The 72,089-nt window shown below is 40.7% G+C and overlaps 1 protein-coding gene across 1 annotated transcript; it reads left to right on the forward strand.

Moving 5' to 3' along the window:
- The first annotated feature begins 1,360 nt into the window (after positions 1–1,360).
- LOC102550682 (carcinoembryonic antigen-related cell adhesion molecule 5-like) lies at positions 1,361–41,490 on the forward strand. Its single transcript, XM_087606780.1, has 7 exons — positions 1,361–1,424; positions 2,692–3,051; positions 33,662–34,021; positions 35,188–35,538; positions 38,113–38,472; positions 39,784–40,134; positions 41,128–41,490. The coding sequence occupies exons 1-7, from the start codon at positions 1,361–1,363 to the stop codon at positions 41,409–41,411; spliced, it is 2,130 nt and encodes a 709-aa protein (XP_087462906.1). The 3' UTR covers positions 41,412–41,490.
- Positions 41,491–72,089: the final 30,599 nt, after the last annotated feature.

A 72,089-nucleotide genomic window follows, 5' to 3' on the forward strand; every position in this document is an offset into this window, starting at 1 on the left:
AGGAAGCCCTTGGTCCCAGGGAGACTTGATGCCCCAGTGTAGGGGATGCTGGAGCAGTGGGACAGGGGAGTGTGAGTGGGTGAAGGAGCACTCTCATACAGGCTAAGTGGAAGGGGAAGGGCATATGTGGGATAGGGGATTGGTGGAGTGGTATCAGGGAAGTGGGCTATCATTGGATGGAGGAGTGATAGAAGGGGTAACTGGGAAGCGTAATATAATTTGACAGGTAAATGAATGGAATGATTAATAAAAATAAAAATTAAAAACAGAGGGGCTTATATTTATTAAGTATAGTTGAATGTGATTCCTGGCTAGATCACTTGTTACATATGAAATTCCAAGTTTGAAAATACTTATATTTTAATTATTTATTTTAATGAAATAAACTAAATGTATTAAAATTTTGAAAAAGTGCTCAAGTTATGTCTTTCCCTTGTAGACTGGTCTTCATCCCTAAGTCTAGCAACCCAGAGATCTCATTCTAGATCATGATCTGACCTACCAGCTGCTACCTGTGCCTGAGAACACCTCTTTGTTTGAGTAGCCTAGAACTCATGTTCATCCTGGCTTCTCTCATAGGGGTGATACCACTAGGAATCACCTAGACAAAGGTCATAGGTGACCAAAGAAGATCAGAGAGGACACAGCTTACACAGCATATGAAGCTAGCAGGTTTCATTGAAACCCTCTGCAGGAAAAAGGAGCACAGAGTTCTTTCTAGAACACACATGTCACTTCTTCTTAAACACTGAAGACATGAAACTCCACACACAACTGGTATAGCACATTTCTCCCGGATCAGAAATTTGACTGGTAATAACAGTGATAAATGATTGCTATTCATCCCTAATCACCACTCAGTGGGTCCTTTTCTGGCCCTTAGAGATATCTTTGTTACCCTCCTGCTAGGAGTGAATATCACCTTCCCAGAGGACTGAGCGCACATGGCAGACTGGGTGCTCAACTGAGTCTATCTGTCCAAAGGACACGTAGGTAGGATGGAGACTCCCTCTTTGACGCTGACAGATTCAAGGCCAGGATTCTGCAGATTTCAGTCCTGAGATGAGCTGTTATTCTCTGAGGGCATGGGGATGCTTATCAGCATTGTTGCTCAGTGTGTTTCTTGGAGGAAAAACATAAAAGGGAGATAAGTTGAGAGGAATTCAGGACAGCACTGGGAATGGAAGGAACAGAGTAGTGCCTTGGACAGACTCCGCCACCCATAGCCCATTGAATTCTGGAAAGTAGTCCTTCCTTGGGAGATGCTCAGCTAAGAAGAAGGAAAGACAGAAGAACCTTGGTGCTGTACTGGAGCTGAAGCTCTTCTCCACAGAGGGGTAACAGCACAGCTAGAAGAAAAATGGAAGTATTCTCTGTGCTTTCCTGCAAGTGGTGTACCCACTGGCAGGGGCTCCTGCTCACAGGTAAGGGTAACCACTCTCTGAGTGTGGAGGTAAGGAAACTTAGAAGCCATCTGTGATCTCCTAAAGAGGGCAGGAGCTCAAGATGAGACTTAGGATTTTTATTCGCAGCCATAGGGCAGAAGGTACTGTGATCTCAGCAGTCAGAAGCTCTCAGGAGACAGGAGATGATGAGGAAAGTGAAAAGCCCCAACAACTCATTATCCATAAGTCACAAGTCAGTCATAATGGCTGCCATATTCTGAAGATTGACGCCCCCATTCATGACAGTGGGACTCTGCAAATAGAAATAAAAAAGATGGGACAGTGAGAAGGCTCAGTGTCTCTATATGTGACAACCTGAATTCATACCATAACTTCTACATAGTAAATGGAGAGAACAGACTCCTGAAAACTCAACCCTGTCCTCCACACAGGTGCTGATAAATGTATCTGTACATGCTCCCACCATTAGATATCTTCTTCCACATAGCACTGTTACATAAAATGGCACATGTGCACAGTAAGACAGGTACCATCACAAAACACACATACAACTCATAAGAAAATGTAAAATATAAATAAAACTTGAGTATATTGTTGTTGATGTCAAACCTGGAAACTATGTAGATAAACCCATGGGCAGTTCCTTCTTTCCTTCCCTCTCTTCCTCCTCCCTCCCTCCTCCCTCCTCCCTTCCTTTCTCCCTCTCTCCTTGCTTCCTTCCTCCCTTCCTTCTTCCTTCCTTTCTTAGATTTCTTTCCCTCCATGCCTCCCTCCATTCCTCCCACCCCTTCTTCCTTCCTTTCACCCACTCCTTCCCTCTTTCCCTACCTTCCTTTCTTCAGTCCTTGACTGGTGTCTTGTCCTTTTGTAGGAATTGAACCTTCCAAAGATATCAAACTAATAGATCGATGAAGTTGCTCCCAAAACTCTGAATATACTGGACCAGAAATTCCACTGTATTGGATGCGAGGTTACAGTTTTTCTAGAACCACAAAGGGAACATAGATAAAAGGTCAGAAAGTGAAGACCCTCTAGATGAGTAGGTCAGAGAAGCGTTGACCCTTATACTAAATACTCTTTTAATGAGGAGGGATACTAAGCAGTGAATCAGGCAACACCTGAGCAAAGAATAATGGAGAGAGGAAAGGACTTAGATACTCTGAGGGAGTGGAGTTTATGTTGTTGACCTTAATCAAGGAGGATGAGCACACCTCTACCCACACACATAAGCTAAGTGATAAATACAGCTGTTTAATATTGATTGTTTTCTTCTCTTCCTGTCTAGCCTCCCTTTTAACCTACTGGCACTTGCCTACCACTGCTCAAATAACCATTGAATTAGTGCCACCCCAAGTGGTTGAAGGAGAAAATGTTCTCATACGTATTGACAATCTGAGAGAGAATAATATAACCTTGGCCTGGTATAGAGGAATGAGTATTAAAAGCCCTCAAATTGGACAATATACACTGGCCACTAATGTTACTGAGCTGGGGCCTGGTCATAGTGGTAGAGAGACTTTGTACAGCAACGGATCCCTGCAGATCTACAATGTCACCCAGGAGGATATAGGATTCTACAGCCTACGGATCATAAACAGTCATGCAGAAATTGTATCAATAGCATCTATATACCTCAACGTGTACTGTAAGTAATTCTTTGTAAACTCTCGTTGCTGGGTGGAGTTCATTTCATGAGAATTACAAAGAAATATCAGGCCTGCCTGTGGCTACTTCCTTCTTCATTGTATCCTTATGTTGGGGTTTGAGCATTTATTGCAGAACACACATGCTGTAGAATAAGGCAATAGATCATAAACCTTCATTTGACTTCATCTTGCAGACAGGTAGACACATCATGGTTAAATCAGCCAAGGATATCATCATCTCTTCAGGAATGTATGGTTGAGAAAGACCCTTAATCAAAGAATCTTAGATCTTTTTGTGAAGTTTCTAGGGTTCTAACCAGGAATATGTCCTTGAGAAAGACCTCAGGTGACAAGAATTTAGTTTGATTGCAAAAGCAAAGGGGGCCTCTGAAAAAGCCAATCATCAGGTGGGAAAAACCTTCATTGCTAGAGGACCATATTCAATTCTCTCTTTTATGTAGTTTCTTAGGAAAGATATGGTAGCCAAGGGAAATCACGTAGACAAATGTCCAAAACATCCACAAAAGCCCATGGAGCACAGGGGCAGACCCATCACACCACACCAAGCAGAGGAAATGGGAATATCATCTTGAATCTCTTCATGGGAAAGTGAAGCCCACTACCTGTTTTCAGGAATCAGTTTAACCTACACCCATAAACCTAAGGTGTGAAAATCCATAAATCTGGTCCCAGCACCTGTTTCGGATCAGAATTTTTCATTGAGAATAGTTCTATCCCTTTCCTCATGTACCATTCAGCTTGGCCCTTTGGGGTCTTCCCAGGAATATGTCCCCTTCCAACTGAAGGAGATTACAACTTTATAGAACAATGAGATCACAGGGTAGACTGTGTGTGCAGCCAATTTTGTGCTTCACACAGGAAGCCCAGAGACTTTCTTTGGTGCTGACGGACTAAATCCAGATCATGGCAGAAGTCAGCCCTGAGATAATCTGATTTCTTATCAGGGCACAGGATTGTTTGTAAGTCTTTTTGATTACAGTGTGGTTTGGAGAACTCAAATGTAAAGAGGGAAAGAGGAGAGGGACACATAGCAGTACTGAGAAAGGAGAAGGCAGAGCAGTTTTTTGAACACAGATTCACCCACAGCTCATGGGACCCATGAGAGGCTGCTGTCTGGGAGGAGGCTCTGTTCAGAAGGGGCACAGGGCAACATAGCTTAGGAGCTTTTGTGTAGCAGAAGTTTCACAGTAAAAGAACTGGTCAGGCCAGAGAGACCAGGGAGAAACCTTTGTATGACTTTGTAAGGGTTATACTCTCTCTCTCTCTCTCTCTCTCTCTCTCTCTCTCTCTCTCTCCTTCCTTCCTTCCTTCCTTCATTTCTATTTAAGGAAAATCTCAAACATTCAATTTAACCCAGGAATTAGATGCTGGGATGAAATGCTGATAGCTCAGAGAGGCAGAGAAAGCATCCAGCTTACCTTCCTCTTCAGTCAGTATCCCAGAAGAAAGTTCTCCTTCTCTATGTCATATCAAAAACCCCTCAAACTGAATGCCCCTCCCTTTTACTTCCTATGCATCTCTCTATCCATCCAAACTCTCTCTTACTCTGTTTTCACCCCTACATACAGTCCCTGTAAACTGGTTGCTTTCCCTGCCTCCTGGCCTACGGTTGACTTTCTTTAATCCTGTTTACAGTAAACAGAAAGCTCTTGGATTAAAGGTATGTGCTGTGGCTCACCCAGACCACAACTAGAAATAGGCTTTTCCAGTAAATAACACAACCTCAAGGCTCACAGTGTGATCAAATATCCTGCAACATTACCATTATTTTGTCTAACTAAAATGAAAATATTTTAACTCTAATACAGTAAAATTATTTACTGTTGTGGCCTTGCAATTGCCACACAATCCATACATACCCCAGTCTTTCTTAAGTAAGAATAGCTTACGGAATGCACAGCATAATACTAGGTGTTCAAGACCACAAGAAGGAAAAACCTAATTGTGGCACCAGTCCCTCCCTCAGGGCAGGCTTTTATATGAAAAACCAGGTTCAAAAGTTCAAAGGTAAGCATTGAAGTGGTACAACATCTTTTGGCTAACTAGACAAAGTATTATTAGGTAAAGTGAAGCTGATTGGTTCTGAATGAGTTAAGGGGTGGAGGACAAGTGGTGAGAAAGGGATTTTCAGAATATTGAGACAGCAGAATTACAGTGATTCAACCATAAGTTTTTGGCTTATTAGTAACATTCTTCAGTGTCAGCTATGGATAACTTCTTTGGTAAGTAGAGTTTGAGAATTTGAACTTAATTTCTTTTTATGAGCAAAATGGAGACTGAATACAAAATGGTTAACGTATGTTAAAAGGAGAGGGTCTCAACATTTACAGTAATGAAGCATTTTCCCCATGCTTTCCAATGTCCACTTGGATGTATTTGATAGTCTTATGAGGAAGTAGTTTTGAGTTCAAAGTTCTGTAAAATTTTTCTGTCAGTCTCCTACGATCTCAGCAATTGGCATGTCCTAAGCAGTTTGTAGTCCAAAGCTGATCTTTGGATGGTTGTCAACTTAGTGGCAATCCTAGCTACGTAGAACACTGCAGTCAACCTAAAGGTGTCCCCTGTTTGTGAAAAACCTGCTGGCAGAAGAGGCTTGTGGCAGTTTTGTCTAGTGGCTAGTGTTACCACAATCTATGTGGATTCATCAGTGAAGACCCCCACCACCTTCCCTCAGATCTTGAAAGGTACCATTATGAATGATAGAAAACTTAATTTTTAAAAAAGTTTTAAGTATTTTTATTTTCTTTAGAGTCAATTCCTTTGATCAATCTTTCTTTCTTTTTTTTTTTATTAACTTGAGTATTTCTTATATACATTTCAAGTGTTATTCCCTTTCCCGGTATCCGGGCAAACATCCCCCTTCCCCCTCCCCTTCCTTATGGGTGTTCCCCTCCCAACCCTCCCCCCATTGCCGCCCTCCCCCCACCAGTCTAGTTCACTGGGGGTTCAGTCTTAGCAGGACCCAGGGCTTCCCCTTCCACTGGTGCTCTTACTAGGATATGCATTGCTACCTATGAGGTCAGAGTCCAGGGTCAGTCCATGTATAGTCTTTGGGTAGGGGCTTAGTCCCTGGAAGCTCTGGTTGCTTGGCATTGTTGTACATATGGAGTCTCGAGCCCCTTCAAGCTCTTCCAGTTCTTTCTCTGATTCCTTCAATAGGGGACCTATTCTCAGTTCAGTGGTTTGCTGCTGGCATTCGCCTCTGTATTTGCTGTATTCTGGCTGTGTCTCTCAGGAGCGATCTACATCCGGCTCCTGTCGGTCTGCACTTCTTTGCTTCATCCATCTTGTCTAATTGGGTGGCTATATATGTATGGGCCACATGTGGGGCAGACTCTGAATGGGTGTTCCTTCAGTCTCTGTTTTAATCTTTGCCTCTCTCTTCCCTGCCAAGGGTATTCTTGTTCCCCTTTTAAAGAAGGAGTGAAGCATTCACATTTTGATCATCCGTCTTGAGTTTCATTTGCTCTAGTCATCTAGGGTAATTCAAGCATTTGGGCTAATAGCCACTTATCAATGAGTGCATACCATGTATGTCTTTCTGTGATTGGGTTAGCTCACTCAGGATGATGTTTTCCAGTTCCAACCCTTTGCCTATGAATTTCATAAACTCGTTGTTTTTGATAGCTGAGTAATATTCCATTGTGTAGATGTACCACATTTTCTGTATCCATTCCTCTGTTGAAGGGCATCTGGGTTCTTTCCAGCTTCTGGCTATTATAAATAAGGCTGCAATGAACATAGTGGAGCACGTGTCTTTTTTATATGTTGGGGCATCTTTTGGGTATATGCCCAAGAGAGGTATAGCTGGATCCTCAGGCAGTTCAATGTCCAATTTTCTGAGGATTCTCCAGACTGATTTCGAGAATGGTTGTACCAGTTTGTAATCCCACCAACAATGGAGGAGTGTTCCTCTTCCTCCACATCCTCGCCAGCATCTGTTGTCCCCTGAGTTTTTGATCTTAGCCATTCTCACTGGTGTGAGGTGAAATCTCAGGGTTGTTTTGATTTGCATTTCCCTTATGACTAAAGATGTTGAACATTTCTTTAGGTGTTTCTCAGCCATTCGGCATTCCTCAGCTGTGAATTCTTTGTTTAGCTCTGAACCCCATTTTTTAATAGGGTTATTTGTTTCCCTGCGGTCTAACTTCTTGAGTTCTTTGTATATTTTGGATATAAGGCCTCTATCTGTTGTAGGATTGGTAAAGATCTTTTCCCAATCTGTTGGTTGCCTTTTTGTCCTAACCACCATGTCCTTTGCCTTACAGAAGCTTTGTAGTTTTATGAGATCCCATTTGTCGATTCTTGATCTTAGAGCATAAGCCATTGGTGTTTTGTTCAGGAAATTTTTTCCAGTGCCCATGTGTTCCAGATGCTTCCCTAGTTTTTCTTCTATTAGTTTGAGTGTGTCTGGTTTGATGTGGAGGTCCTTGATCCACTTGGACTTAAGCTTTGTACAGGGTGATAAGCATGGATCGATCTGCATTCTTCTACATGTTGACCTCCAGTTGAACCAGCACCATTTGCTGAAAATGCTATCTTTTTTCCATTGGATGGTTTGGCTCCTTTGTCAAAAATCAAGTGACCATAGGTGTGTGGGTTCATTTCTGGGTCTTCAATTCTATTCCATTGGTCTATCTGTCTGTCTCTGTACCAATACCATGCAGTTTTTATCACTATTGCTCTGTAATACTGCTTGAGTTCAGCGATAGTGATTCCCCCTGAAGTCCTTTTATTGTTGAGGATAGCTTTAGCTATCCTGGGTTTTTTGTTATTCCAGATGAATTTGCAAATTGTTCTGTCTAACTCTTTGAAGAATTGGTATATTGATGGGGATTGCATTGAATCTGTAGATTGCTTTTGGTAAAATGGCCATTTTTACTATATTAATCCTGCCAATCCATGAGCATGGGAGATCTTTCCATCTTCTGAGGTCTTCTTCCATTTCCTTCTTCAGTGTCTTGTAGTTCTTATTGTACAGATCTTTTACTTGCTTGGTTAAAGTCACACCGAGGTACTTTATATTCTTTGGGTCTATTATGAAGGGTGTCGTTTCCCTAATTTCTTTCTCGGCTTGTTTCTCTTTTGTATAGAGGAAGGCAACTGATTTATTTGAGTTAATTTTATACTCAGCCACTTTGCTGAAGTTGTTTATCAGCTTTAGTAGTTCTCTGGTGGAACTTTTGGGATCACTTAAATACACTATCATGTCATCTGCAAATAGTGATATTTTGACTTCTTCTTTTCCGATCTGTATCCCCTTGACCTCCTTTTGTTGTCTGATTGCTCTGGCTAGAACTTCAAGAACTATATTGAATAAGTAGGGAGAGAGTGGGCAGCCTTGTCTAGTCCCTGATTTTAGTGGGATTGCTTTGAGTTTCTCACCATTTAGTTTAATGTTAGCAACTGGTTTGCTGTATATGGCTTTTACTATGTTCAGGTATGGGCCTTGAATTCCTATTCTCTCCAGGACTTTTATCATGAAGGGGTGTTGAATTTTGTCAAATGCTTTCTCAGCGTCTAATGAAATGATCATGTGGTTTTGTTCTTTCAGTTTGTTTATATAATGGATCACGTTGATGGTTTTCCGTATATTAAACCATCCCTGCATGCCTGGGATGAAGCCTACTTGGTCATGGTGGATGATTGTTTTGATGTGCTCTTGGATTCGGTTTGCCAGAATTTTGTTGAGTATTTTTGCATCGATATTCATAAGGGAAATTGATCTGAAGTTCTCTTTCTTTGTTGTGTCTTTGTGTGGTTTAGGTATAAGAGTAATTGTGGCTTCGTAGAAGGTATTCGGTAGTGATCCATCTGTTTCAATTTTGTGGAATAGTTTGGATAATATTGGTATGAGGTCTTCTATGAAGGTTTGGTAGAATTCTGCACTAAACCCGTCTGGACCTGGGCTCTTTTTGGTTGGGAGACCTTAAATGACTGCTTCTATTTCCTTAGGAGTTATGGGGTTGTTTAACTGGTTTATCTGTTCCTGATTTAACTTCGGTACCTGGTATCTGTCTAGGAAATTATCCATTTCCTGAAGATTTTCAAGTTTTGTTGAATATAGGTTTTTATAGTAAGATCTGATGATTTTTTGAATTTCCTCTGAATCTGTTGTTATGTCTCCCTTTTCATTTCTGATTTTGTTAATGTGGACGCACTCTCTGTGTCCTCTCGTTAGTCTGGCTAAGGGTTTATCTATCTTGTTGATTTTCTCAAAGAACCAACTTTTGGTTCTGTTGATTCTTTCTATGGTCCTTTTTGTTTCTACTTGGTTGATTTCAGCTGTGAGTTTGATTATTTCCTGCCTTCTACTCCTCCTGGGTGTATGTGCTTCTTTTTGTTCTAGAGCTTTTAGGTGTGCTGTCAAGCTGCTGACATATGATCTTTCCTGTTTCTTTCTGCAGGCACTCAGCGCTATGAGTTTTCCTCTTAGCACAGCTTTCATTGTGTCCCATAAGTTTGGGTATGTTGTACCTTCATTTTCATTAAATTCTAAAAAGTTTTTAATTTCTTTCTTTATTTCTTCCTTGACCAGGTTATCATTGAGTAGAGCATTGTTCAATTTCCAAGTATATGTGGGCATTCTTCCTTGATTGTTATTGAAGACCAGTTTTAGGCCGTGGTGGTCCGATAGCACGCATGGGATTATTTCTATCTTTCTGTACCTGTTGAGGCCCGTTTTTTGACCAATTATATGGTCAATTTTGGAGAAAGTACCATGAGGAGCAGAGAAGAAGGTATATCCTTTTGCTTTAGGATAGAATGTTCTATAAATATCCGTTAAGTCCATTTGGCTCATGACTTCTCTTAGTCTGTCTACATCTCTGTTTAATTTCTGTTTCCATGATCTGTCCATTGATGAGAGTGGGGTGTTGAAATCTCCCACTATTATTGTGTGAGGTGCAATGTGTGTTTTGAGCTTTAGTAAGGTTTCTTTTACGTATGTAGGTGCCCTTGTATTTGGGGCATAGATATTTAGGATTGAGAGTTCATCTTGGTGGATTTTTCCTTTGATGAATATGAAGTGTCCTTCCTTATCTTTTTTGATGACTTTTAATTGAAAATTGATTTTATTTGATATTAGAATGGCTACTCCAGCTTGCTTCTTCTGACCATTTGCTTGGAAAATTGTTTTCCAGCCTTTCACTCTGAGGTAATATCTGTCTTTGTCTCTGAGGTGTGTTTCCTGTAGGCAGCAGAATGCAGGGTCCTCGTTGCGTATCCAGTTTGTTAATCTATGTCTTTTTATTGGGGAGTTGAGGCCATTGATGTTGAGAGATATTAAGGAATAGTGATTATTGTTTCCCTTTATATTCATATTTGGATGTGAGGTTATGTTTGTGTGCTTTCATTCTCTTTGTTTTGTTGCCAAGACGATTAGTTTCTTGCTTCTTCTAGGTTATAGGTTGCCTCCTTATGTTGGGCTTTACCATTTATTATCCTTTGTAGTGCTGGATTTGTAGAAAGATATTGTGTAAATTTGGTTTTGTCCTGGAATATCTTGGTTTCTCCATCTATGTTAATTGAGAGTTTTGCAGGATACAGTAACCTGGGCTGGCATTTGTGTTCTCTTAGGGTCTGTATGACATCAGTCCAGGATCTTCTGGCCTTCATAGTTTCTGGCGAGAAGTCTGGTGTGATTCTGATAGGTCTGCCTTTATATGTTACTTGACCTTTTTCCCTTACTGCTTTTAATATTCTTTCTTTATTTTGTGCGTTTGGTGTTTTGAGTATTATGACGGGAGGAGTTTCTTTTCTGGTCCAATCTATTTGGAGTTCTGTAGGCTTCTTGTATGTCTATGGGTATTCTTTTTTTAGATTAGGGAAGTTTTCTTCTATGATTTTGTTGAAGATATTTACTGGTCCTTTGAGCTGGGAGTCTTCACTCTCTTCTATACCTATTATCCTTAGGTTTGATCTTCTCATTGAGTCCTGGATTTCCTGTATGTTTTGGACCAGTAGCTTTTTCCGCTTTACCTTATCTTTGACAGTTGAGTCAATGATTTCTATGGAATCTTCTGCTCCTGAGATTCTCTCTTCCATCTCTTGTATTCTGTTGGTGAAGCTTGTATCTACAGCTCCTTGTCTCTTCTTTTGGTTTTCTATATCCAGGGTTGTTTCCATGTGTTCTTTCTTGATTGCTTCTATTTCCATTTTTAATTCCTTCAACTGTTTGATTGTGTTTTCCTGGAATTCTTTCAGGGATTTTTGCGATTCCTCTCTGTAGGCTTCTACTTGTTTATTAATGTTTTCCTGTGTTTCCCTAAGGGAGTTCTTCACATCTTTCTTGAAGTCCTCCAGCATCATGATCAAATATGATTTTGAAACTAGATCTTGCTTTTCTGGTGTATTTGGATATTCCATGTTTGTTTTGGTGGGAGAATTGGGCTCCGATGATGCCAAGTAGTCTTGGTTTCTGTTGCTTGAGTTCCTGTGCTTGCCTCTCGCCATCAGATTATCTCTAGTGTTACTTTGTTCTGCTATTTCTGACAGTGGCTAGACTGTCCTATAAGCCTGTGTGTCAGGAGTGCTGTAGACCTGTTTTCCTGTTTTCTTTCAGCCAGTTATGGGAACAGAGTGTTCTGCTTTCGGGCGTGTAGTTTTTCCTCTCTACAGGTCTTCAGCTGTTCCTGTGGGCCTGTGTCTTGAGTTCACCAGGCAGCTTTCTTGCAGCAGAAAAGTTGGTCTTACCTGTGGTCCCGAGGCTCAAGTTCGCTCGTGGGGTGCTGCCCACGGGCTCTCTGCGGCGGCAGCAACCAGGAATACCTGTGCCGCCTCTTCCGGGAGCTTCAGTGCACCAGGGTTCCAGATGGCCTTTGGTGTTTTCCTCTGGCGTCTGAGATGTATGTACAGAGATCAGTCTCTTCTGGTTTCCCAGGCTTGTCTGCCTCTCTGAAGGTTTAGCTCTCCCTCCCACGGGCTTTGGGTGCAGAGAACTGTTTATCCGGTCTGTTTCCTTCAGGGTCCGGCGGTGTCTCTGGCAGGGGTCCTGCCGCTCCTGGGCCCTCCCCCACGGGAGCCCAGAGGCCTTATACAGTTTCCTCTTGGGCCAGGGATGTGGGCAGGGGTGAGCAGTGTTGGTGGTCTCTTCCGCTCTGCAGCCTCAGGAGTGCCCACCTGACCAGGCGGTTGGGTCTCTCTCTCACAGGGTCTGGGAGCAGAAAGCTGCTCAATCTTTCTTTTTTTTATTGGATATTTTATTTACATTTCAAATGTTATCTCCTTTCCTGATTTCCCATCCATAAACCCCATATCCCATCCCCCCTCCCACTTCTTCTATGAGGTTGTTCCTTCATCAATCTCCCCACACCTTTCTGTCTCCCCACCCCTACATTCCCCTACACTGGGGCATCGAGCCTTGGCTAGACAAAGGGCTTCTCCTCCCACTGATGCCCAATAAGTCCATTCTCTGCTACACCTGGAGCCATGGGTTTGTCCATGTGTACTCTTTGGATGGTATTTTAGTCCCAAGTTGGACTGGGTATGGTCTGCCTTTCCTTAAGTCTCTTCTCCATTTTTGTCCCTGCAGTTCTTTTAATACAAGAACAATTCTGGATCATAGTTTTTGACTGTAGGATGGCAACCTCATCCCTCCACTTGATGCTGATCTTTCTACTGGAGGTGGACTCTACAACTTCCCTCTCCCTACCCTTAGGCATTTCATCTAAAGGACTTTCCTTTGAGTATTGAGATCTTCTTATCTCTCAGGTCTCTGGTACTTTTAAGAGGGTCCTTCCACCTCCCACCCTACCTTCAGATTTCATATTTCCATTTATTCTGCTGACCCTTGGAGCTTCTCTCCTTTCTCCCCCGACAACGAATCATGTTCCCCCTTTTCCCCTTCCCACCTCACCCATGTCCCTTCCTCCCTCTGCTTCCCTTTAATGGTTTCTTCTCCCTCCTAAGTGTGATAGAAACATCCTCACTTGGGCCTTTCTGCTCGCTAACCTTCTCGAGTTTTGTGGATTGTATCCTAGGTATTCTATACCCTTTTGGCTAATACCCACTTGTTAGTGAGTACTTAGTATGCACGTCCTTTGGGTCCCAGTTACCTCTCTCAGGATATTTTTTAGTTCCATCCATTAGCCTGCAAAACTCATGATGACCTTGTTCTTGATAGCCAAATAGAATTCCATTGGGTGATAGCTTCTAACTATCACAGATAAGGCTGCTATGAACACAGTGGAATGTGTGCCCCTGTGTTATGGTGGGGCATCTTCTGGATATATGCTGAAGAGTGGTATAGTCGGGTTTTCAGGTAGACCTATTTCCAACTTTCTGAGGAACTTCCAGATTGATTTCCAGAGTAGTTGTACCAGTTTGCAATAGCACCAGCAGTGGAGGAGTGCACTTCTTTCTCCATGTTCTTGCCAATATGCTCTGTCAACTGAGTTTTTTTATATTAGCCATATAATGTGGAATCTTAGGATTCTTTTGATTTGCATTTCCCTAATGAATAAGGACTTTGAACACTTCTTTAGGTGCTTCTTGGCCATTTGAGATTCCTCTGTTGTGAATTCTATTTTTAGCTCTCTACTCCAGGTTTTTATTAGGTTGTTTGATTTTTTTGGAGTTTAGCTTCTTGAGTTCTTTATAGATTTTGGATACTAGCCCTCTATTAGATATGGGGTTAGTGAAGTTTTTTTCCAATCTATACGTACTGATTTGTCCTATTGACTATTTCCTTTGCCTTACAGAGCTTTTCATTTTAATGAGGTCCTATTTATCAATTCTTCATTTTAGAGCCTGAGGCATTGGAGTTCTGTTTAGGAAATACTCCACCCCCACCACCGTGCCAATGAATTGATAGCTCTTTCCCAGTTTCTTTCCTATTCAATTCAGTGTATCTACTTTTATGTTGAAGTCCTTGATCCACTTGGACTTGAGATTTGTAAAAGGTGACAAGATGGATATACTTTCATTTTTCTACATATTGACTGCCAGTTAAACCAGCACCATTTATTGAAGATGTTTTCTTTTTTCCCCATTGTATATTTTTGGTTTCTTTGTCAAAGATCAAGTGTCCATAAGTGTGTGGGTTTATTTCTGCATCTTCAATTCTATTCCATTGATCAACCTGTCTGACTCTGTTCTAGTGTCATGCAAGCCTTATTAATATTACTCTGTAGTACAGCTTGAGGTGAGGCGTGATGATTCCTCTAGAAGTTCTTTTATGATTAAGGATTGTTTTTACCATCATGGGTTTTTCTTTTTCCACATGAAATTGAAAATTGCTCCTTCCCTGTCTGTGAAGAATTGAGTTGGGATTTTGGTGGGTATTGCATTGAATCTGTAGATTGCTTTTGGTGGGATAGCCATTTTTACTATGTTAACCCTATCAATCCATGAGCCTGGAAGATCTCTCCATTTTTTTGATGTATTCTTCAATTTCTTTTTTGAGAAACTTGAAGTTCTTGTCACATAGACTTTCACTTGATTCGTTAGAGTTACCTGAAGATATATTATTCATGACTCTTGTGGAGAATGTTTTTTCCATATTTCTTTCTCTGATCGATTATCATTTGTATAAAGGAAACCTTCTGGTTTGTTTGCACTAATTTTATATCCAGCCACTCTGCTGAAGTTGTCTACCAACTATAGAAGTACTCTGGTAGAATTTTTGGGGTCACTTATATATGCTATCAAGTCATCTGTAAATAGTGATACCTTGACTTCTTTTTGCCAATTTGTATCTCCTTGATCAGTTTTTACTGTCTTTTTGCTCTAACTAGAACTTCAAGTACTATATTGGATAGATATGTGGAGAGTGGGCAAACCTGATTTTAGTTGAATTGGTTCAAGTGTCACTCCATTTAATTTGATATTGGCTGTTGGTTTCCTATATATTGCTTTTATTATGTTTAGGTACTGGTTTTGAATTCATGATCTCTCTAATATTTTTAACATGAAAAGGTGTCATATTTTGTCAAATGCTTTTTCACCATCTATTGAAATGATCATGATCAAACTTTTTTCTTTGAGTTTGTTTACATAGCCAATTACATTGAAGGATTTTTGTATATTGAATCATCCTTGCATCCCTGGGATGAGGTCTACTTATTTGTGGTGAATGATGGTTTTTATGTGTTCTTGGATTAGGTTTGCAAGAATTTTATTGAATATTTTTATATTAATATTCATAAATGAAATTGGTCTGACATTCTACTTCCTCTTCTGTAGTTTAGGTATCAGAGGAATTGAAGCTTGATAGAAAGAATTAGGTAGCATTCTTTTTGTTTTTATTTTATTTTATGAAATATTTTGAGAAGTGTTGGTATTAGCTCTTTTTTGAAGGTCTGGTAGAATTCTGCACTAAAGTCATTTGGACCTGGGATTTTTTGGGGGGTGTAGTTGGATGTCTTTAATTAATTCTTCTATATCCAAAAAGGATATGGAATTGTTTAGATAGTTTATCTACTCTTGGTTTAACTTTCGTATGTGGTATCTGTCTAGAAAAAGTCCATTTCCTCCAGATTTTCCTTTTTTATTGAGTATAGGCTTTTGTAGTAGTATGATGATTTCTTTTCATTTCCTCAGTTTCTGTTGTTATGTCTCCCTTTTCATTTATGATTTTGTTAATTTGGGTACTCTATCTGTGCCCTTAAGGTAGTTTGGCTAGGGGTTTACCTACCTTGTTGGTTTTCTCAAAGAACCAGCTTTTGGTTTTGTTGATTCTTTGTCTTGTTCTTTTTGTTTCTATTTGGTTGATGTCGGTTCTGAGTTTGATTATTTCCTGCCTTCTACTCCTCTTGGATGTGTTTGCTTTTGTTGTTCTATGGCTTTGAGGTATGCTGTTATGCTACTAGTGTAAGATCTCTCCAATTTCTTTATGAGGGCACTTAGTGCTAAGACTTTTCTCTTAGCACTACGTTCATTGTGTCCCATAAATTTCGGTATGGTGTGTCATCATTTTCATTGAATTCCAGGAAGTCTTTAATTTTTTTTATTTCTTCATTGACCAAGTTATTATTGAGTAGAGTGTTGTTCAGCTTACATGTGTATGTGGGCTTTCTGTTGTTTTTGTTGTTATAGAAGACCAGCATTATTCCACGGTGATCTGACAGGATGCATGCGATTATTTCAGTCTTCTTGTATCTGTTGAGGTTTGTTTTGTGATTGTTATATGGTCAGTTTTCAAAAAGGTACCATGAGGTGCTAAGAACAAGGTACATTATTTTGTTTTATAGTGAAATCTTTTATATATGACTTCTAAATCTATTTGAATCAAAACCTCTATTAGTTTCACTGTGTCTCTGTTTAGTTTCTGCTATAATAACCTGTCTATTGGTGAGAATGTGGTGTTGAAGTCTCTCATTATTATTATGTGGCATTCAAAGTGATTGGAGCTTTAGTATATTGTCTTTTACAAATGTGGTTACCCTTGAATTTGGGGCATATATGTTCAGGTTAGAGACTTTCTCTTGGTGAATTTTTCCTTTCATGAATATGAAGCATCTTTCCCCATCTCCCTTGATAATTTTTTGTTGAATGTCTATTTTATTGGGTATTAGAGTGATAATTCCTACATTTTTCTTGGGACCATTTGTTTGGAAGACTTTTATCTAATTTTTTACTTTGAGGTTGTGGCTATCATTGAAGTATGTTTCTTATATTCAGGAAATGCTGGATCATGGTTTCACATCCAGGCTATCAGCTTTGTCTTTTCATTGGGGAACTGAGTCTGTTGATTTTGAGAGATATTAAAGACAGATGGTTGTTAGTTACAGTTATATTTGTTTTTGTAGGTGGCATTATGTGTTCGTGATTCTTTCCTTTTGGTTTTGTTCTGAGATTATTAATTTCTTGTTTTTTTTTCCCTTTAGTGTAGGTACTCTTCATGTGTTGAAATTTTCCTTCTAGAATCTTCTGTAGTACCAAATCGGTCGATAGATATTGTATAAATTTGGTTCTGACATGGAATATTTTGGTTTCTCCTTCTATGCTTATTAAGAGTTTTGCGGTGTATCTTAGCCTGGGATGGCATTTGTGTTTTCTTTCTTTTTTTTCATCTTTATTAATTGGGTATTTCTTATTTACCTTTCGATTGTTATTCCCTTTCCCGGTTTCCAGGCCATCATCTTCCTAACCCCTCACCCTCCGCTTCTATATGGGCTTCCGCTCCCCATCCTCCCCCCATTACCATCCTCCCCCCAACAATAACGTTCACTGGGGGTTCAGTCTTAGCAGGACCAAGGGCTTCCCCTTCCACTGGTGCTCTTACTAGGCTATTCATTGCTACCTATGAGTTTGGAGCACAAGGTCAGTCCATGTATAGTCTTTGGGTAGTGGCTTAGTCCCCGGAAGCTCTGGTTGCTTGGCATTGTTGTTCATATTGGGTCTCAAGCCCCTTCAAGCTCTTTCAATCCTTTCTCTGATGCCTTCAAGGTGCTCCCGGTGTCAGTTCAGTGGTTTAATGATGGCATTCGGCTATGTATTTGCTGTATTCTGGCTGTGTCTCTCAGGAGAGATATACATCCAGTTCCTGTCATCCTGCACTTCTTTGCTTCATGATCTTATCTAGTTTGGTGGCTGTATATGTATGGGCCACATGTGGGGCAGGCTCTGAATGGGTGTTCCTTCTGCCTCTGTTCTAAACTTTGCTTCCCTATTCCCTGCCAATGGTATTCTTGTTCCCCTTTTAAGGAAGGAGTGAAGCATTTGCATTTTGGTCATCCTTCTTGAGTTTCATGTGTTCTGTGCATCTAGGGTAATTCAAGCATTGGGCTAATAGCCACTTACCAATGAGTGCATACCATGTGTGTTTTTCTGTGATTGGGTTACCTCACTCAGGATGATATTTTCCAGTTCCATCCATTTGCCTATGAATTTCATAAAGGCATTGTTTTTGATAGCTGAGTAATATTCCATTGTGTAGATGTACCACATTTTCTGTATCCATTCCTCTGTTGAAGGGCATCTGGGCTCTTTCCAGCTTCTGGCTGTAATAAATAAGGCTGCTATGAACATAGTGGAGCATGTGTCTTTTTTATATGTTGGGGCATCTTTTGGGTATATGCTCAAGAGAGGTACGGCTGGGTCCTCAGGTAGTTCAATGTCCAATTTTCTGAGGAATCTCCAGACTGATTTCCATAATGGTTGTACCAGTCTGCAATCCCACCAACAATGGAGGAGTGTTCCTCTTTCTCCACATCCTCGCCAGCATTTGCTGTCACCTGAGTTTTTGATCTTAGCCATTCTCACTGGTGTGAGGTGAAATCTCAGGGTTGTTTTGATTTGCATTTCCCTTATGACTAAAGATGTTGAACATTTCTTTAGTTCTTTCTCAGCTATTCGACATTCCTCATTTGTGAATTCTTTGTTTAGCTCTGAACCCCATTTTTAAATAGGGTTATTTGTCTCCCTGCAGTCTAACTTCTTGAGTTCTTTGTATATTTTGGATATAAGCCCTCTATCTGTTGTAGGATTGGTAAAGATCTTTTCCCACTCTGTTGGTTGCCGTTTTGTCCTAACAACAGTGTCCTTTGCCTTACAGAAGCTTTGCAGTTTTATGAGATCCCATTTGTTGATTCTTGATCTTAAAACATAAGCCATTGGTGTTTTGTTCAGGAAATTTTCTCCAGTGCCCATGTGTTTGCGATCCTTCCCCACTTTTTCTTCTATTAGTTTGAGTGTATCTGGTTTGATGTGGAGGTCCTTGATCCACTTGGACTTAAGCTTTGTACAGCGTGATAAGCATGGATCGATCTGTATTCTTCTACATGCTGACCTCCAGTTGAACCAGCACCATTTGCTGAAAATACTATCTTTTTTCCATTGAATGGTTTTGGCTCCATTGTCAAAAATCAAGTGCCCATAGGTGTGTGGGTTCATTTCTGGGTCTTCAATTCTGTTCCATTGGTCTATCTGTCTGTCTCTGTACCAATACTATGCAGTTTTTATCACTATTGCTCTGTAATACTGCTTGTGTTCAGGGATAGTGATTCCCCCAGAAGTCCTTTTATTCTTGAGGATAGTTTTAGCTATCCTTGGTTTTTTGTTATTCCAGATGAATTTGCAAATTCTTCTGTCTAACTGTCTGAAGAATTGGATTGGTATTTTGATGGGGATTGCATTGAATCTGTAGATTGCTTTTGATAAAATTGCCATTTTTACTATGTTAATCCTGCCAATCCATGAGCATCGGAGATCTTTTTATCTCCTGAGTTCTTCAATTTCTTTCTTCAGAGGCTTGAAGTTCTTATGATACAGATCTTTCACTTGCTTGGTTAAAGTCACAGTGAAGTATTTTATAGTATTTGGGACTATTATGAATTGTGTCGTTTCACTAATTTATTTCTTGGCTTGTTTCTCTGTTGTTTAGAGGAAGGTTACTGATTTATTTGAGTTAATTTTATACCCAGTAGTTTAGTAGTTTTCTGGTGGAACTATTCGGATCACTTACTATACTATCATATCATCTGCAAATAGTGATATTTTGACTTCTTCCTTTTCAATCTGTATCCCTTTGATCTCTTTTTATTGTCTGATTCTTCTGGCTAGAACTTCAAGAACTATATTGAATAAGTAGGGAGAGAGTGGGCAGCCTTGTCTAGTCCCTGATTTTAGTGGGATTGCTTCAAGTGTCTCTCCGTTTAGTTTAGTGTTTGCTACTGGTTTACTGTATATGCCTTTTACTATATTTAGGTAAAAAACCTTGAATTCCTATTCTTTCTAGGACTTTTATCATATTTGCGAGCTGAATTTTGTCAAATGCTTTCTCAGCACCTAATGAAATGATCATGTGGTTTTTATAATTGAGTTTGTTTTTATAATGGATTAAGTTGATGGTTTCCCTTATATCAAACCATCACTGCATAACTTGGATGAAGCCTTCTTGATCATGGTGGATGATTGTTTTGATTTGTTCTTGGATTTGGTTTTCAAGAATTTTATTGAGTATTTTTGCGTCATTATTTATAAGGGAAATTTGTCTGAAGTTCTCTCTTTTGGGTTTTTGTGTGGTTTAGTTTTAAGAGTAATTGTAGCTTTATAGAAGGAATTTGGTAGTGCTCCATCTGTTTCTATTTTGTGCGATAATTTGGACAGTATTGGTATGAGGTCTTTTATGAAAGTCTCATAGAATTATGAACTAAACCCACCTGGTCCTGGGGTCTTTTGGGTTGGGAGAATTTTAATAACTCCTTCTATTTCTCTAGGAGTTATGGAGTTGTTTTAAATCGTCAACCTGTTTCTGATTTAACTTTGGTACTTGGTGTTTGTCTAGAAAGTTGTCCATTTCCCCCAGATTTTCAAGTTTTATTGAATATTGATTTTTGAATTAGGATCTGAATGCTATTTTGAATTTCCTCTAATTCTGTGTCTATGTCTCCCTTTTCATTTCTGACTTTTTTGTTTTGACACTTTCTCCGTGTCCTCTAGTTAGTCTGCCTAAGGGTTTATCTATCTTGTTCATTTTCTCAAAGAAACAGCTTTTGGTTCACTTGATTCTTTGTACAGTCCTTTTTGTTTCTACTTGGTTGATTTCAGCTCTGAGTTTGATTATTTCCTGCCTTTTACTTCTCCAGGTTGTACTTGCCTCTTTTTGTTCTAGAACTTTTAGGTGTATTTCCAAGCTGTTTATGTATGGTCTCTCCTGTTTCTTTCTGCAGGCACTGAGAGCTATGAGTTTTCCTTTTACCACAGCTTTCATTGTGTCCCATAAATTGGGTTACATTGTACCTTCATTTTCATTAAATTCTAAGAAGTGTTTAATTTCTTCCTTGACAAAGTTATTATGGAGGACAGCATTGTTAAATTCGATGAATACGTGGGCATTCTTTCCTTATTCTTGTTATTGAACACAACCTGAATTCATACCATAACTTCTACATAGTAAATGGAGAGAACAGACTCCTGAAAATTCAACCCTGTCCTCCACACAGGTGCTGATAAATGTATCTGTACATGCTCCCACCATTAGATATCTTCCTCCACATAGCACTGTTACATAAAATGGCACATGTGCACAGTAAGACAGGTACCATCACAAAACACACATATAACTCATAAGAAAATGTAAAATATAAATCAAACTTGAGTATATTGTTGTTAATGTCAAACCTGGAAACTATGTAGATAAACCCATGGGCAGTTCCTTCTTTCCTTCCCTCTCTCCCACCTCTTCCATCCTCCCTCCTCCCTTCCTTTCTCCCTCTCTCTTTGCTTCTTTCCCTCCCTTCCTTCTTCCTTCCTTTCTTAGATTTCTTCCCCTCCTTACCTCCCTCCATTCCTCCCACACCTTCTTCCTTCCTTCCCCCCACTCCTTCCCTCTTTCCCTACCTTCCTTTCTTCAGTCCTTGACTGGTGTCTTGTCCTTTTATAGGAATTGAACCTTCCAAAGATATCAGACTAATAGATCGATGAAGCTGCTCCCAAAACTCTGAATATACTGGACCAGAAATTCCACTGTTTTGGATGCGAGGTCACAGTTTTTCTAGAACCACAAAGGGAACATAGATAAAAGGTCAGAAAGTGAAGACCCTCTAGATGAGTAGGTCAGAGAAGCGTTGACCCTTATACTAAATACTCTTTTAATGAGGAGGGATACTAAGCAGTGAATCAGGCAACACCTGAGCAAAGAATAATGGAGAGAGGAAAGGACTTAGATACTCTGAGGGAGTGGAGTTTATGTTGTTGACCTTAATCAAGGAGGATGAGCACACCTCTACCCACACACATAAGCTAAGTGATAAATATAGCTGTTTAATATTGATTGTTTTTTTTTCTCTTCCTGTTTAGCCTCCCTTTTAACCTACTGGCTCTTGCCTACCACTGCTCAAATAACCATTGAATTAGTGCCACCCCAAGTGGTTGAAGGAGAAAATGTTCTCATACGTATTGACAATCTGAGAGAGAATAATATAACCTTGGCCTGGTATAGAGGAATGAGTATTAAAAGCCCTCAAATTGGACAATATACACTGGCCACTAATGTTACTGAGCTGGGGCCTGGTCACAGTGGTAGAGAGACTTTGTACAGCAACGGATCCCTGCAGATCTACAATGTCACCCAGGAGGATATAGGATTCTACAGCCTACGGATCATAAACAGTCATGCAGAAATTGTATCAATAGCATCTATATACCTCAACGTGTACTGTAAGTAATTCTTTGTAAACTCTCGTTGCTGGGTGGAGTTCATTTCATGAGAATTACAAAGAAATATCAGGCCTGCCTGTGGCTACCTCCTTCTTCATTGTATCCTTATGTTGGGGTTTGAGCATTTATTGCAGAACACACATGCTGTAGAATAAGGCAATAGATCATAAACCTTCATTTGACTTCATCTTGCAGACAGGTAGACACATCATGGTTAAATCAGCCAAGGATATCATCATCTCTTCAGGAATGTATGGTTGAGAAAGACCCTTAATCAAAGAATCTTAGATCTTTTTGTGAAGTTTCTAGGGTTCTAACCAGGAATATGTCCTTGAGAAAGACCTCAGGTGACAAGAATTTAGTTTGATTGCAAAAGCAAAGGGGGCCTCTGAAAAAGCCAATCATCAGGTGGGAAAAACCTTCATTGCTAGAGGACCATATTCAATTCTCTCTCTTATGTAGTTTCTTAGGAAAGATGTGGTAGCCAAGGGAAATCACGTAGACAAATGTCCAAAACATCCACAAAAGCCCATGGAGCACAGGGGCAGACCCATCACACCACAGCAAGCAGAGGAAATGGGAATATCATCTTGAATCTCTTCATGGGAAAGTGGAGCCCACTACCTGTTTTCAGGAATCACTTTACCTACCATCTATTGGGATGATCATGATCAAACTTTTTTCTTCGAGTTTCTTTATATAATCAATTACATTGAAGGATTTTTGTATATTGAACCAACGTTGCATCCCTGGGATAAAGTCTACTTACTTGTGGTGAATGATGGTTTTTATGTGTTCTTGGATGAGGTTTGCAAGAATTTTAGGGAATATTTTTTATTTATTTATTTATTTTTTATTTATTAACTTGAGTATTTCTTATATACATTTCGAGTGTTATTCCCTTTCCCGGTTTCCGGGCAAACATCACCCTCCCCCCTCCCCTTCCTTGTGGGTGTTTCCCCCCCCATTGCCACCTTCCCCCCAACAGTCTAGTTCACTGGGGGTTCAGTCTTAGCAGGACCCATGGCTTCCCCTTCCACTGGTGCTCTTACTAGGATATTCATTGCTACCTATGAGGTCAGAGTCCAAGGTCAGTCCATGTATAGTCTTTAGGTAGTGGCTTAGTCCCTGGAAGCTCTGGTTGCTTGGTATTGTTGTACATATGGGGTCTCGAGCCCCTTCAAGCTCTTCCAGTTCTTTCTCTGATTCCTTCAACGGGGGTCCTATTCTCAGTTCAGTGGTTTGCTGCTGGCATTCGCCTCTGTATTTGCTGTATTCTGGCTGTGTCTCTCAGGAGCGATCTACATCCGGCTCCTGTCGGCCTGCACTTCTTTGCTTCATCCATCTTGTCTAATTGGGTGGCTGTATATGTATGGGCCACATGTGGGGCAGACTCTGAATGGGTGTTCCTTCAGTCTCTGTTTTAATCTTTGCCTCTCTCTTCCCTGCCAAGGGTATTCTTGTTCCCCTTTTAAAGAAGGAGTGAAGCATTCACATTTTGATCATCTGTCTTGAGTTTCATTTGCTCTAGGCATCTAGGGTAATTCAAGCATTTGGGCTAATAGCCACTTATCAATGAGTGCATACCATGTGTGTCTTTCTGTGATTGGGTTACCTCACTCAGGATGATATTTTCCAGTTCCATTCATTTGCCTATGAATTTCATAAAGGCATTGTTTTTGATAGCTGAGTAATATTCCATTGTGTAGATGTACCACATTTTCTGTATCCATTCCTCCGTTGAAGGGCATCTGGATTCTTTCCAGCTTCTGGCTATTATAAATAATGCTGCGATGAACATAATGGAGCACGTGTCTTTTTTATATGTTGGGGCATCTTTTGGGTATGTGCCCAAGAGAGGTATAGCTGGATCCTCAGGCAGTTCAATGTCCAATTTTCTGAGAAACCTCCAGACTGATTTCCAGAATGGTTGTATCAGTCTGCAACCCCACCAACAATGGAGGAGTGTTCCTCTTTCTCCACATCCTCGCCAGCATCTGCTGTCACCTGAGTTTTTGATCTTAGCCATTCTCACTGGTGTGAAGTGAAATCTCAGGGTTGTTTTGATTTGCATTTCCCTTATGACTAAAGATGTTGAACATTTCTTTAGGTGTTTCTCAGCCATTGGGCATTCCTCAGCTGTGAATTCTTTGTTTAGCTCTGAGCCCCATTTTTTAATAGGGTTATTTGTCTCCCTGCCGACTAACTTCTTGAGTTTTTTGTACATTTTGGATATAAGGCCTCTATCTGTTGTAGGATTGGTAAAGATCTTTTCCCAATCTGTTGGTTACCATTTTGTCCTAACCACAGTATCCTTTGCCTTACAGAAGCTTTGCAGTTTTATGAGATCCCATTTGTCGATTCTTGATCTTAGAGCATAAGCCATTGGTGTTTTGTTTAGGAAATTTTTTCCAATGACCATGTGTTCCAGATGCTTCCCTAGTTTTTCTTCTATTAGGTTGAGTGTGTCTGGTTTGATGTGGAGGTCCTTGATCCACTTGGATTTAAGCTTTGTACAGGGTGATAAGCATGGATCGATCTGCATTCTTCTACATGCCGACCTCCAGTTGAACCAGCACCATTTGCTGAAAATGCTATCTTTTTTCCATTGGATGGTTTTGGCTCCTTAGTCAAAAATCAAGTGCCCATCGGTGTGTGGGTTCATTTCTGGGTCTTCAATTCTATTCCATTGGTCTATCTGTCTGTCTCTGTACCAATACCATGCAATTTTTATCACTATCGCTCTGTAATATTGCTTGAGTTCAGGGATAGTGATTTTTTTAATCTTTATTAACTTGCATATTTCTTATTTACATTTTGGTTGTTATTCCCCTTCCCGGTTTCCAGGCCAACATCCCCCCCAACCCCTCCCCCTCACCTTCTATATGGGCTTCCCATCCCCATCCTCCCCCCATTACCACCCTACCCCAAACAATCACGTTCACTGGGGGCTCAGTATTGGTAGGACAAAGGGCTTCCCCTTTCATTGGTGATCTTAATAGTCTATTCATTGCTATCTATGAGGTTGGAGCCCAGGGTCAGTCCACGTATAGACTTTGGGCAGTGGCTTAGTCCCTGGAAGCTCTGGTTGCTTGGCATTGTTGTTCATATGGGGTCTCGAGCCCTTTCAAGCACTTTCAGTCCTTTCTCTGATGCCTTCAACGTGGTCCCATTGTCAGTTCAGTGATTTAATGATGGCATCTGGCTATGTATTTGCTGTATTCTGGCTGTGTCTCTCAGGAGAGATCTACATCCAGTTCCTGTCGTCCTGCACTTCTTTGCTTCATGATCTTATCTAGTTTGGTGGCTGTATATGTATGGGCCACATGTGGGGCAGGCTCTGAATGGGTGTTCCTTCTGCCTCTGTTCTAAACTTTGCCTCCCTATTCCCTGCCAATGGTATTCTTGTTCCCCTTTTAAAGAAGGAGTGAAGCATTTGCATTTTGGTCATCCTTCTTGAGTTTCATGTGTTCTGTGCATCTAGGGTAATTCAAGCATTGGGCTAATAGCCACTTATCAATGAGTGCATACCATGTGTGTTTTTCTGTGATTGGGTTACCTCACTCCGGATGATATTTTCCAGTTCTATCCATTTGCCTATGAATTTCATAAAGTCATTGTTTTTGATAGCTGAGTAATATTCCATTGTGTAGATGTACCACATTTTCTGTATCCATTCCTCTGTTGAAGGGCATCTGGGCTCTTTCCAGCTTCTGGCTATTATAAATAAGGCTGCTATGAACATAGTGGAGCATGTGTCTTTGTTATATGTTGGGGCATCTTTTGGGTATATGCTCAAGAGAGGTATAGCTGGATCCTCAGGCAGTTCAATGTCCAATTTTCTGAGGAATCTCCAGACTGATTTCCATAATGGTTGTACCAGTCTGCAATCCCACCAACAATGGAGGAGTGTTCCTTTTTCTCCAAATCCTCGCCAGCATTTGCTGTCACCTGAGTTTTGATCTTAGCCATTCTCACTGGTGTGAGGTGAAATCTCATGGTTGTTTTGATTTGCATTTCCCTTATGACTAAAGATGTTGAACATTTCTTTAGATCTTTCTCAGCCATTCGGCATTCCTCACTTGTGAATTCTTTGTTTAGCTCTGAACCCCATTTTTAACAGGGTCATTTGTCTCCCTGTGGTCTAACTTCTTGAGTTCTTTGTATATTTTGGATATAAGCCCTCTATCTGTTGTAGGATTGGTAAAGATCTTTTCCCACTCTGTTGGTTGCTGTTTTGTCCTAACCACAGTGTCCTTTGCCCTACAGAAGCTTTGCAATTTTATGAGATCCCATTTGTCTATTCTTGATCTAAAAGCATAAGCCATTGGTGTTTTGTTCAGGAAATTTTCTCCAGTGCCCACGTGTTCAAGATGCTTCCCCACTTTTTCTTCTATTAGTTTGAGTGTATCTGGTTTGATGTGGAGGTCCTTGATCCACTTGGACTTAAGCTTTGTACAGGGTGATAAGCATGGATCGATCTGCACTCTTCTACATGCTACCTCCAGTTGAACCATTTGCTGAAAATGCTTTTTTCCATTGGATGGTTTTGGCTTTTTTGTCAAAAATCAAGTGACCGTAGGTTTGTCGGTTCATTTCTGATTCTTCAATTCTATTCCACTTGTCTATCTATCTGTCTCTGTACCAATACTATGTAAGTTTTATTACTATCGCTCTGTAATATTGCTTGAGTTCAGCAATAGTGATTCCTCCAGAAGTCCTTTTATTGTTGAAGATAGTTTTATCTATCCTGGGTTTTTTCTTATTCCAGATGAATTTGCAAATTGTTCTGCCTAACTCTCTGAAGAATTGGATTGGTATTTTCATGGGGATTGCATTGAATCTGTAGATTGCTTTTGGTAAAATTGCCATTTTTACTATGTTAATCCTGCCAATCCATGAGCATGGAGATCTTTCCATCTTCTGAGGTCTTCAATTTCTTTCTTCAGAGGCTTGAAGTTCTTATCATACAGATCTTTCACTTGCTTAGTTAAAGTCACACCGAAGTATTTTATATTATTTGGGACTATTATGGAGGGTGTCGTTTCCCTAATTTCTTTCTCTGCTTGTTTTTCTTTTGTGTATAGAAGTTATGAACCAAATAGATTTAACAGATCTCTATAGAACATTTAATCCTAAAACAAAAGAATATACCTTCTTCTTAGCACTTCATAGTACTGTATCTAAAATTGACCATTTAATCTGTCACAAAACATGCCTCAACAGATACAAGAAGATTGAAATAATCCCATTCATCCTATCAGATCACCATAGACTAAGGCTGGTCTTTAATAACAACAAAAATGTCAGAAAGCCGACTTACACATGGAAGTTGAACAACACTCTCCTCAATAACTTGGTCAAGGACGAAATTCAGTATGTTTTAGAATTTAATGAAAATAAAGGCAAAAAACATACACAAAATTATGGGACACAATGAAAGCAGTGCTAAGAGGAAACCTCATAGCTCCAAGTGCCTCCAAAACAAAGTTGAAAAGCGTATATAAACAGCTTGACAGCACACATGAAAGCTTTAGAACAAAAAGAAGCAAATACACCCCAGAGGAGTAGACAGCAGGAAATAATCAAAATCAGTGCTGAAATCAACCAAGTAGAAACAAAAAGAATTATACAAAGAATCAACAATACCAGGAGCTGGTTCTTTGAGAAAAACAACAAGATAGATAAATGCTTAGCCAGCTTAACCAGAGGGCACAGAGAGTGTATCCAAATTAACAGAATCAGAAATGAAAAAGGAGACATAACTACAGAAAGTAAGGAAATTCAAAGAATCATCAGATACTACTACAAAAACCTGTATTCAACAAAAATAAAATATCTGGCCGAAATGGGCAATTTCCTAGACAGATGTCTGGTACCAAAGTTAAGTCAGGATCAGATAAAACATCAAAACTGTCCCATAACGCCTAAAGAAATAAAAGCATTTATTAAAATTTTCCCAACCAAAAAAAAAAAAAAAGATCAACCCAGGACCAGATGGGTTTATTGCAGAATTCTATCAGACCTTCAATGAAGACATAATACCTATACTTTTCAAACTATTCCACAAAATAGAAACAAAAGGAGCATTACCCAATTCATTCTTTGAAGCCACAATTATGCCTATACCTAAAACACACAAAGAACCTACAAAGAATATGACCTCAGACCAATTTCCCTCATGGATATCAATTCAAAATTACCCCATAAATTTCTCACCACCAGAATCCAAGAACACATAAAACAAAACCCAAAAAACCATTCATCATGATTAAGTAGATGTTATGTCAGTGATGCAAGGATGGTTAAGTATTCAGAAATCTACCAAGGTAAAAACACTGTATCAACAAACACAAAGAAAAAAAACCATCATGATAATTTCATTAGATGCTGAGAAAGCATTTGACAAAATTCTACCCCCTTCAAGATAAAAGCCTTGCAACCACCAGGAATTCAAGGCCCACACCTAAGCATAGTTAAAGCATTATACAGCTAACCAGTAGTCAACATCAAACTAAATGAAGAGAAACTTGAAGCAATCCCACTAAAATCAGGTACTAGACAAGACTACCCACTCTTTCCCTACTTATTCAGTATAATCCTCAAAGCCCTACTGAGAGCAGTTAGACCAAAAAGGAGGCCAAAGGGATACAAATTGGAAAAGAAAAAGGCAAAATATCACTATTTGCAGATGATATAATAGTATGTGACCCTAGAAATTCCACCAGAGAATTCTTACAGTTGATAAACAACTTCATCGAACTGGCAGGATATAAATCTAACTCAAATCAGTAGCATTCCTCTACTCAAGGGATAAACAGACAGAGGAAGAACTTAGGGAAATGACACCCTTCACAATAGTCACAAATAACATAAAATACCTTGGTGTGACTCGAAGCAAGCAAGTGAAAGATCCATATGACAAGAGCTTCAAGTCTAAGAAGAAAGAAATTGAAGAAGATCTCAGAAGATGGAAAGAACTCCCAGGCTCATAGATTGGCAGGGTTAATATAGTAAAAATGGACATTTAGCCAAAAGCAATCTACAGATTCAATGTAATCCACATGAAAATCTCAACTCAATTCTTCATAGAATTAGAAAGAGCAATTTTCAAATTCATTTGGAAAAGCAAAACAAAAAACCTAGAGTAGCTGAAAGTAGTCTCAATATTAAAAGAACTTCTCGGGGAATCACTATCCATGTCCTCAAGATATATTACAGTGCAATTGTGATTAAACCTGTATGGTATTGGTACAGAGACAGGCAGGTAGATCATTAAATAGAGTGAACACCGAGAAATGGAGTCACAAACCTATGGTCACTTGATCTTTGACTAAAACTGTCCAGTGGAAAAAAGACAGCATTTTCAACAAATGGTGGTGGTTCAACTGGCAGCCTATAGAAGAATGAAAATTGACCAATACTTATCTCCTTGTACAAAAATCAAGTCCAGGTGGATCAAGGACTTCCACTTAAAACCAGATATAGTGAAACTAGTAGAAGAGAAAGTGGGGAAGAGCCTTGAACACATAGGCACAGGGAAAAATTTCCTGAACAGAATACCAATGGTTTATGCTCTAAGATCAAGAACCTACAAATGGGACCTCATAAAATTACAAAGTGTCCTCTAAGGGAAAGGACACTGGCATTAGGACAAAATGGCAGCCAAGATATTGGAAAAGATCTTTATCAATCCTACGTTAAACGGAGGGCTAATATCTAATATATACAAAGAACTCAAGAAGCTAGACTCAAGAGAATTAAATAATCCTATTTAAAACTGGGTTCCAAACAAAACAAAGAATTCTAAACTGAGGAATATCGAATGGCTCAGAAGCACCTAAAGAAATAACATCCTTAGTTATCAGAGAAGTGCAAATCAAACCAACCCTGAGGTTCCCCCTCACACCAGTCAGAACTGCTAAGATCGAAACAAGTTACAGAAGATGCTGGGGAGGATGTGGAGAAAGATGAACATTCCTCCATTGTTGGTGTGATTGCAAGCTAGTACAACCACTCTGGAAATCAGTCTGTTGATTCCTCAAAATTTGGACCCAGCTATACCTCTCCTGGGCATATACCCAAAGACGCTCCAACATATGACCAGGACACATGTTCTACTATGTTCATAGAGGCTTTATTTACAATAACCATAAGGAGGAAAATACACAGACATTCTTCAGCAGAGCAATGGATTCAGAAAATTTGGTACAATAATTCAATGGAGTACTCCTCAGCTACTAAAAACAATGACTACAAGAAATTATTAGGCAAATTTGACACAAAAATACTGAATAAAATTTTTGCAAACTGAATCCAAGAACACATCAAAATGATCATCCATCATGATCAAGTAGGCTTCATCCCAGGGATGCAGGGATGGTTTAATATATGAAAAACCATCGATACAACCCACTATATAAACAAACTCAAAGATAAGAGCCACATGATCATTTCACTAGATTCTGAGAAAGCATTTGACAAAATTCAACACCCCTTCATGATAAAAGTCCTGGAAAATCAGGAATTCGAGGCCCATAACTAAACATAGTAAAAGCAATATTTCAGCAAACCAGTAGCTAACATCAAACTAAATGGAGAGAAACTTGAAACAATCCCACTAAAATAAAGGACTAGGCAAGGCTGTCCACTCTCTCCCTACTTATTCAATATAGTACTTGAAGTCCTAGCCAGAGCAATCAGACAGCAAAAGGAGGTCAAAGGGATACAAATTTGGAAGGGAAGGAATCCGAATATCACTATTTGCAGATGATATGATAGTGTACTTAAGTGATTCCAAAATTTCCACCAGAGAACTACTTAACCTGATAAACAACTTAAGCAAAGTGTCAGGGTACAAAATTAACTCAAACAATTCAGTAGCTTTCCTCTACTCAAAGGATAAACTGGCTGGGAAAGAAATTAAGGAAATGACACCCTTCACAATAGTCCCAAATAATATAAAATATCTTGCTATGACTTTATCCAAGCAAGTGAAAGATCTGTATGACAAGAACTTCAAGTCTCTGAAGAAAACAATTAAAGAAGATCTCAGAAGATCGAAAGATCTTCCATGCTCTTGGATTGTCAGGATTAATATAGTAAAGATGGCCATTTTGCCAAAAGCAATCGACAGATTCAATGCAATCCAAATCAAAATTCCTACTCAATTTTTTATAGAGATAGAAAGAGCAATTTGCAAATTCATTTGGAATAACAAAAAACCCAGGATAGCGAAAACTATCTTCAACAATAAAATAACTTCTGTGGGAATCATCATCCCTGACTTCAAGCACTATTACAGAGCAATAGTCATAAAACCTGAATGGTATTGGTACAGAGACAGGCAGATAGATCAGTGGAACAGAATTGAAGACACAGAAATGAACCCACACACCTATGGTCACTTGATCTGCGACAAAGGAGCGAAATCCATCCAATGGAAGAAAGATAGCATTTTCAACAAATGTTGCTGGTTCAAATAAAGGTCAGCATGTAGATGAATGCAAATCGATCTATTCTTATCATGTACAAAGCTTAAGTCCAAGGGGATCAAGGACCTCCACATCAAACCAGATACACTCAAACTAATAGAAGAAGAAAGTGGGACATGGGCACTGGGGAAAATATCCTGAACAAAACACCAATGGCTCATACTCTAAGATCAAGAATCAACAAATGGAACCTCATAAACTTGCAAAGCTTCTGTAATGCAAAAGACACCGTCATTGGGACAAACGGCAGCCAACATATTGGGAAAAGATCTTTACCAATCCTATATCTGATAGAGGGCCAATATCCAAAATATACAAAGAACTCAAGAAGTTAGACTCCAGAGAGCCAAATAACCCTATTAAAAATGGGATACAGAGCTAAACAAAAAATTCTCAGCTGAGGATTATAGAATGGCCAAAAAGCACCGAAAGAAATGTTCAACATCGTTAGTCATCAGGGAAATGCAAGTCAAAACAACCCAAGATTCCTCCTCACACCAGTCAGAATAGCTAAGAGAAAAAACTTAGGTGACAGAAGATGCTGGCAAGGATGTAGAGAAAGAAGAACACTTCTCCATTGTTGGTGGGATTGCAAACTAGTACAACTACTCTGGAAATCAGTCTGGAGGATTCTCAGAAAATTGGAAATTCCACAACCTGAGGACCCAGCCATACCTCTTGGGCATATACCCAAAAGATACTCCAACATACAACAAAGACACATGCTCCACTATTTTCATTAGCAGCCTTATTTATAATAGCCCAGCCTGGAAATAGCTCAGATGCTCTTCAACAGAGGAATAGATTCAAAAAATGTGGTACATCTGCACAATGGAGTACTACTTAGCTATCAAAAACAATGACTTCATGAAATTCATAGGCAAATGGAATGAACTAGAAAATATCATCTTGAGTGAGGTTACTCAATCACAGAAAAAACACACTTGGTATGCACTCCTTGATAGGTGGATATCAGCCAAAAAGCTCGAATTACCAAGATGCAATCCGCAGACCACAGGAAGTTCAAGAAGAAGGATGACCAAAATGCAGATGCTCCACTCCTTCTTAAAAGGGTAAAAAACATCCATAGGAGGGGATATGGAAGCAAAGTTTAGAGCAGCGACTCAAGGAATGGCCATTTAGAGCCTGCCTCACATGTGGCCCATATATATACAGTCCCCAAAACTAGATAAGATTGATGAAGCTAAAAAACGCATGCTGAAAGGGACCGAATATAGATATCTCTTGAGAGACACATCCAAAGCATGGCTAATATAGAAGTCAATGCTAGCAGCAAACCACTGAACTGAAAACAGGACCCCTTTGGGGGGAATTAGAGGAAGTATTGAAAGAGTTGAAGGAGCTTGCAACCCCCATAAAAACAACAATGCCAACCAACCAGAGCTTCCAGCGTCTAAACCACTGCCAAAAGACTATATGTGGACTGACCCAGGGCTCCAACTGCATATGTAGCAGAGAATAGCCTTGTTGGGGCACCAGTGGAAGGGGAAGCCCTTGGTCATGCCAAGGTTGGACCCCCAGTGCAGGGGAATATGTGGGGGTAGTAAAGGGGATGTATAGGGGGAAAACCTGTATGGGGGATGGCGAGGGGAGGGAATGGGTGCTTATGGACAGGAAACCAGGAAGGGGAATAACATTTGAAATGTAAGTAAACAAATATATCTAATAAAATATTTTTAAAGGACAACACAAAGCAAGAAAGAGTGTAGGGGAAAAGCTACTGGGGGAAAAAATCCAATATCAGTCTACACTGAATGTTAGAAGTTACATCCAGGCAATGAGTCAGAGACATGGTGACACCTGAGTATTAAGTGCCATGCAGAGGACGATAGACGTTCAGAGACACAAAGCAAGACAGAGAGACACTTATTCACAGAGTTAGGCTTAATAATGAACATACCTGCTCAGGATACAGGGATTCATCTTACCAATAAGCTTTCTGATTTATATGGATCTCTCTTTTTACTTCTAGCACTTCTTTGGAGATGTGAGCACCATTCTCCCTATGCCAAGCTCACCGTTGAATCAGTACCACCCAGAATTTCTGAAGGAGAAAGTGTTCTTCTACTGGTTCATGGCCTCCCAAGGAATCTTCTATCTCTTTTCTGGTACAAAGGTGTGTTTGCGGTGAAGAAATTTGAGATCGCCAAACACATAAAAGCCACAAATTCAAGTGTTCCAGGGCCTGCACACAGTGGTCGAGAGACAGTATACAGCAATGGATCCCTGCTGCTCCACCAAGTCACGCAGAATGATACTGGATTTTATACTCTGAGAACTATGAGTACAGATCTCAAAGATGAAGTAGCACGTGTGCAGCTCCAGCTGGGCAGTAAGTGGTTCTCTGTGGTTGTTCAGTGCAGGCTGGGGCTTTGATACACAGGATTGTCATGTCTGTACTGTACCTTATTCCCCCACTGCACTGTGTTCCCATGTTGGGGTTTGAGCACTTAATGCAGGACATACATGTTGGAGCCATAGATCAGACCTTGTTGGTTGACTCTCCCCCGTACAGTAAGTCACTGATGGACAGCAGCTCAGCCTAAGATGTCGGACGGCCAAGAATCAGAATTGTGTCCATGTATATAGGGAAACCATTGCATTCTCACAGATATGTGAGTACCAGGAAGCCCAGACCACAGTCATCGGACATAAACGTGACCACAGGCGACCCTGGGGATCATTTACCAGGACATTACCCTTACTTTTCTCAGTGCTTACAGAGAACCAGGCTTTTAGACTAATCATGCCAAATTGGGGTATTTATGAGCACCAAGCAACCGAGGTCTGTAAATATAATGTATGATCGCATACAGATAAAATGAGGAGTGCTGCACACTGACTTGCCCCTATGGCTTGCTCAATGTGCTGTGTTATCTTTTGTCACCTGACCAGGGGTGGACTGTCCTGCAGTGGTCTGGACCCTGCAATATCAATATCCCATTAAACATTATATTATACAGGTTATTCTTGTAGTAATGTATCAAACTGAGGCTTCTATTTTCCAAAGGACTTTAGCATGTGTAAAGGTCAATTAAAACTAGCCATTTTAGTATCTGAATCTTTTCTAATACCTGAGCCTGAGAAGATCAGATTTCTCCTTGCCCTCATTCAGCCCTAATCTCGTGGGCTGCAGGGCAGAGCAGCAAGCACATCTATCAGGTGGAATTAGTGGTTGGCTGTAGCTATAAAGCAAGTTGGAACAAGAGTCACAGAGATGTCAGGGGAGACATTATCTAAAACTTCAGTGGACATGAGAGTGCCCAGTATCTGACTGACAGAGAGAGAAGGGGCGGGGGATCCTTGCAGAGAAAGGATATACTCAGCATTCTTGAGAGAATGGAAGTCAAGTTGCTGGCGTTCACCAAATAAGATAGGCATAACCACACTTGCAGTTTTAGGTTGAGTGATAAATCTATTTGCTCATGACAAAGATCAGCACCTTCCCACCAACCCAATATTCCAAATAATAACTTTTTCTTTCTCTTTTCTGTCTAGCCTCCTTTTCTACTTGCTGTAACTCTTTCCAAGTCAAGATCGAGCCAGTTCCTCAGAGTGTTGCTGTAGGGCAAAGTGTTCTTCTATTAGTTCATAATTTGCCAGAAGACTTTCAGTCATTTTTCTGGTACAAATCAGCATATAGGACAAATACATTCAAAATTGCGGAACATAAGAGAACCATGGATTCCACCATCATGGGGACTGCATACAGTGGAAGAGAGTTGGTATACACCAATGGATCCATGCTGATACATCATGTCACTGAGAAGGATGCAGGATTGTACATGCTAGAAATTTTAAGCAAAGACTTCAAAATTGAAAAAATCCACGTTCAACTCCATGTAAATAGTAAGTGACTCTCAATGGCCTCCAGGTGCTGATTGCTCCTATACCAGAGGGCAATAGGTAGGTTCCCCCGGGGCCAGAAATGTGAGCAGGAATGGTAGCCTCCTCTGAGATCTCAAGATTGTCCACACTTCTGAGAGTCCAGCTCCCTTTCCCATAAGATTTGGCTGTGGGACTGGTTCAGTTCAGCTTTGGGTACAGGCAGAAACTGGACAGGTCCTGCCCCTGACTGCTCCTAGTTTTCTGTGCACAGAGGCCACAGAGGGCACTAGCAAGTTCCTCTTGGGTCAGGAATGTGAGGAGAAATAGATGTTTCGTCTGAGTTCTCCAGATTTTCTGCACTTCTGAGAGTTCATCTCTCTTCCCCATGGATTTGGGTACAGAGAGCTCCACAGCCTTTTTTTTAGACCTAATGCCTCATTCCCATGTTTGGTATACTGCCAGGGAATCATGTTCATTTATCTTTTATTCACTTCCTTTGGGAAAGATACGGTAGTGGAGGGACATCACCTAGACAGAGGCCCAGGGCATCCCAGCCATCCTAGGGAACACGCAGGCATACCCATCAAGAACTGGAAGAATCATCTTGAAATATGTCAAGGGACAATGGAGCCCACCCCATCGTTACAGGACACAGGTTACCCACTCTCATAAAACCAAGCTGTAGAACTCCATAAATCTGCCCCTGGTCCTTTGTCTTGGGTCAGAATGCTGACTGGTGACCCCACTCAGAAAAGTTTTGCCCCTTTCCTCATGTATCACTCAGCTGGTCCCATTTGGAGCCCTCACCGACATCTATGCCAACTTCTAGGTGAGAGAAAAATTCCACCTTTATTAAATATTGAGATCACTGAGTCTGCAGCTGGGGTTGCAGCACAGGAAGCACAGAGACTCTCTCTTTGATGCTGACAGAGCAAATCCAGGCCATACTAAGAGTCAGCTCTGAATTAAGTTGCTGTCCTCTCAGGGTACAGGGGGGCTTATCAGCCTTTTTGATCACAGTGTGGTTTGGAGAACTAAAATGCAAAGAGAGAAAAGAAAGAGGGACAATGGGCAGTACTGAGAGTGGGAAGGGGAGAGCAGTGTTTTGAACACAGGCCCATCCACAGCTTATGGGACTCTAGGAGATGCCCTTGCCTGGGAGGGGCAACACTTGGAGAGGGAAAATACAGCAGAGCTCAGAAGCTGTCCTGGAGCTGAAGTTTCACAAAAGGAGGACAACCTTGTAGCCCTTTTCAAAGGGTACACCATCTGTCAGGAGCTTGGCTCACAGGTGAGCAGGAGCACAACAGTAGATCACTCTGCTGTCTTGATTCTCCTAATAGGCAAAAGAACCTAAGAGAAGTCGTGGGGTAATAGAAGAGAATATGAGACAGACAGAAGCTCATCATCAGGAAGGGCATAGTGAACACAAATTTTAAGGATTGGCATGAGATTTTTCTTATGTAAGGTTAATTATATGAGACTAATGTTCTCAGTTATGCCTTCCCTATCAAAAAATTACCTTGGTGTTTATCAGTGACATGGATTAATGGATGTAGGCATTTGCTTCATTGTCTGATGACCTGAGAACTGATGAAAATAGTGTGACATCTGACCTCCACCTAGGTGGTGTGTCCTGCATCCATCCACACACACTGAGACACAGCCTTGCACAGGACTCACGCACAAATATAATTTGTAAATAAGTGCAAAAAGTCAGAGCAATTGGAAATATTTAGCCCTGTATCCCCAAACCTATAAATCATGTACATCTATGTACATATATATACACATACATATATTCATGCACACATATATATACATATATACATAACATGTATATACATATACATACACATACATACATATACACATATGTATATACATATGTATATACATATACATACACATATATATGTATATACATACACACATATGTATATAAATACATATGTACATATGTACATACACATACACATATACATACATATACATATGTATATGTATATACACATACATATGTATACATATATTTATGAATTTTTTGTATACGTACATATATTGAGAGACATAAAGGATGATGCAACTTCATTCATTCATTAATTCAGTCATTCATTATCCAAAGGTATCTGATTGTTTTTCTAGACTGTATTTCCTTAAAAGACAAATCCCAATAATATAATATTCCAGACCAAGTTGACTGGAAACATGGTCAGTAAAGCAAGCTATAAATTGAAATGAGATGATTGGAACCACAAGAAGTACAGAAGAGAGTAACTACAACAAGATAAACAACAAAGATCCAGGGAGATAAGATGCAGGGCATGTAGAGACAATGGTAGGGGGTGCATCACTCTAACAACAGTCTGTGCTGAATGTCTGTAGGGATCTGAGGATAGTGAGCCAGAACCATGTTGACACCTGAGTAGAGAACACCATGCAGAGAAAATCACAAGTAGAGGGACACAAAGTAGAACAGGGAGACACTCATCCACACAGTTAGGCTTAATGATGAACACCCCCTCAGGACATAGGGAATCATCTTACCAAAACACAAAAGTCACAATTAATATGGTTCTCTCTCTTTGCATCTAGCCCCTGTTTCAAACTCCAAGGATCCTATTTCCACTGCTCATCTCAGTATTGAATCAGTGCCACCCAGGATTGCTGAAGGGGAAAGTGTTCTTCTACTGGTTCACAATCTCCCAAAAAATCTTATGTCCCTATTTTGGTATAAAGGGGTGTTTGCAGAGAAGAAATTTGAGCTCACACAACACATAAGAGCCACAAGCTCAAGCACGCAAGGGCCTGCACACAGTGGTCGAGAAACAGTGTACAGCAATGGATCCCTGCTGCTCCACAATTTCACACAGAATGACATCGGATTCTATACTCTACGAACTATGAGTACAGATCTCACAGATCAAGTAGCACATGTGCAACTCCAGCTGGACAGTAAGTAGATTTCTGTGATCGTTCAGTGCAGGGTGGGCCTTAGACACACAGGATTGTCATTTCTGTACTGTGCCTTCTTCTCCCACTGCACTGTGTCCCCATGTTGGGGTTTGAAAACTTAGTGCAGGACATACATGGTGGAGACAAACAGCCATAGATCAGACTTTGTTGTCTGACTTTCCCCTTTACCAAAGAAGTCATTAATGGTAATCAACTCAGCTTAAGATGTCTGACCCTGCCAAGCATCAGAGTTGTAGTCATATACATGAGGAAACCATTGCATTCTCACAGAGAAGTGAGTACCAGGAAGCCCAGACCACAGTCACCTGACCCAGGCTTGACCACAGGTGACCCTGGGGATTATTGGCCAGGATATTACCCTTACTTTTCTCAGTTCTTAGTGGGAACCAGGGTTTTAGACCAATCTTGTCAAAGTGGGAAATGTATCAGCTCCAGGTATCAGGGGTCTATAAATGTAAGTACTGCTTACTGCTTTGCTCCTTATGGCTCGCCCAGTGTTCTATGCTTCCTTTTATGCCCCTAGGACTGATAGCAGAGGGGTGAATTGTCCTGCAGTGGTCTGGACCCTGCAATATCTGTATCCCATTAAACATTATATACTCTAGGGTTTCCCAGGTCAAGCCTGTTGCTTCCATTTTTCAAAAGGCTCTCACTTGTTTCAACTTGACATAAAGCCAGCCATTCTAGTATCTGAACATTTTCTAATACCTGAGCCTGCCAACAAAATCAGACTTCTCCTGGCCCTTTTTCAGCCCCAGTCACATGGGCTTCAGGACAGAGCAGCACGCATGTGTAGTAGGGAAATTTAGCGGTGGGATGTAGCTATAAAGCAAATTGGAACAAAAGTTACCAAGAGGGGTTGGGGATTTAGCTCAGCGGTAGAGCGCTTGCCGAGCGAGCGCAAGGCCCTGGGTTCGGTCCCCAGCTCCGAAAAAAAAAAAAAAGGAAAAAAAAAAGTTACCAAGAGTTCAGGGGAGGCATCATCTCAAACTTCAGTGGGTATGAGTGTGTCCATTGTCTGGCTGAAGGCAGTGAGGAGGCAGTCATGGAGAAAACATGGGAGGTGGGGAGGGGAGGAGGAAGAGGAGGAGATATTTTTGTCGAGGAAATGATACACCCAGAGCCCCTGACAGAATTGATGTTATATGCTGACCTCCATCAGGTAGGAGAGACATACCTGTGCCTCCATCTTTAGACTGAAGGATCAATTAGTTTGCTCAGGACAAAGCTCATTTCTTTTAACGCCAACCAAATGTTGCTCAACTGATAACGTTTTCTCTTTTCTTGTAGCCTCTACTTGCTGTAACCTCACCTCTGACCAACTCAAGATTGAACCAATACCTCAGAATGTTGCTGTAGGGAAAAGTGTTCTTCTCCTAGTTTATAAAGTGCCAGGAGAAATTCAGACATTTTTTTGGTACAAATCAGTGTATAGGACAGATAAATTTAAAATTGCAGAATATAGCACAGCCGTGAAATCTACTATCTGGGGTCTTGCACACAGCGGAAGAGAGATGGTGCACCTGAATGGATCCATGCTGATCCAGAATGTTACTGAGAATGATGCAGGATTATATATGTTAGAAATTTTACATAAGGACTTCAAAACTGAGAGAGCCTACGTGCAAGTTCATGTAAATAGTAAGTGACTCTCACTGGCCTCTAGCTGCTTTGCATGACTTATCTTGCTTTATATGCTGTACTGACTGGAAAGAACTCGAGATCTTCACTCTCCCATTATGTTTTCTCTCCACACTGGGATGTGGGCCTGCATTCATTAGACAAACTGCAGTAGACCAGAATTCCTGACCAGTATCTTCTTGCAGAGAGGAGAACATTTGCTGGATAACTCAATACTAGGACATCAGACCCAGCACAGTCTCTTGTGGTTCTCACTGACTCCAAGAGAGACTCTGTGGGGCTTGGGAAGGCCCTGGTTGAGGGAGACATTTGCTCTTCACAAAGCCCACCAGGATACTTTGGGTTCATGCTTCATCTCCAGGTGCCACTGGGAACTTTTTAGTCAATGTTTTGTTTTGATTTTTGTTAGAGCTTACAGAGAACAAGTTTATCCTGATTGCTGATGGTCCACAGACTGTATAACCAGCTATACACTGCCAAGAAAGATTAAGTTTTGTGGATCACTTGGACCATCACCTTCTTCTGAATTACTTCGCACATGTTCCTGGAGCATGAACCAATTATTGTGTAGGGTTTATGAGACTTCACAGAAAAGTCCGTTTCCCCAATGGAAGAAGCGGTGGAGACAGTTACTCTACCCTATTACTTGTCCTCAGGGGTCCAGCAGAGGGAATATTCTTCTGCAGGTATATACTTCTGGTTTGAGCAGCTACTTCATTCCAAGATCTAGAAAATTGATCATAAATAAGCTTAAATCATAGATATGATCATGTGCCATGGGCCAGATTATAGAGAAACTGAAACACGGTTAACTCAGTGGGTGATTCAGGCACCCACAGCCCATGGATGAGAAATAAAACACACAAGATATCTCTATAATAACAGCTTCAATTTCTCCTCCCTGGGAGCTTTACTAAGTGTGAACTATTGAGGAAATCATTGAGCTCTCTGAGGCACTACTGTCATTTTGTCCCCTCTGCTGTTTCTTCACAGACCCTGTTTCATGGCCCTTCGTGCGAGTCACTGACACCATGGTCAGAGTACAGAGCTCAGTGGTCTTCACTTGCTTCTCAACTGACCCTGGAGTCTCCATCCGTTGGCTCTTCAATAAGCAGAGTCTGCAGCTTACAGGGAGGATGACCCTGTCCCCATCAAAGTGCAAACTCAGTATAGATCCTGTCAGGAGGGAGGATGCTGGAAAGTATCAATGTGAGGTCTCCAACCCAGTCAGTTCAAAGACCAGTCTCCCAGTCAGTCTGACAGTGATCGAAGAGTGACCTATCTCTTCTTGTCCTACAGCAGAGTAGGGTCATTGACGGGGTGCAAAATGGAGACAAGTTATGTGGTAAAAATTGTCAGTTACCACACATGTAACTTATGGTCACGCATACCTATAGTCCTGACATAACCATGTGTAGAAGAACAGGCCGTAATTTAATATGAAATCTGTTTTCCAAAACAAAGACATAATATAATAAACACAATTGAGGTTAAGAGCTTAGGTTGTGGATTAAATATATAGCCTTTTTTTAGAATCTATGAACACTAATTTTATGTGCTTCAAGCTTACAAATGTTGTGAGTTCCCTGTTAAATGGTGCAGTGTATGCATGGAGACAAACATCTCCTCATATCCTCAAATAGTTTCATCTAACATCAGATCTACCTGGACGTCAGTCTTCCATGGGAAGTTAGAAAGAGTGACAGGAGAAGGGACTGTACATGGATCCCTGTCCACATAGATTGTTTCTAAATAGTTTTGACCCACAACTTGTTTGATGTCCAGATGAAAAATTCCTGGTGTTATTCTCCACTCACTGTTTTTATCCTGAAACTGACTTTTACAGTCAGATCTCATAGTGATACTTTTCCTGTTTATATGATTTGAGATTATGGGATTAATTACATATTATGTATTAGATATCATATCATATATTACACATTCTGTATCATGTATCACACATATCAATTATAGATCATATATATCTCCCATTTCACATTCATATATATATAACATATATATATATATATATATATATATATATATATATATTGCAAAGCCTGTCTGCACCATTCACATTGCTACTTCATTCTTAGATTCATGCCTCATCCTTAGGTAGCCAGTGGCTTATCATGAACCATCTAAGCATAATGGCTCAAGTTGTGGCTCAACGAGACCACTGAGCTGAAAGTCATGGCTTCCTGGGTTTTCTGTTTCTGTTCACACACTGAATCCTGAGCACCATCTATGAGTCTTCCTGGAGAAGCACAATTGGAACTCTCATCACCACCTATATGGAGGGTAGCGTTAGACAGTGAAGACTTGGAGGGAACTGACCCATGCTGAGCAGAGGAGGTCAGCACATCTAGAGGAACACAGAATTTTGGGCTGAATGGTCATCCTAGGTATGTCTATCATCAAGCTATGTATCTCCGCTCATATATAAGAAATTTTTGTGTTTTTTTTACAAAGGACATAACACATACACCATCTCTGAGCATTCAGATACCCCTGCATCTGCCAGAGATTCACCTTCTCAGTCTCTCCCTCTGAAGTCTGGTCAACATGGAGGCAAGATGCCAACACTAGTGGAAAGTCAATTGCAAGGATCAAAAGTCCAACAAAGGGAAATACCCTTTGTGTTATCTCCACAACACTGTTACAACCAGAGGTAGTAAATCTAGCTCCAAGTTGGGTGAGCATTTGTGGCATTAAAACATAAACTCAAGACTCAGGATATAATCTTCTCTATGGTAGATAAGTGGTTAAAGCCTCTCAGAAGGTGCCAGGCTGAAGTTGTCTGAAAGCAACAGGAATCTCCCTTAATCAGTGTTATGGGAGTTCACACAGGAGTATTTTAGTGTAGAATATGGAACTTCATGAGGGCAAAACAATGTGACACAGTCAGTCTGAGTGTTACATATGAGTAACTTGTATTCCATAATGTCCAGAGACAGACTACTTAGTTCCTTTTAGTTTTACAACTATATATACATCCAGGTTGGTTCTATGCCATTTTTTCCTGTGCTAGCCCCAGGATATCTAGTAAGACTTATTCTGGAGCCAAGAATGGCATAGAAGGACTTCTCCTGTCTGAAGAATCTCAGGGTTACTACCTATGACAAAGAAAAATGGGATCTTAGACTCAGGCTCAGTTAACACATGTGAGTTTACTTGGAAGTTTTCACAACATAAGATATGCTGATATTGGGCTTGGTACACAGATACAATACTAACTTACACTTCTAGCCTCAATTAGGTAGTAATTAGTGGAAGCCTACATGCCTATCAGACCTACTGTGAACTTCTGAAGACCAGGAAGCCCCCCCCTTCCAATCTTCATCCAGGAAACTTTTAGTTCCTTTGTTTCTGTAATAAAACACCATGACTAAAACAACTTATAGAGAAAACAATTTATTTGGGTTTATGGTCCTTCATGGCAGTGAAGCATGGCATAAAGATGTCAATATTGTGGCAGGAGAAAGAAGCTGAGAACTAAAGATATTGAACTGCAAGCACAAAGCAAAGATAGAATAGGAAAGGATTCAGAGCTTGCTAGTCTCAAAACTTTGCCCAAGGATGATATGACTGCAGAGGTTGTGGCTCTGAATTCTCACCAAACAGCTCAAGGCTACCTGTTCATATGCCTGAGACTATGAGGGATATTTCTCAGTGAACAAACTCCTGACACTTCCTTTGCATCTTCTAGATGATCTGTCCACTATTCCTACCTCATCAAAGGGGAGCCTCATTCAGACTCTCCAAAATTTCTATCTCCAAACCATTTCTTTTTTCTATTGGTTATTTTATTTATTTGCATTTCAAATGTTGTCCTCATTCAAGTTTTCCCATCCACAAACTCCCTGTCCCATTCCCGCTTTGCCTCTATGAGGGTGATCCTCCACTGAGGATCCCCTCCCACCCCTATAGCATCCCCCTACTCTGGGGCATCAAGCCTCCATAGGCCAAGGGGCTCCCCTCCCATTGATGCCAGATGAGGCAATCCTCTGCTCCATATGTAGCTGGAGGCAAGGATCCCTCCAGGTATATACTGTTTGGTTGGTGCTTTAGTTCCTGGGAGCTCTGGGTGGTCTGGTTAGTTGATCTTGTTGTTATTCCTATGAGGTTGCAATCCCCTTCATCTCCTTCAGACATTCCCCTAACTCTTACATTGGGGTCCCTGGGCTCAGTCTGATGGTTACCTATGAGTATCTGCATTTGTATTAGTCAGGTGCTGGCAGAACCTCTCATGGGAAAGCTATACCAGACTCTGGTCAGCAAGTGCTTCTTGGCATCAGCAATATTGTTGGGATTTGGAGTCTGCAAATGGGATGAATTCCTAGGTGGGGCAGTCTCTGGATGGCCATTCCTTCAGTTTCTGCTCCATTTTTGTCCTTCCATTTAGTTTAGAAAGGAAAAATTCTGGGTTAATAATTTGAGATGGGTAGGTGGCCTCATCCTTCAAATGGGGGCCATGCCTATCTACTAGTGATGGTATCTACAGATTCTCTCTCCCTTTTGTTGGGTATTCCTGCTAATGTCAAAACTTTTGGGTTCAAGGAACCTCTCACTTCTCTGGCATCTGAGACTTTCTACTAGCTACCTCCAGTTCTCCATCCTGCACTGATACATATTTCTCTTCAAATTTCTGACCTTCTGTACGTCTCTCCTGTCTCTTCGCATACCTGATCCTGCCTCTCTTTTTTCCATCACCCTCCTGTCTTCCTCCCAGCACCTTCCCTCCCTCTACTTCCCATGATTATTTTGCACCACTTTCCAAGTGAAACTGAAGCATCCACATTTGGATCTTCATTTTCTTAGGCTTCACATGGTCTGTGAGTCGTACCATGAGTATTCTGAGCTTTGAGGCTATTACCCACTTATCAGTGAGTACATACCGTGTGAGTTCCTTTGTGTCTGGGTTTCATCACTCAGGATCATATTTTCTAGTTCCATCCATTTGAGTGAATTTAATGAAGTCTTTTTTAATAGCTCAGTAGTACTCTATTATATAATCTACCACATTTTCTGTATCCATTTATTCTTCTGTTGACAAACATCTGGGTTGTTTCCAGATTCTAGTTATTATAAGTAAGGCTGCTATAAACATAGGGGAGCATGTGTCCTTGTTATATGTTGGAGTATCTTTTGAATATATGCCCAGTAATGGTGTAGCTGGATCTTCAGGTAGAACTATTTTCAATTTTCTGAGGGACGTCCAGATTCTTTTCAAAAGTGTTTTTACCAGCTTGCAATCCCACCAGCAATGGAGGAGTGTTTCTCTTTCTCCACATCTTTGCCAGCATCGGCTGTCACCTGAATTTTAGCCATTCTGATTGGTGTGAGGTGGAATCCTAGTGTCATTTTGAATTTCATTTTCCTGATGAGTAAAAACTTTGAACATTTATTTAGGTGCGTCATGGCTATTAGAGATTCCTCAGTTGAGAAATCTTTGTTTAGCTCTGAATCCCATTTTTTAAAATTTTATTTTTCTTGGATATTTTATATATTTACATTTCAATTGTAATCTCTTCCCCTCTCACTTACTCATGCCATTAAGCATAAATTAACAGCTTAGCACAACTGTACCCCATTATTAATAGGGTTCTTTGGTTCTTTGGAGTATGGCGTCTTGAGTTCTTGGTATGTTTTAAATATAAGCCCTCTATTGGACATAGGGTTGGAAAAGATCTTTTACCAATCTGTAGGTTGCTGTTTTGTCCTATTGACAATGACCTTTACCTTGCAGAACCTTTTCAATTTTTATGAGAATCCATTTGTCAATTGTTGATCTTATAACCTGAGCCACTGGTGTTCTGCTCAGAAAATATTCTCTTGTGCCCATGTGTTTGAGGCTCTTTCCCTATTTGATTTCTATTAGTTTCAGTGTATTTGGTTTTCAGTGAAGGTCTTTGATCCACTTGGACTTGAGCTTTGTATGAAGCAAGAAGAATGGATTGATCTGCATTCTTCTACATGCTGATCACCAGTTGAACCAGCACTATTTGTTGAAAACGCTATCTTTTTTTCCACTGGATTGTTTTGGCTTCCTTGTCAAAGATTAAGTGACCATAGGTATATGGGCTCATTTCTGGGTCTTCAAGTCTATTCCACTAATTTACTTGTCTATCTCTGGACCCATACCATGTGGTTTTTATTACAATTGCTCTGTAGTACAGCTTGAGTTCAGGGATGGTGATACCCCCAGGAGTTCTTTTATTGTTGAGAATAATTTTCACTACCCTGGGTTTTTTGACATTTTTCACTGGATATTTTATTTACACTTCAAATGTTATCCCCTTTCTAAGTTTCAGGGTCCTGTCAGCATGCACCTCTTAGCATTACCAATAGTGACTGTGGGATGTGGGATGGAAGCCCATGAGTGACAGTCTCTGAATGGCCTTTCCTTCAGTCTCTCCTCCACACTTTGCCTCCATATTTCCTCCTATGACTAGTTTGGTCACCCGTTCTAAGAAGGACTAAATCATTCACACTTTTGTCCTCGTTCTTCTTGAGCTTCATGTAGTCTCTGAATTATATCTTGGGTATTTCAAACGTTTGTCCATGCATAGCATGTATTTACTTCATTTGTGATTGGGTTACCGCATTCTGGATGATATTTTCTAATTCCATTCATTTGGCTAAGAATTTCGAGAATTAATTGTTTTTTTCACATCTTTATTATATTGGGTAATACTTTTTTTCTTTTCTTTTTTTTATTAACTTGAGTATTTCTTATATACATTTCGAGTGTTATTCCCTTTCCCGGTTTCCGGGCCAACATCCCCCTAATCCCTACCCCTCCCCTTCTGTATGGGTGTTCCCCTCCCCATCCTCCCCCCATTGCCGCCCTCCCCCCAACAGTCTAGTTCACTGGGGGTTCAGTCTTAGCAGGACCCAGGGCTTCCCCTTCCACTGGTGATCTTACTAGGATATTCATTGCTACCTATGAGGTCAGAGTCCAGGGTCAGTCCATGTATAGTCTTTGGGTAGTGGCTTAGTCCCTGGAAGCTCTGGTTTCTTGGCATTGTTGTTCATATGGGGTCTCGGGCCCCTTCAAGCTCTTCCAGTTCTTTCTCTGATTCCTTCAATGGGGGTCCTGTTCTCAGTTCATTGCTTTACTGCTGGCATTCGCCTATGTATTTGCTGTATTCTGGCTGTGTCTCTCAGGAGAGATCTATATCCGGCTCCGGTCGGCCTGCACTTCTTTGCTTCATCCATCTTGTCTAATTGGGTGGCGGTATATGTATGGGCCACATGTGGGGCAGGCTCTGAATGGGTGTTCCTTCAGTCTCTGTTTTAATCTTTGCCTCTCTATTCCCTGCCAAGGGTATTCTTGTTCCCCTTTTAAAGATGGAGTGAAGCATTCACATTTTGATCATCCGTCTTGAGTTTCATTTGTTCTAGGCATCTAGGGTAATTCAAGCATTTGGGCTAATAGCCACTTATCAATGAGTGCATACCATGTGTGTTTTTCTGCGATTGGGTTACCTCACTCAGGTAACATCACTCAGGATGATATTTTCCAGTTCCAAACATTTGCCTATGAATTTCATAAAGGCATTGTTTTTGATAGCTGAGTAATATTCCATTGTGTAGATGTACCACATTTTCTGTATCCATTCCTCTGTTGAAGGGCATCTGGGTTCTTTCCAGCTTCTAGCTATTATAAGTAAGGCTGCGATGAACATAGTGGAGCACGTGTCTTTTTTATATGTTGGGGCATCTTTTGGGTATATGCCCAAGAGAGGTATAGCTGGATCCTCAGGTAGTTCAATGTCCGATTTTCTGAGGAACCTCCAGACTGATTTCCAGAATGGTTGTACCAGTCTGCAATCCCACCAACAATGGAGGAGTGTTCCTCTTTCTCCACATCCTTGCTAGCATTTGCTGTCCCCTGAGTTTTTGATCTTAGCCATTCTCACTGGTGTGAGGTGAAATCTCAGGGTTGTTTTGATTTGCATTTCCCTTATGACTAAAGCTGTTGAACATTTCTTTAGGTGTTTCTCAGTCATTCGGCATTCCTCAGCTGTGAATTCTTTGTTTAGCTCTGAACACCATTTTTTAATAGGGTTATTTGTCTCCCTGCAGTCTAACTTCTTGAGTTCTTTGTATATTTTGGATATAAGGCCTCTATCTGTTGTAGGATTGGTAAAGATCATTTCCCAATCTGTTGGTTACCATTTTGTCCTAACCACAGTGTCCTTTGCCTTACAGAAGCTTTGCAGTTTTTTGAGATCCCATTTGTCGATTCTTGATCTAGGAGCATAAACCATTGGTGTTTTGTTCAGGAAATTTTTTCCAGTGCCCATGTGTTCAAGATGCTGCCCTAGTTTTTCTTCTATTAGTTTGAGTGTATCTGGATTGATTTGGAGGTCCTTGATCCACTTGGACTTAAGCTTTGTACAGGGTGATGAGCATGGATCGATCTGCATTCTTCTACATAGTGACCTCCAGTTGAACCAGCACCATTTGCTGAAAATGCTATCTTTTTTCCATTGGATGGTTTTGGCTCCTTTGTCAGAAATCAAGTGCCCATAGGTGTGTGGGTTCATTTCTGGGTCTTCAATTCTATTCCATTGGTCTATTTGTCTGGCTCTGTACCAAAGCATGCAGTTTTTATCACTATTGCTCTGTAATACTGCTTGAGTTCAGGGATAGTGATTCCCCCTGAAGTCCTTTTATTGTTCTGGATAGTTTTAGCTATCCTGGGTTTTTTGTTATTCCAGATGAATTTGCAAATTGTTCTGTCTAACTCTTTGAAGAATTGGATTGGTATTTTGATGGGGATTGCATTGAATCTGTAGATCGCTTTTGGTAAAATGGCCATTTTTACTATATTAATCCTGCCAATCCATGAGCATGGGAGATCTTTCCATCTTCTGAGGTCTTCTTCAATTTCTTTCTTCAGAGGCTTGAAGTTCTTATTGTACAGATCTTTTACTTGCTTGGTTAAAGTCACACCGAGGTACTTTATATTATTTGGGTCTATTATGAAAGGTGTCATTTGCCTAATTTCTTTCTGGGCTTGTTTCTCTTTTGTGTAGAGGAAGGCTACTGATTTATTTGAGTTAATTTTATACCCAGCCACTTTGCTGAAGTTGTTTATCAGCTTTAGTAGTTCTCTGGTAGACTTTTGGGATCACTTAAATATACTATCATATCATGTGCAAATCGTGATATTTTGACTTCTTCTTTTCCAATCTGTATCCCCTTGATCTCCTTTTGATGTCTGATTGCTCTGGCTAGAACTTCAAGAACTATATTGAATAAGTAGGGAGAGAGTAGGCAGCCTTGTCTAGTCCCTCATTTTAGTGGGATTGCTTCAAGTTTCTCTCCATTTAGTTTAATGTTAGCAACTGGTTTGCTGTATATGGCTTTTACTATGCTTAGGTATGGGCCTTGAATTCCTATTCTTTCCAGGACTTTTATACTGAAGGGGTGTTGAATTTTGTCCAATGCTTTCTCTGCATCTAATAAAATTATCATGTGGTTTTGTTCTTTCAGTTTGTTTATATAATGGATCACGTTGATGGTTTTCCGTATATTAAACCATCCCTGCATGCCTGGGATGAAGCCTACTTGGTCATGGTGGATGATTGTTTTGATTTGTTTTTGGATTCGGTTTGCCAGAATTTTATTGAGTATTTTTGCGTCGATATTCATAAGGGAAATTGGTCTGAAGTTCTCTTTCTTTGTTGTGTCTTTGTGTGGTTTAGGTAAAAGAGTAATTGTGGCTTCATAGAAGGAATTCTGTAGTGCTCCATCTGTTTCAATTTTGTGGAATAGTTTGGATAGTATTGGTATGAGGTCTTCTATGAAGATCTGATAGAATTCTGCACTAAACCCATCTGGACCTGGGCTCTTTTTGGTTGCGAGACCTTTAATGACTGCTTCTATTTCCTTAGGAGTTATGGGGTTGTTTAACTGGTTTATCTGTTCCTGATTTAACTTCGGTACCTGGTATCTGTCTAGGAAATTGTCCAATTCCCGCAGGTTTTCAAGTTTTGTTGAATATAGGCTTTTATAGTAAGATCTGATGATTTTTGAATTTCCTCTGATTCTGTAGATATGTCTCCCTTTTCATTTCTGATTTTGTTAATTTGGACACACTCTCTGTGTCCTCTCGTTAGTCTGGCTAAGGGTTTATCTATCTTGTTGATTTTCTCAAAGAACCAACTTATATTCAGCCACTTTGTTGAAATTATCAGCTGTAGAAGTTCTCTGGTGAAATTTCTGGGGTTATTAAATTACTATATCATCGTCAAATAGTGATATTTTGACTTCTTTTCCAATTTATGTCCCTTTGACCTCTTTTTGTTGTCCAATTGCTCTGGTTAGAACTTCAAGTACTATACTAAATTAGTAGTGAGAGAGTGGGCAGTCTTGTCTAGTCCCTGATTTTAGTGGGATTGCTTCAAGTTTCTCTCCATTTAGTATGATATTGGCTACTGGTTTGCTGTATATTGCTTTTACTATGTTTAGGTATGGGCCTTGAATTTCTGATCTGTCCAGTAATTTTAACCTGAAGGAGTGTTGAATTTTGTCAAATGCTTTCTCAGCATATAATGAAATGATCATGTGGGCCTTTTCCTTGAGTTTGTGTAAATAGTGGATTACTTTGAGGCATTTCTGTACATAGAATCTTTGCTCTCTACTACAGGATACCTATTATCCTGATCTTCCAGGATCACTCTCCCTCCTAAGCCCACAGCCCACAGGTAGGACCAAACTTTCTCTCCACTGATATTCTAAAGAGAGACATGCCAGTAGTGCACATGATTCAGATGCCACAGTGCAGTCTTGGATGGGACCCTTCTGGTCTCCTTCTGGACCCAGACCTGTGACTACCCCGCAGTTCTTGGACCCAAAACTTGCAAGCAAGGAACTAGTCTGCCAGAAACACTCTCCCTCCTAAGCCCACAGCCGACAGGTGAGACCCCACTGTCTCTCCATTGACCATCCAAAGAAAGACACACTAGGAGTGCATAATGCACAGTAGTCACAGGGTAGCTTAGGACAGACCTTTCCATTCTCCATCTGCACCTAGAGCTGGGGCTGTCCCACAGACCTTGGACCCAAAACCTGCCCTGAGAGAACTGATCTCCCAGAAGCCCTCCCACTCCTAAGATCACAGGCCCACAGGAGGGACAGCAAGACTAACCAACATAAGAGATAACCTGCTGGCAAGAGGGAATAGCAAGAACATAAGCAACAGAAACCAAGACTATCTGGCATCATGAGAACTCAGTTCTCACCCCATGGCAAATACTAGATATCCCAACAAACAAGAAAAGCAAGGTTTGAATTTGAAATCCCATCTCAGAACTATGATAGAGGATTTTTAAAAGGACATAAATAACTCCCATAAAAATATAGGAAAACACAGGTAAACAAGTAGAAGCCCTTAAAGAGTAAACACAAAAATTGCTTAAAGAATTACTGTAAAACACAACCAAATAGGTGAAGGAATTGAACAAAACCAGTTAGCATCTAAAAATTCAAATAGAAATAATAAAGAAATCACAAAGGGAGAAAAACCTGGAGATAGAAATCATAAGAAAGAGTTCAGGAGTCATAGATGCAAGCATCATCAACAGAATACAAGAGATAGAAGAGAGAATCTCAGGGGTAGAAGATACCATAGAAAACATTTACACAATAGTCAAAAACAAAAAGCTCCAAATCTGATACAATCAAGGCATCCAGAACACAATGAGAAGATGAAACCTAAGGTATAGAAAAGAATGAAGGTTCCCAACTTAAATGTCTTCAATAAAATTATAGAAGAAATCTTCCTTATGAAAGAGATGCCAATGAACACAGAAGAAGCCTTCAGAACTCCAAACAGTCTCTACCAGAAAACAAATCAATCTATTGTTATCTTCTTTTATGAAGCAGAAGTCCAAGTGGATCAAGGACCTTCCCATAAACCACATATACTGACTCTAACTGAAGAGAAAGTGGGAAAGAGCCTGGAACACATAGGCACAGGAGAAAATTTCCTGAACAGAAAATCAATGGCTTATGCTTTAAGATCAACAATCAACAAATGGGACCTCATAAAATTGCAAATCTTTTGTAAGGCAAAAGACACTGTCAATAGGACAAAATGGCAAGTTACGGATGGGAAAATGTTTACCAATCCTACATCCAATAGAGAGCCAATATATATGTATATATATATATATATATATATATATATATATATACTATATAAATCCTATATAAATATATCCTATCCTATCCTATCCTATATAAATATATCCTATATAAATCCTATATATATCCTATATAAATATAAATTCTATATAAATCCTATGTAAATATATCCTATCCTATATATATATATGTATATATATATATATATTTCAAGAAGTTAGACTACAGAGAACCAAATAACCCTATTAATAATGTAGTACAGAACCACACTATGAATTCTCAAGAAGAATATGAAATGGCTGAGCAGCACCTAAAGAAATGTTTAGCATCCTTAATCATCAGGAAAATGTAAATCAAAAGAACCCTGAGATTCCATCTCATACCAATCAGTACTGGTAAGATAAGAATCTCAGGTTGTAACACATGCTTGTAAGGATGTGTGAAAGAGGAACACTCCTCTATTGTTGGTGGGATTGCAAGCTGATACAAACACTGTGGAAATCTGTCTGGCAGTTCCTCAGAAAAGTGGACACAGTACTACCTGAGGACCCATCTACACTACTTCTAGGCACATACCCAAAAATGCTCCAACATATAACAAGGATATACAATCCACTGTGTTTATAACAATCTTATGTATAATAGCTAGATGCTGGAAAGACCCCAGATGTCCTTCAATGGAGGAATGGGTACACAAAACGTACATTTTGTACTACTTAACTAATAAAAAACAATTACTTTATAAACTACTTAGGCAATTGATGGAATTGTAAAGTATCATCCTGAGTGAAGTCACCCAGTCACAGAAAACCACACATGGTATACAATCATTGATACATGGATATTAGCCCAAATCTCAGAAAGCCCAACATACAATTCACAGGCCACATGAAGCTTAAGAGGAAGGAAGACCAAAGTGTGGATGCTTCAGCCCTTCTTAGAAGGGGGGACAAACTACTCAAGGGAGCAAATACAGAGACAAAGTAAGTAGCAGAAGCTGTTAAAGAGGCTATCTAGAGACTGTCCCACCTGGGGATCCATCCCATACACAGACATCAAAGCCAGACAATATTGTGGATGCCAAAAAGTGCTTGCTCACAGACTCCTGATATAGCTATCTCCCTAAAGGCTTTACCAGAGTTAGACAAATACAGAGGTGGATGTTCAGAATCAATGATTGGACTGAGCATGGGGTCCCCAATGGAGGAGTTAGAGAAAGGACTGAAAGGAATTTAGAGGTTTGCAACCCATAGGAAGAAGAACATTAGTATCAATAAACTAGACCCCACAGAGCTCTCAGGGGCTAAACCACCAGCCAAAGGACACACATGGAGGTACCCATGGCTCTAGCCACATATGAGGCAGATGATGGCCTTGTAGGACATCAGTGGTAGGAGAGACCATTGACTATGTGAAAGCTCAATACACCAGTATAGGGAAATGCCTGGGTGGTTAAGTGGGAGTGGCTAGGTACATGGGGGAGCACCCTCATAGAAGCACTGGGATTGGGGGCTTCCAGAGTGGAAACTGGGCAAGGTGATAAAATTTAAAAAATAAAATAAAATACCAATTAAAAAAGAAAAAAGGAAAATCTAAATATAACAGAAAAATCACATAATGTAAAAGAAAAAATCTCTTTGTCTTCAAGTAGGATCTTTCTGAGGGAATTATCAAATATTATTAAATGGGGACTACTACAAAGTCCTGGCTAAAGGTCAGTGTTCTAGACTCCTGAGTTCAGGACACTCATGGAGAGTGGGGGCAGGGTTGGAATATGACCTGCTAGAACTGACAGGGCAGACTGATCTATTACCTGTCTGAATCTCCTAGTTCATGGGACCAGGCAGTGCATTTCCATGAGAACCACAGTTATTTTGGTCACCTGAGCATTTCCTTCTGACTCTACATAGAGAGCACAGCTGTACAGGTGCTCAGTTCCTCAAGCAACACTTCTGATGAACTCATGAGACTTCACAGAATAGTTAAGATTCCCAAGGAGAGGGACAGTGGACATAGATCCTCTTGACACCTCAGTGTCTTCAGGGTTTAAGTCTGGTGCAGAATCTCTCCTTCAGGAAAATAGGAACAGATGCTGCTCATCTAGTTGTCCTGTGTCAAGGTTATGTTTTGCTCTTATTTAAGGTGGCATTATAAATTCCTGTACTTGCCTCTCATCATCTTGTTGCCTCTGGTGTTAGCTGGCCTTGCTGTCTCTTACAGTTACTTGACACTCCTGTAAGCCTGGGTGTCAGCACTCCTGGAGATCAGTTTTGTCCCAGGAGGGTCTGGGTACAGAGAGTTGTATCAAAGGGTCATTTCCAAGCACAGGCAGAAACCAGAAGGATCATGCCTGAGACTGCTCCTTGGTCCTGTGTCCAGAGGACTCCAGGCAGGTTCCTCTTGGGCCAAGAATGTGAGCAGAAGTGTGGTCTCCCCTGAGCTCTCAGGATTGTCCTTACTTCTGAGAGTCTAGCTCTCTCCTCCATGGAATTTGGGTGCAGAAAGCTGTGGGACAGGGTAAGCTCCAGGCACAGGCAGAAACTGGAAGGATTCTGTCCAAGACAGCTCCAAAGAATAAAATAACCCTATTAAAAATGGGATACAGAGCTAAACAAAGAATTCTCAGCTGAGGAATATGAATGGCTGATAAGTACCTAAAGAAATGTTCAACATCCTTAGTCATCAGGAAAATGCAAATCAAAACAACCCTGAGATTTCTCCCTCACACCAGTAAGAGTGGCTAAGATCAAAAACTCAGGTGACAGTAAATGCTGGCAAGGATGTGGAGGAGGAACCTCCCTTCATTTTTGGTGGGATTGCAAGATGGTACATTCACTCTAGAAATCAGTCTGGAAGTTCCTCAGAAAATTGGACATAGTACTACCTGAAGACCCAGCTAGACCATTCCTGGGCATATACCCAAAAATGCTCTAACATATAATGAGGACACATTCTCCACTATGTTCATAGCAGCCTTATTTATAATAACTAGAAGCTGAAAGAACCCAGATGTCCTTCAGCAGAGGAATGGATACAGATAATATGGTACATTTACACAATGGAGTACTATTCAGCTATTAAAAACAATGGCTACATGAAATTCATAGGCAAATGGATGGAACTAGAAAATATCCCCCTTAGTGAGGTAACCTGATCACAAATGAATGATTTCCTTCACTCACTGATATGCACTCACTGATAAGTGGATATTAGCCCAAAAGCTCAGATTACCCAAGATACAATCCATAGGCCACATGAAGCTCAAAAAGAAGGACGACCAAAGTGTGGGTCTTTCAGTCTGTCTTAGAAGGGGGAACAAAAATATCCATTGGAGGAGATATAGAGACAAAGCTTGGAGCAGAGACTGAAGGAATGGCCATTCAGAGTCTGCCCAATGTGGGGATCCAGACAATATACATACAGCCACCAATCCCAGAAAATATTGCTGATGCCAAAAAGTGCATCATGACAGGAGCCTAATATAGCTGTCTCCTGAGAGGCTCTGCCAGAGAATGACAAATACATAAGCAAATGCTTGCAGACAACCATTGAACTGAGAATGGGGTCGCCACTGGAGGAGTAAAGGAACTGAAAGGATTGAAGGAACTGAAGGGGTTTGCAACCCCATAAGAGCAACAATACCAACCTACCAGAGCTCCCAGGGACTAAACCACTACTGAAAGAGTACACATGGATAGACCCATGGCTCCAGCTGCTTATGTATCAGAGGATGGCCTTATTGGGCACCAAAGGGAGGAGAAGCCCTGGGTTCTGGCAAGCATGGATGCCCCAGTGTAGGTGAATCTCAGGGTGGGGAGGTTGGAAGGGGTGGGTAGTTGGGTGTGGGAAAATTGATAACTTTTGAAATGTAAATGAAAAATATCCAATTAAAGACCTGACATTATAGAGATTTCAACATCCATTAGCCATGTGTCCTATATCTGGGAAACTAAGACTCAGAAAGAACTCCTGCCTCAGCAAATTTCTATAGAATTCCAGGACTCTGCATCCTGCCTATTTCAGATGAAATTATGTGTTATCTGGTGTGCCACTGTCACTCCTGCATGTAAAGAAGGCTTTGCTGTGTTCCTCAATAAATACTGAATCTGATACAGGGCGCTCTCTCTCTCTCTCTCTCTCTCTCTCTCTCTCTCTCTCTCTCTGCTCAAACTCACACAGGCCATGGTGGCAGCTATGAAGTGTGAGCTAACTGTCTGCAGCTACATATCTTCTGTCTCTATGCTGGAGGCCTTCTCAGATGACTGTGGATCAAGGAGAGGCTAATATTAATCTTGGTCATTTGTAGCTTGAGAGGACATCTTGTTCAGGAATCATAACAAATGGACAGTTAGATTTGACTCCAGAACTAAGACTCATGACTCTAGTGATTTTCTGCAGAATTCCATATACTGCACAATAAATTCTATATTTTCTGATGTGATTCTACTCTAGGAACATAAAGGACTATTTTTTGCTTTGTCCCTCCCGGTACATGTTACATCTAACACAAGGTTCTTTACAGAGAGTCACTGATTTCAACTACATTAATGTTTATTTTGTTTCAACATGGGTAGTTAGCAGAATTCTGGTCCTGCTTCTGGTCTCAGGTGTGAGTTTTTTTGTCCACACATAAAGTCCCAAGCATAGGCTGTGGGTGCTGCTCAGGAAGCTTAATGGGAAGTATTATTCAGCCATATATGCAAGACATTTTTGAACAATAAAATTTTGGAGGGCACTGGCCCAGACCAATCAGTGTTGATCAGTGCAGCTGGAGGGACACAGAATTCTCTAGCTTCAGGCAGGCTAGGTCAGTAAAAACAAGGACACTCTAAGGAGCTCTGACCTCAGCTTCAAGGTCTTTATTATCAAGGTCTGTAGTACAGCTTACATATGTCAAAGACTGTTTTTTAACTCTGCAGAGGGGATTAACAGTATTGGAGAATTCAGTCCTCCTGTGTCCTCCTGTGAGCCAACTTCTCAGTTTTTAAGGACATGTATTGGTGCTTGAATTTAGGGAGACCAATAGTGGAGGAACTATGCCTTTGCAAATATCAGAGATCCCACAGAGGGCCATCTTTTCTCTGTTGCCTGCACAGTACTGCTATCCAAGGCCACATCACAGAAGATAATTCTAACCCCTCAGAGTGGAACATTATCTTGTGTGTTTCAGACTCAATATGCAATCTGCCTATAATGCTCAAATCAACAAAGCCTCTCACACAGGCTGTGTCTTTCTGAAGGAAACATGACTCTCACTTCACACAGTATCACAGTGAATTGCTTAGGATTTTATTACTGTTGAACCTGGTCTCAGTCAGTGCTAACAGAAATGAAACAACCTGAACCTTGGCTGACAGTAAATTTGACTTCTTTAGGACTCTAAATACCTACACACAAGACTAGAATATGAACAACCAGTTCAACTTTGGTTCACAAACTAAAGCAGCCACATGGACATGTAGGTTGAAACCATCGGTGTTTATTATCCCACGACAAATATTTCGGGTTCAGTGTTGCATCAGGAATGGGGTTGAGGAGCCATTACTCTTTGGAGTAGAACCAGGTTATTCCAAGTGATTGAGGAATAGGGAGAACTCAGACTCACTCATGAGAGGATAGTTCAGTCCTCTTTATATGTATGCTGCAAGGGCCTTGATTATGGTAGTCAAGCATACTCCTAAGCTACATCCTGATCTGTGGTTGTTATCTATTTAATTGTGGTTTTATCATAGCCCATAGAGACACTGTGGATTACTATAGACAAGGAATTTCCCACTGCCCTCTGTTGATATAAGAAGTGACTTTCTTCTGTTTTCACCATATGGTCCTGATGTTCCATTAATAACACCTTAGACTTTTATTTCAATCAAAAACAGAAACTTCTGCCTCTCCTGCCGTGAAGGCCTTTACACATTTGTATATTTCTGATGGCAGTATTTACAGGAACCTTCACAATTCTTATGAAAACATGTTTCCTTACAAATTATTTTTAATAACAGGGACCACATTCCCACCTCCTCTGTAGCCCTCTCATCATGCTCAATAGGAATATAGATGAAACAAATTACATCCTGGACTGAGAAGATCTACACTGAGCTTTGGGATGAAGTGTTGTTTTCTGGAGAGACACAGATGAGGATTTCAAGTCTGTGTGAGGGTAATCAAGTTTCAGTCTTCATCTGAACCTCCTGATCTGGCCCTCAGAAGTTTTCTTGTTTGCCTTTCTGATTTTTTCCAGGTTCAGCCTAGATGTGGGGAATCCTAGAAAATCTTGGGTAGTTTGTTAATTGTTTTGCTATCTTACAACAAGAGCCTCCCTTTAAAGGCATTGCATTGGTACATTCCTTCGATCATTCACTAACTCCTTCACACATTCATTCATTCATTCATTCATGCACATACATCTCAGAGTTTTCCATGCACTAGATCTTTCCAGAAATTTAAGACCTTCCTTCCAGCTCATATCCTCAACCTGCCAGATCACTGGCCAGACAGATACCTGCCTAAACACTACAGCCTGCGAACCTCCCAGGAGTTTGACAGTAACCAAAGGCACAGGATGGCCATGGGATCCAGGGCACAGGAGGGCTACTCTAATGAGAGACTCAGGAGGCCCACCATAATCAGAGACAATACTGCTTGCCTAATATGAAGCCAGCCTAAACTCAGGTCACAGAGCTCTACCTATCTGAAAAATTTCAGTCTGAGACACCCACACCAGTTAACACCATCAGAGAACAAGATTGCCAGAAACAAGGACAAGATCAGAAACTACAGAACTCTTTGCACTTTGGCACCATTAGAACCAAGTTATCCTACCACAACAAGCCCTGGATACCCTATCATGCCTGAAAAGCAAGATAATGACCTAAAATCCCATTTCATGAAGATAGTCTTTAAGGAGGATAAAAACTCCCTTGAAGAAATACAGGAAAACACAGGGAAACAGGTAGAAGAAATTAAAGAAGAAACAAATAAATCTCTTAAAAATACAGCCAAACACAGTTAAGAAGGTAAATGAATTATTAAAAATGGTCCAAGAACTAAATATGGAAAAAGAAACAATAAAGACACCACAAAGGGAGGCAACTCTGGAGATGGAAAACTTAGGAAAGAGATCAAGATTCACAGATGCAAGCAAGAATCACCAATAGAATACAAGAAACAGAAGAGAGAATCACAGGTGTAGAAGGTACCATAGAAAATAGTGAAACATTTACTAAAAAAGATAAAATGTGAAAAGTTCCTAACCAAAATATCCAAAAAATTCAAACTGCAATGAAAATATCAAACTGCATATGTAGCAGAGGATGGACCTTTTGAGCATCAATGGGAAGACAAACCCTTGGTCCTGCCATGGCTGGACACCCCCAGTGTAGGGGAATGTCAGGGCAGGAGGCAGGAAGTCAGTGTTGTTGTGGAAGGGGAAAACCATCATAGAAGTAGGAAAGTGGGGAATAGGATAGGGTGCTTAAGGACAGGAAACTGAGAAATGGAATAACATTTGAAATGTAAATAATAAATATCCAATAAAAAATTCAAAATGGAAGAAGACCTCAGAAGATGGCAAGATCTCCCATGATCATGTATCAGTAATACGAATGTAGTAAAAATGGCCATCTTCAAATGCAGATCGATCCATGCTTATCACCCTGTACAAAGCTTAAGTCCAAGTGGATCAAGGACCTCCACATCAAACCAGACACACTCAAACTAATAGAAGAAAAACTAGGGAAGCATCTGGAACACATGGGCACTGGAAAAATTTCCTGAACAAAACACCAATGGCTTATGCTCTAAGATCAAGAATCGACAAATGGGATCTCATAAAACTGCAAAGCTTCTGTAAGGCAAAGGACACTGTGGTTAGGACAAAACGGCAACCAACAGATTGGGAAAAGATCTTTACCAATCCTACAACAGATAGAGGCCTTATATCCAAAATATACAAAGAACTCAAGAAGTTAGACCACAGGGAAACAAATAACCCTATTAAAAATGGGGTTCAGAGCTAAACAAACAATTCACAGCTGAGGAATGCCGAATGGCTGAGAAACACCTAAAGAAATGTTCAACATCTTTAGTCATAAGGGAAATGCAAATCAAAACAACCCTGAGATTTCACCTCACACCAGTGCGATTGGCTAAGATCAAAAACTCAAGTGACAGCAGATGCTGGCGAGGATGTGGAGAAAGAGGAACACTCCTCCATTGTTGGTGGGGTTGCAGACTGGTAAAACCATTCTGGAAATCAGTCTGGAGGTTCCTCAGAAAATTGGACATTGAACTGCCTGAGGATCCAGCTATACCTCTCTTGGGCATATACCCAAAAGATGCCTCAACATATAAAAGAGACACGTGCTCCACTATGTTCATCGCAGCCTTATTTATAATAGCCAGAAAATGGAAAGAACCCAGATGCCCTTCAACAGAGGAATGGATACAGAAAATGTGGTACATCTACACAATGGAATATTACTCAGCTATCAAAAACAACGAGTTTATGAAATTCGTAGGCAAATGGTTGGAACTGGAAAATATCATCCTGAGTGAGCTAACCCAATCACAGAAAGACATACATGGTATGCACTCATTGATAAGTGGCTATTAGCCCAAATGCTTGAATTACCCTAGATCCCTAGAACAAACGAAACTCAAGACGGATGATCAAAATGTGAATGCTTCACTCCTTCTTTAAATGAGGAAAAAGAATACCCTTGGCAGGGAAGGGAGAGGCAAAGATTAAAACAGAGACTGAAGGAACACCCATTCAGAGCCTGCCCCACAGGTGGCCCATACATATACAGCCACCCAATTAGACAAGATGGATGAAGCAAAGAAGTGCAGACCGACAGGAGCCGGATGTAGATCGCTCCTGAGAGACACAGCCAGAATACAGCAAATACAGAGGCGAATGCCAGCAGCAAACCACTGAACTGAGAATAGGTCCCCTATTGAAGGAATCAGAGAAAGAACTGGAAGAGCTTGAAGGAGCTCGAGACCCCAAAAGTACAACAATGCCAAGCAACCAGAGCTTCCAGAGACTAAGCCACTACCTAAAGACTATACATGGACTGACCCTGGACTCTGACCCCATAGGTAGCAATGAATATCCTAGTAAGAGCACCAGTGGAAGGGGAAGCCCTGGGTCCTGCTAAGACTGAACCCCCAGTGAACTAGTCTATGGGGGGAGGGCGGCAATGGGGGGAGGGTTGGGAGGGGAACACCCATTAGGAAGGGGAGGGGGGAGGGGGATGTTTGCCCGGAAACCGGGAAAGGGAATAACACTCGAAATGTATATAAGAAATACTCAAGTTAATAAAAAAAAAAAATGGCCATCTTCAGACACCGCCTGGATCTGAAGGGACCTGGTAAAACATCTCCCTGCACCCAAATCCCGTGGAAGGGAGAGCTAGAAATTCAGAGGAACAGACAAGCCTGGGAAGTGAGAGGACACTACTCTCGGCCGACATTTCTGACTCTAGAGGAAAACGCCTGGCGCCATCTGGGCCCCCTGTGCACAGGATCCTGAGCGAAGGCAGATCAGGCCCTTCTGATTGCCGCCCTCTCAGGGAGCTGAAACCCAGGTCTGAAGAGTGGCTCCAGGCCCAAGACCTGAGGTAAGACCAACTTCTCTTCTAAAAGTGACTTGTCTGGTGGACTCAGGACACATGCCCACAGGAATTCCTGAAGAACAGTAGACAGGAACGGATACACGCCCGAAAGCAGAATACTCTGTTCCCATAACTGGCTGAAAGAAAACAGGAAAACAGGTCGAAAGCACTCCTGACACACAGGACTATAGGACGGTATAGCCACTGTCAGAAATGGCAAAACAGGGTAACACCAGAGACAACATGATGGCAAGAGGCAAGCACAGGAAACCAAGCAACATAAACCAAGACTACATGGCATCATCAGAGCCCAATTCTCCCACCAAAACAAACATTGAATATCCAAACACAGCAGGAAAGCAAGATCAAATTTTAAATCAAATTTGATCATGATGAAGGAGGACTTCAAGAAAGACATAAAGAACTCCCTTAGAGAAATGCAGGAAAACACAAATAAACAAGCAGAAGCCTATAGAGAGGAAATGCAAAAGTTCCTGAAAGAACTCCAGGAAAACCGAATCAAAAAGGTGAAGGAATTAAAAATGAAAATAGAAGCAATAAAGAAAGCACAAAGGGAGACAACCCTGGATATAGAAAACCAAAGGAACAGACAAGGAGCCGTAGAAACAAACATCACCAACAGAATGCAAGAAATAGAAGAGAGAATCTCAGGAGCAGAAGATTCCATAGAAATCATCGACACAATGGTCAAAGATAAGGTAAAACGGAAAAAGCTACTGGCCCAAAACATACAAGAAATCCAGGACTCAATGAGAAGATCAAACCTAAGGATAATAGGTATAGAAGAGAGTGAAGACTCCCAGCTCAAAGGACCAGTAAATATCTTCAACAAAATCATAGAAGAAAACTTCCCTAACCTAAAAAAAAGAGATACCCATAGGCATACAAGAAGCCTACAGAACTCCAAATAGATTGGACCAGAAAAGAAACTCCTACTGTCACATAATAGTCAAAACACCAAAATGCACAAAATAAGAAAGAATATTAAAAGCAGTAAGGGAAAAGGGTCAAGTAACATATAAAGGCAGACATATCAGCATCACACCAGACTTCTCGCCAGAGACTATAAAAGCCAGAAGATCCTGGACAGATGTCATACAGACCCTAAGAGAACACAAATGCCATCCCAGGTTACCGTATCCTGGAAAACTCTCAATTAACATAGATGGAGAAACCAAGATATCCCAGGACAAAACCAAATTTACACAATATCTTTCTACAAATCCAGCGCTACAAAGGATAATAAATGGTAAAGCCCAACACAAGGAGGCAAGCTACACCCTAGAAAAAGCAAGAAACTAATCGTCTTGGCAACAAAACAAAGAGAAGAAAAGGACACAAATGTAACCTCACATCCAAATATGAATATAACAGAAAGCAATAATCACTATTCCTTAATATCTCTCAATATCAATGGTCTCAAATCTCCAAAAAAAAGACATAGATTAACAAACTGGATACACAATGAGGACCCTGCATTCTGCTGCCTACAGGAAACACACCTCAGAGACAAAGACAGACACTACCTCAGAGTGTAAGGCTGGAAAACAACTTTCCAAGCAAACGGTCAGAAGAACCAAGCTAGAGTAGCCATTCTAATATCAAATAAAATAGATTTTCAACTAAAAGTCCTCAAAAAAGATAAAGAAGGACACTTCATATTCATCAAAGGAAAGATCCATCAAGATGAATTCTCAATCCTAAATGTCTATGCTTCAAATACAAGGGCACCTAAATACATAAAAAAAACCTTCCTAAAGCTCAAAGCACACATTGCACCTCACACAATAATAGTAGGAGATTTCAACACCCCACTCTCATCAATGGACAGATCATGGAAACAGAAATTAAACAGAGACGTAGACAGACTAAGAGAAGTCATGAGCCAAATGGACTTAACAGATATTTATAAAACATTCTATCCTAAAGCAAAAGGATATACCTTCTTCTCAGCTCCTCATGGTCCTTTTCCAAAATTGACCATATACTTGGTCAAAAAACGGGCCTCAACAGGTACAGAAAGATAGAAATAATCCCATGCATGCTGCCCACATTTTGACTACGTATTCAATGTAGTTCTTGAAGTTCTAGCCAGAGCAATCAGACAACAAAAGGAGATCAAGGGGATACAGATTGGAAAAGAAGAAGTCAAAATATCACTATTTTGTAATGATATTATAGTATATTTAAGCGATCCCAAATGTTCCACCAGAGAACTACTAAAGCTGATAAAGACCTTCAGCAAAGTGGCTGGGTATAAAATTAACTCAAATAAATCAGTAGCCTTCCTCTACACAAAAGAGAAACAAGCCGAGAAAGAAATTAGGGAAACGACACCCTTCATAGTAGTCCAAAATAAAATAAAATAGCTCGGTGTGACTTTAACCAAGCAAGGAAAAGATGTATATGATAAGAACTTCAAGCCTCAAGCCTCTGAAGAAAGAAATTGAAGAACCTCAGAAGATGGAAAGATCTCCGATGCTCATGGATTCGCAGGATTAACATAATAAAAATGGCCATTTTACCAAAAGCGATCTACAGATTCAATGTAATCCCCATCAAAATACCAATCCAATTCTTCAGAGAGTTAGACAGAACAATTTGCAAATTCATCTGGAATCACAAAAAACCCAGCATAGCTAAAATTATCCTCAAGAATAAAAGGACTTCAGGGGGAATCACTATCCCTGAACTCAAGCAGTATTACAGGGCAATAATGATAAAAACTGCATGGTATTGTTACAGAGACAGACAGATAGACTAGTGGAATAGAAATGAAGACCCAGAAATGAACCCACAAACTTATGGTCACTTGATTTTTGACAAAGGAGCCAAAACCATCCAATGGAAAAAAGATAGCATTTTTAGCAAATGGTGTTTGGTCAACTGGAGGTCAGCATATAGAAGAATGCAGATCGATCTATTCTTATCACCCTGTACAAAGCTTAAGTCCACGTGGATCAAGGACCTCCACATCAAACCAGACACACTCAAACTAATAGAAGAAAAACTAGGGAAGCATCTGGAACACATGGGCACTGGAAAAAATTTCCTGAACAAAACACCAATGGCTTATGCTCTAAGATCAAGAATCGACAAATGGGATCTCATAAAACTGCAAAGCTTCTGTAAGGCAAAGGACACTGTGGTTAGGACAAAACGGCAACCAACAGATTGGGAAAAGATCTTTACCAATCCTACAACAGATAGAGGCCTTATATCCAAAATATACAAAGAACTCAAGAAGTTAGACCGCAGGGAAACAAATAACCCTATTAAAAAATGGGGTTCAGAGCTAAACAAAGAATTCACAGCTGAGGAATGCCGAATGGCTGAGAAACACCTAAAGAAATGTTCAACATCTTTATTCATAATGGAAATGCAAATCAAAACAACCCTGAGATTTCACCTCACACCAGTGAGAATGGCTAAGATCAAAAACTCAGGTGACAGCAGATGCTGGCGAGGATGTGGAGAAAGAGGAACACTCCTCCATTGTTGGTGGGATTGCAGACTGGTAAAACCATTCTGGAAATCAGTCTAGAGGTTCCTCAGAAAATTGGACATTGAACTGCCTGAGGATCCAGCTATACCTCTCTTGGGCATATACCCAAAAGATTCCTCAACATACAAAAGAGACACGTGCTCCACTATGTTCATCGCAGCCTTATTTATAATAGCCAGAAAATGGAAAGAACCCAGATGCCCTTCAACAGAGGAATGGATACAGAAAATGTGGTACATCTACACAATGGAATATTACTCAGCTATCAAAAACAACGGCTTTATGAAATTCGTAGGCAAATGGTCGGAACTGGAAAATATCATCCTGAGTGAGCTAACCCAATCACAGAAAGACATACATGGTATGCACTCATTGATAAGTGGCTATTAGCCCAAATGCTTGAATTACCCTAGATCCCTAGAACAAACGAAACTCAAGACGGATGATCAAAATGTGAATGCTTCACTCCTTCTTTAAATGAGGAAAAAGAATACCCTTGGCAGGGAAGGGAGAGGCAAAGATTAAAACAGAGACTGAAGGAACACCCATTCAGAGCCTGCCCCACATGTGGCCCATACATATACAGCCACCCAATTAGACAAGATGGATGAAGCAAAGAAGTGCAGACCGATAGGAGCCGGATGTAGATCGCTCCTGAGAGACACAGCCAGAATACGGCAAATACAGAGGCGAATGCCAGCAGCAAACCACTGAACTGAGAATAGGTCCCCCGTTGAAGGAATCAGAGAAAGAACTGGAAGAGCTTGAGGGGGCTCGAGACCCCAAAAGTACAACAATGCCAAGCAACCAGAGCTTCCAGGGACTAAGCCACTACCTAAAGACTATACATGGACTGACCCTGGACTCTGACCCCATAGGTAGCAATGAATATCCTAGTAAGAGCACCAGTGGAAGGGGAAGCCCTGGGTCCTGCTAAGACTGAACCCCCAGTGAACTAGACTATGGGGGGAGGGCGGCAATGGGGGGAGGGTTGGGAGGGGAACACCCATAAGGAAGGGGAGGGGGGAGGGGGATGTTTGCCCGGAAACCGGGATAGGGAATAACACTTGAAATGTATATAAGAAATACTCAAGTTAATAAAAAAAAAAATAAATAAATATTTGCAAACCGAATCCAAGAGCACATCAAAATGATCATCTATCATGATCAAGTAGGCTTCATCCCAGGGATGCAGGGATGGTTTAATATATGAAAATCCATCAATGTAATCCACTATATAAATAAACTCATAGATAAAAACCACATTGTCATTTTATTAGATGCTGAAAAGTAATTTGACAAAATTCAACAACCCTTCATGATAAAAGTCCTGGAAAGATCAGTAATTCAAGGCCCATATTTAAACATAGTAAAACCAATATACAGCAAACCAGTAGCTAACATCAAGCTTAATGGAGAGAAACTTGAAGCAATCCCACTAAAATCAAGGACTAGACAAGGCTGCCCACTCTCTCCCTACTTATTCAATATAGTATTCAAATCCTATCCAGAGCAGTATCCTATCCAGAGCAATCAGACAGCAAAAGGAGGTCAGAGGGATAAAAATTGGAAAGGTAAAAATCAAAACATCACTATTTGCCCATGATATGATAGTGCACTTAAGTGATCCCCAAAGTTCCACTAGAGAACTACTTAACCTGATAAACAACTTCAGCAGACTGTCGGAGTATGAAATTTCCTGAAACAAATCAGTAGCCTTCCTCTACTTAAAGGATAAACAGACTGAGAAAGAAATTAAGGAAATGACACCCTTCACAATAGTCCCAAATAATATAAAATATCTTGGTGTGACTTTAACCAAGCAAGTAAAAGATCTGTATGACAAGAACTTCAAGTCTCTGAAGAAAGAAATTGAGGAAGATCTCAGAAGATGGAAAGATCTTCCATGCTCATGGATTGGCAGGATTAATGTAGTAAAGATGGCCATGTTGCCAAAAGCAATCTACAGATTCAGTGCAATTGCCATCAAAACTCCCCCTCAATTCTTTATAGACATAGAAGAGCAATTTGCAAATTCATTTGGAATAACAAAAAAAAAAAACTCTGGATAGTGAAAACTCAACAATAAAAGAACTTCTGGGGGAATCATCACCCCTGTCTTCAGGCAGTATTACAGAGCAATAGTTGTAAAAACTGTATGGTATTGGTACAGTGACAGGCAGATAGACCACTGGAACAGAATTGAAGACCCAGAAATAAACTCACACAACTATAGTCACTTGATCTTTGACAAATGAGCTGAAACCACCCAATGGAAGAAAGATAGCATTTTCAACAAATGGTGCTCCTTCAACTGGAGGTCAGCATATAGAAGAATGCAGATCGATCCATGCTTATCACCCTGTACAAAGCTTGAGTCCATGTGGATCAAGGACCTCCACATCAAACCAGATACACTCAAACTAATAGAAGAAAAAGTGGGGAAGAGTCTCAAACACATGGGCACTGGGGAAAATTTCCTGAACAAAACACCAATAGTTCATGCTCTAAGATCAAGAATCGATAAACGGGAGCTCATAAAACTGCAAAGCTTTTGTAAAACAAAAGACACTGTCATTAGGACAAAATGGCAACCAACAGATTGGGAAAAGATCTTTACCAATCCTACATCTGATAGAGGGGAATATCCAAAATATACAAAGAACTCAAGAAGTTAGACTCCAGAGAGTCAAATAACCCTATTACAAAATGGGATACAGAGCTAAACAAAACATTCTCAGCAGACGATTATTGAATGGCTGAAAAGCACCTAAAGAAATGTTCCACATCCTTAGTCATCAGGGAAATGCAAATCAAAACAACCTTGAGATTCTACCTCACACCAGTCAGAATGGCTAAAATCAAAAACTCAGGTGACCATAGATGCTGAGAAGGATGTGGAGAAAGATGAACACTCTTCTATTTTTGCTGGGAAGGCAATCTGGTACAACCACTTTGGAAATCAGTCTGGAGGATCCTCAGAAAATTGGACATTGCACTACCTGAGGACCCAGCTATAACTCTCTTGGTCATATACCCAAAAGATGCCCCAACATATAACAAAAACACATGCTCCACTATGTTCATAGCAGCCTTATTTATAATAGCCAGAACGTGGAAAGAACCCACTTGCCCTTCAACAGAGGAATGGATTCAAAAAATGTGGTACATCTACACAATCTACTACTCAGCTACCAAAAACAATGACTTTATGAAATTCACAGGCAAATGGAATGAACTAGAAAATATCCTGAGTGAGGTTACACAATCAAAGAAAAACACACTTGGTACGCAATCACTGATAAGTGGATATTAGCCAAAAAGCTCGAAATACCCAAGATGCAATCCACAGACCACAGGAAGCTCAAAAAGCAGGATGACCAAAATTTGGATGCTCCCACTCATTCTTAAAAGAGGAAAATATCCATAGGAGGGGATATGGAAGCAAAGTTTAGAGCAGTGACTCAAGGAATGGCCATTCACACCCTGACACACATGTGGCCAATACATATACAGCCACCAAAACTAGATAAGATTGATGAAGCTATAAAATGCATGCTGAAAGTGAAAGGATATAGATCTCTCCTGAGAGACACATCCAGAGCATGTCCAATACAGAGGTCAATGCTAGAAGCAAACCACCGAACTGAGATTAGGAACTCCTTGGGGGGGAATTAGAGGAAGTATTGAAAGAGTCGAAGGAGCTTACAACCCCACAAAAGCAAAAATGCCCACCAACCAGAGCTTCCAGGGACTAAACCACTAACGAAAGACTGTACATGGACTGACCCAGGGCTCCAACTACATATGTAGCAGAGAATAACCTGGCAGGGCACCAGTTGAAGGGGAAATCCTTAGTCCTGCCAAGGTTGGAACCCCAGTGCAGGGAAATATGGGGGGCAATAAGGGGTATGTATAGAGGGAAAACCTGTATGGGGGAGGGAGAGGGGAGGGAATGGGGGCTTAAGGACAGGAAACTGGGAAGGGGAATAACGTTTGAAATTTAAGTAAAGAAATATATCTAATTTAAAAAGAAGAAAGAAGATTCTGCCTCTTTCTGGACTGGCTCTGTGATCTCATCTCCTGTGCACCTGCCGCCCCTCCACCACAGCTTTCCTGCTCTAAAGAAATATACTTGGGAAGTCCCACACCCGAGGATCCCGGCCTGCAGCAGCTCTCTACTCCCAGACCCGGTGAGAGAGAGACCCAACCGCCTGGTCAGGTGGGCACTCCTGAGGCTGCAGAGCGGAAGAGACCACCAACACTGCTCACCCCTACCCACATCCCTGGCCCAAGAGGAAACTGTATAAGGCCCCTGGGCTCCCGTGGGGGAGGGCCCAGGAGCAGCAGGACACCTGCCAGAGACACCTCCAGACCCTGAAGGAAACAGACCGGATAAACAGTTCTCTGCACCCAAATCCCGTGGGAGGGAGAGCTAAACCTTCAGAGAGGCAGACAAGCCTGGGAAACCAGAAGAGACTGCTCCCTGCACACACATCTCGGACGCCAGAGGAAAAAGCCAAAGACCATCTGGAACCCTGGTGCACTGAAGCTCCCGGAAGGGGCGGCACAGGTCTTCCTGGTTGCTGCCGCTGCAGAGAGCCCCTGGGCAGCACCCCACGAGCGAACCTGAGCCTCGGGACCACAGGTAAGACCAAATTTTCTGCTGCAAGAAAGCTGCCTGGTGAACTCAAGACACAGGCCCACAGGAACAGCTGAAGACCTGTAGAGAGGAAAAACTGCACGCCCGAAAGCAGAACACTCTGTCCCCATAACTGACTGAAAGAGAGGAAAACAGGTCTACAGCACTCCTGACACACAGGCTTATAGGACAGTCTAGCCACTGTCAGAAATAGCAGAACAAAGTAACACTAGAGATAATCTGATGGCGAGAGGCAAGCGCAGGAACCCAAGCAACAGAAACCAAGACTACATGCCATCATCGGAGCCCAATTCTCCCACCAAAACAAACATGGAATATCCAAACACACCAGAAAAGCAAGATCTAGTTTCAAAATCATATTTGATCATGATGCTGGAGGACTTCAAGAAAGACATGAACACACTTAGGGAAGCACAGGAAAACATTAATAAACAAGTAAAAGCCTACAGAGAGGAATCGGAAAAATCCCTGAAAGAATTCCAGGAAAACACAATCAAACAGTTGAAGGAATTAAAAATGGAAATAGAAGCAATCAAGAAAGAACACATGGAAACAACCCTGGATATAGAAAACCAAAAGAAGAGACAAGGAGCTGTAGATACAAGCTTCACCAACAGAATACAAGAGATGGAAGAGAGAATCTCTGGAGCAGAAGATTCCATAGAAATCATTGACTCAACTGTCAAAGATAATGTAAAGCGGAAAAAGCTACTGGTCCAAAACATACAGGAAATCCAGGACTCAATGAGAAGATCAAACCTAAGGATAATAGGTATAGAAGAGAGTGAAGACTCCCAGCTCAAAGGACCAGTAAATATCTTCAACAAAATCATAGAAGAAAACTTCCCTAACCTAAAAAAAGAGATACCCATAGACATACAAGAAGCCTACAGAACTCCAAATAGATTGGACCAGAAAAGAAACACCTCCCGTCACATAATTGTCAAAACACCAAACGCACAAAATAAAGAAAGAATATTAAAAGCAGTAAGGGAAAAAGGTCAAGTAACATATAAAGGGAGACCTATCAGAATCACACCAGACTTTTCGCCAGAAACTATGAAGGCCAGAAGATCCTGGACTGATGTTATACAGACCCTAAGAGAACACAAATGCCAGCCCAGGTTACTGTATCCAGCAAAACTCTCAATTAACATTGATGGAGAAACCAAGATATTCCATGACAAAACCAAATTTACACAATATCTTTCTACAAATCCAGCACTACAAAGGATAATAAATGGTAAAGCCCAACATAAGGAGGCAAGCTATACCCTAGAAGGAGCAAGAAACTAATCGTCTTGGCAACAAAACAAAGAGAATGAAAGCACACAAACATAACCTCACATCCAAATATGAATATAACGGGAAGCAATAATCACTATTCCTTAATATCTCTCAATATCAATGGCCTCAACTCCCCAATAAAAAGACATAGATTAACAAACTGGATACGCAACGAGGACCCTGCATTCTGCTGCCTACAGGAAACACACCTCAGAGACAAAGACAGACACTACCTCAGAGTGAAAGGCTGGAAAACAACTTTCCAAGCAAATGGTCAGAAGAAGCAAGCTGGAGTAGCCATTCTAATATCAAATAAAATCAATTTCCAACTACAAGTCATCAAAAAAGATAAGGAAGGACACTTCATATTCATGAAAGGAAAAATCAACCAAGATGAACTCTCAATCCTAAATATCTATGCCCCAAATACAAGGGCACCTACATACGTAAAAGAAACCTTACTAAAGCTCAAAACACACATTGCACCTCACACAGTAATAGTGGGAGATTTCAACACCCCACTCTCATCAATGGACAGATCATGGAAACAGAAGTTAAACAGTGATGTCGACAGACTAAGAGAAGTCATGAGCCAAATGGACTTAACGGATATTTATAGAACATTCTATCCTAAAGCAAAAGGATATACCTTCTTCTCAGCTCCTCATGGTACTTTCTCCAAAATTGACCATATAATTGGTCA

This window comes from Rattus norvegicus, chromosome 1 (genome assembly GCF_021556685.1).
Source record: "Rattus norvegicus strain SHRSP/BbbUtx chromosome 1, alternate assembly SHRSP_T2T, whole genome shotgun sequence".
NCBI classification, from domain to species: Eukaryota; Metazoa; Chordata; class Mammalia; order Rodentia; family Muridae; genus Rattus; species Rattus norvegicus.

Coding starts and splice junctions, on each gene's coding strand:
- LOC102550682 (XM_087606780.1), top strand. CDS start 1,361: ATGGAAGTATTCTCTGTGCTTTCCTGCAAGTGGTGTACCCACTGGCAG. Junction 1,425..2,691: donor GCAGGGGCTCCTGCTCACAG/GTAAGGGTAACC, acceptor CTTCCTGTCTAG/CCTCCCTTTTAACCTACTGG. Junction 35,539..38,112: donor CGTTCAACTCCATGTAAATA/GTAAGTGACTCT, acceptor CTTTGCATCTAG/CCCCTGTTTCAAACTCCAAG.